The 71,901-nt window shown below is 44.8% G+C and overlaps 3 protein-coding genes across 6 annotated transcripts; 2 read left to right on the plus strand and 1 right to left on the minus strand.

Moving 5' to 3' along the window:
- Positions 1-12,208: 12,208 nt before the first annotated feature.
- LOC127304319 (uncharacterized) lies at positions 12,209-13,224 on the plus strand. The gene is made up of 3 exons (XM_051335011.1): positions 12,209-12,484; positions 12,540-12,770; positions 12,877-13,224. The coding sequence occupies exons 1-3, from the start codon at positions 12,209-12,211 to the stop codon at positions 13,222-13,224; spliced, it is 855 nt and encodes a 284-aa protein (XP_051190971.1).
- Positions 13,225-17,858: 4,634 nt separating this feature from the next.
- On the minus strand, positions 17,859-33,179 carry LOC127302675 (achilleol B synthase). 3 transcript variants are annotated; one of them, XM_051333214.2, is made up of 18 exons: positions 32,891-33,179; positions 26,509-26,694; positions 25,936-26,025; positions 25,635-25,820; positions 24,956-25,040; positions 23,921-24,087; positions 23,244-23,432; positions 22,444-22,557; positions 22,052-22,174; positions 21,849-21,968; positions 21,260-21,358; positions 20,021-20,077; positions 19,679-19,725; positions 19,437-19,580; positions 19,174-19,351; positions 18,576-18,650; positions 18,385-18,468; positions 17,859-18,051 (listed from the first exon to the last, which is right to left on the minus strand). In XM_051333214.2, exons 1-18 carry the CDS (start codon positions 33,086-33,088, stop codon positions 17,938-17,940), a joined length of 2,256 nt encoding a protein of 751 aa, XP_051189174.1. In that variant the 5' UTR covers positions 33,089-33,179; the 3' UTR covers positions 17,859-17,937. The 3 variants fall into 3 exon arrangements, with proteins under 3 accessions (XP_051189174.1, XP_051189175.1, XP_051189176.1); XM_051333215.1 differs by lacking the exon at positions 32,891-33,179 and adding an exon at positions 29,904-30,187; XM_051333216.2 differs by lacking the exon at positions 32,891-33,179 and adding an exon at positions 27,465-28,231.
- Positions 33,180-66,007: 32,828 nt separating this feature from the next.
- On the plus strand, positions 66,008-68,787 carry LOC127302676 (uncharacterized). 2 transcript variants are annotated; one of them, XM_051333219.2, is made up of 2 exons: positions 66,008-67,509; positions 68,379-68,787. In XM_051333219.2, exons 1-2 carry the CDS (start codon positions 66,135-66,137, stop codon positions 68,402-68,404), a joined length of 1,401 nt encoding a protein of 466 aa, XP_051189179.1. In that variant the 5' UTR covers positions 66,008-66,134; the 3' UTR covers positions 68,405-68,787. The 2 variants fall into 2 exon arrangements, with proteins under 2 accessions (XP_051189179.1, XP_051189178.1); XM_051333218.2 differs by having other exon boundaries at positions 66,010-67,518.
- Positions 68,788-71,901: the final 3,114 nt, after the last annotated feature.

A 71,901-nucleotide genomic window follows, 5' to 3' on the forward strand; every position in this document is an offset into this window, starting at 1 on the left:
TCCGACATTCAGAGCCACCAGAAATCGCAGAAACCTCACCTCTGGAAGGGATCTGGAGGGGGAACTTGCAGAGGGCATCATCCTTGCTGCTACACGGATCATTGGAAGCCAAGGTATCATCACCATCATCATCAACCCCTACATCTTCATCACCATCACTATTCTCATCTGGTTTACATCCTTCTTGTTGTAATTCCAATTTCCATTGTGGATTTGCACTTGAGTTCTTCCATATATTCGTATACCATTCATATTCCTATGATGATGTTGTTGATTTTCTCTATGTGCGTGTAGTTTACCTTGTTCTTGGGGAGATGGAGAAACCCTAGCAATATTATGATGTGAAATAAATATGATCTATAATTTCAGTTCATGAACATGTATTAGTTTTCTCTCTAGATATTATGTGAACTGCGCCATGTAATATTTGCCTACGGGGATAGAGAGGGAATTACGGTTGGTCATATGGTAGTACGTACGGTGCTAAGTGACATAACGTGCCATCGTGCTATTCATGTGGGTAACGGGGATAAGATGGGATTCACTAAGTTCATATCAATATCCATGGGAAAACCCTTAATTGTGAGGGATCGGAGTGGCTTGCTTACGATCATTGCAGTGGTTATTCGGGATGAAATAACAGATGGGTTTGTGTGATCATCTTATTATGGAGCTCTTCCCATACGTGCACACGAATGACGATATAGATTTATCCTAATCATAAATAGTACCAATGCTCGTGGTGGATCCTACATTCCCTGAGAACTCCTTTACCGTATCCCAACTCCCACAACCACACTTGCATGCTCTCTAGTTTACTTTAGTTATTTACTTTGTTCTTATTTACTTTAAACCTCTCTCAATTATTGTTATCTTAGCAACCTATAGAGTAGGCTATTTCCAAACACCAGTTTGGGTGCGAACGTGGCCGCATTGACAACGTGGTTGCGAGGTTGTGTTACTTCCATTTGCAAAGCTTCCATGGGACAAACTTTATAAATAATATTTGCAGCTACAGGTACTGCAATAACCCTGTTGCTGGTGCGGGAACCCAGTCATCACATTTCAAGAGCTCTCTTTGTTAGGTCGATGAATGTAGCACATGTGGCATCTTTCCCCTGGCGTCACTTCTCTTCCCTCTTGGCTAGTGCCTCCTCCTTATCCGCCATCATTGCCTTCAAGGTCTCGCTCAATGCAAGTGTGGAAGCATCATGCTTGAGACCGTCCTTGGTGGCTTTGTGGCCCCTTGGCCGAGATGGAATGGCACCATTGGTTGGGCCTTCCTCTTCGACATCAATGACCACCGATGCGGTGCCCCAGCCATTCTATCGGACTATCTAATAGCGGCTTGAAAGCCCAAAGTGGTTCATAGTTATTTTTCCCTGAACATAATTATTAACTGCCCACAAAACCAGAAACAATGCGGAACATCTGGGGAGATATATTTCTCACGACCACCCTAGGCCACCCGTCAGTAGAGAATTTTCTATAGATTATTTAGCTTTTGATTGTACAACAGCACCATATAATTTCTCACCTTTTTCCAACATTTCACTCTATCTTTTGTCGAATGAACTCCATTCAATGATTATGCATAGACCTGATCAGATAGCATAATTCTAACCACATGATAGATTGTTGGAACTAATGATTCTAAATGATACAATGCCACAACAATTTCTTTGCATAGTCCAAACCTAGTACTTGAAGATAAGAAAGACAAACAATACAAACACAAACACAAATCCTAAAACTATTTTTCAAATCGAACACCTGTTCCTGCAATTTGGCAATGTGCAAGAGCCCATCGATTTCAGCTGAACAGAACCATATGATGCTTGTTCTATTGCTTGTTGTGAATCTACCGTAGACAGCAAGTACTTATGATCAACCTCAATCATAGCTCAGATTAGCTCATCCATCCATAAGAAGTAATCGCACTACAAAAATATGGAAAGTTAATTCAAATCAAAATAACATCTTCATATCAACGCGGGGCACGATAAAAAGTTGAATAAGTTGCTCAGAAATTACCTTCATCTCCACCCTAAAATGGTCGCATGTGAAGAAGGCCTCTCAGGGTTCTTGAAGGTGTACGACACCTTGAAAATGAGTTGCGCCTCAAGCCGCCTGTAGCGTGGGTAGATCAGGAAAGGAAGCTCGACACTCCTATGGGAACGGGAGTTTGACAATGACATCTCGACGGGAGTCCTTTCCACGCGTAGGATACACAACTCACCGGAACCCTGGCCGCCGACGCTGGACGCACCACTGGCAGTGGAGAAAGAGCGGAGGACTCATGGCAAGACGGGCATGAGTTGGCAACATGTGTGTATAAACTACTTAAACGGTGGAGTCGGCAGGATGTCCCGGAGGAACCGGCCAAAACTTTGGATGAATTCATCTGTTGATAGAAAAAATAGCCGTCAGCGAGCCAAATAGTCAGCGATAACATGTAACACTGACGACACATTCTGATAGGTATTAATAGGAAACCGTCAGCATAGAGGTCTGTCAGAGATGACCATCCATTTTATTACTGGCTCCGCCCATCAGCAACACGCTCCGTGGTCACCACTAGCGGCAAAAATAGTCACCGTTGACGGATTTCTTAGGAGCCATCAGTCAGAACCAATGGTTTTTGTAGTAGCGTGTTGCTTAGGGCAGAGTTGAACATGGCATACTGATCCCATGAGGGCTACATCCGGGCCGCCATCATCTGCCCATTGGGGAAGGTGACTGTAGGCCTATGACAGGGCACCCGGATAAGGGCCAAGGATGACGGCGACGTTTAGTGTAGCGAAGCGAGGGCGCTACTAAAGGCCAGCACCATACGGAGCAAAATATCCCATCCATGCATTCTGCGGCTGCTGCTGTTGAAGGTGTTGCTGCGCCAGCGGGCGTCGTCATCGCGACCACGCCCATGGCCACGGCCGCGTTCACCGCGTCCACCGCTGTCTCAGCTGTTGTAGCCGCCATTGTGCTGGCCCTTTTTAGCCTCCATTGTAGCCACCATTGTGGTTGCCACGCCACCCTTGTAATCTTCGGTGTTCCCACCATTGTTATCGTGGTTGTGGCCACCACATTTTCCATTGTTCTGGCCACCGCGATCACCACGGTCACCGCTCTCACCAGAGGAGCCGTATCCAATGTTGCCGCTGTTGTGAACGACCATGGCCTGACCGGCGGCATGCTTGACCTTCTTGTTAATGGAGATCTCGGTGAGCAGGAGACACGATTGGGCATCTGAAAACGAGGGTAATGGCACAGTGCCCTCTAGAAGTTCAGCATGTACCTCAAATTTTCCGTTGAGCCGTTGAGAAACTATAGGGTGAGCTGGCGCTCCTCGATGGGGTCGTCGACATCGCCGATAGCAGTTGGCTTAAACCTCTTCTCGCTCTTAACTAAATTTCCCTTGATGTTTGTTTTTTCAGTTTCGTCAGACTTTTTCAGTTAGCCGTTTTAGTTAGCCTGGTTGTTGCATTTTGTGCGGCACCTGGACCTAGTCATAGATCGCTGAGCACGAAGCTCGGATCGTGGGATGGCACGATCGGTAGTGGAGCGATGTTTTAGCTTGTTTCCCTTCTTACTGAATAAAAGGAGACATAAGAAAAGCTGCAGGCTTAACGCAGCACAAAAACTCGCATTGTCTCTGTGTTCTTCTCTCGCTATCTACTCATTCGAGTTCTTTATTTCAGGGAGACAATTGGTATCAGAGCAAAGAATCTGAGGCCATGTCGCAGGGTGCTGGTCGAGGACGCGGCATCGGTACACCTGCAGCGCATCGCTCGGTGACTCCTGCCACAGGTGAGCGATGTCGTTCGCCAAGCCGTGGGCGGAGCAGGGAGCGGCACGGTTGCGTGGAGATCGTGGTGCAGCAGGGTGGTGCGCGAGACCGGCGGCGGTAGCGGCACCAGCCTCTTGTTCCCGATGCTAACGCGTGGCGGCTACACCAAATGGGCCATGGTCATGGAGGTGAACATGCAAGCGGCGTTACTCTGGGACGCGATCGAGGAAGACACCGCCCCTCAGCGCGAGGACAAGCAGGCGCTGGCGGTGCTGCTCCGCTCCACACCGTCGGAGATGCACTGCATGCTGATCGGGAAGGGGAGCGCCAAGGCAGCATGCGAGGCAATCCGTCTCCAACATCAAGGCAATGATCGCGTGCGGGACTCGCGACTACGTCGCCTGCGGATGGAATTCAAGATTGTCGTGTTCAAGGCCGGCGAGCGCATCGACAAGTTCGCTATGCGCATATCCACCATCGCATCTTTGCTCCGCTCGCTCAGCGACTAGGTTGACGATGACAAAGTGGTGAGGAAGTTCCTGTCTGTCGTGCCCACGCGGTTTGTGCAGATCGCATTTTCCATCGAGACACTGTTCGACCCAGCTACTCTCTCCGTCGAGGAGGTGGTTGGTGATGACCCACAAGTATAGGGGATCGCAACAGTCTTCGAGGGAAGTAAAATCCAAATTTATTGATTCGACACAAGGGGAGACAAAGAATACTTATAAGCCTTAACAGCGGAGTTATCAATTCAGCTGCACCTGGAAAAGCACTAGTAACAGGGGTGATGTGAAAACAAAAGTAATATGAGAGTAGTAGTAATAGTAACACAGTAGCAGCAGCAGTAACACAGAGGCAATGGCACCAGAAAATATTCCAGTGCGTAGTTGACTCTAGAGCAATGATGGTGACAGAAGGACCGGGGTTCCCAGCTATCTACACTAGTGGTAACTCTCCAAACAAATAACATGTGTTGGGTGAACAGATTACAGTTGGGCAATTGATAATTGTGAGGGCGTGACAATGCATGCTATGATAAGATAAAGTTTACTGTAGTATTTAATTGGGCATTACAACATGATACACAGACCGCTATCTATCATGCATATGTGCCTAAATAATCCACCTTCAGGTTAGCATCTGCACCCCTTTCAGTATTAAGTTGCAAGCAACAGATTATTGCATTAAGTAAAGTGCATAATGTAAACAACACAATTATCCTTGGACAAAGCATTGTTGTTTTACCCCTAGTGGCAACAGCACATCCACAACCTTAGAGGTTGCTATCACTCCCCCAAATTAAATGGAGACTGAACCCACTATCTAGCATAAATACTTCCTCTTGGAGATACAGGCAACTACTTGATCAGGGTAACCACAAGTACCGGAGAGCATGCAAGATCTTAAATAAACAATAGTATGATAACATGATGAACAATCTGATCACAATTCCACAATTTATCGGATCCCAACAAGCACAACACAAATTACATCATATGGATCTCAATCATGTAAGGCAGCTAATGAGATCATTGTATTGAAGTACATGGGAGAGAGAGTACCAACTAGCTACAGCCAAGAACCCGTAGTCCATGGGGGAACTACTCACAAACCATCATGGAGTCGAAGTGGAGGCGGTGGAGTCGATGCAGATAGCTCCGGGGGTCAATCCCCGTCCTGGCAGGGTGCCAGAACAGGAACTTCTGACCCCCGAAACTTGTCTTCGATGGCGGCGGAGCTGCGGAACTTTTCGGGGAATATGACTCGGGTTTTTAGGGTTTTCGTGAGGAAGGCAATATATAGGCGAAAGGGCGATGTCGGTGGGCGCCCGAGGGGCCCACACCACCCCTAGGCGCGGCCAGGGGGGCGCGCCTAGGCATGGTGTAGCCGCCTCCTGGCTCTTCTCCGTCTCCCCTTTGGACTCCGTCTTCGTGACAGCAAAATAGGAGCTTCGGCTTTTGTTTCGTCCCATTCCGAGAATATTTCCAGAATAACTTTTCTGAAATACAAAAATAGCAGAAAACAGGAACTGGTACTGTGGCATCTTGTTAATAGGTTAGTTCCTGAAAATGCATAAAAATGCCACGAAGTGTAAACAAAACATATAGAAATTGGTGTAAAACAAGCATGGAGCATCAAAAATTATAGATACGTTTGCAACGTATCAGCATCCCCAAGCTTAACTCATGCTCGTCCTCGAGTAGGTAAGTGATAACAAAAATAATTTTTGTGGTGACATGCAGCTAACACAATCTTGATCAAGTTATTATAAAAGCATTGTAAGCTGAGATCAAAGTACTCTAAACATAGGCATGATAGATATAATTCTAACAATGTAACTTAGCAACTATGTTACAACATGATAAGTAACACAAACAAAAGATCATGAATAATAATGCATTAAAAGCTATTTGTTTGTTTCGAGCATAGAGAAAACATAGCAAAGTGGTATTCAGCTTGTCCTTCATGGAATAGCAAAGCATAAATGCCAGGACACCTTTAAAGTTCAAAGGGTGACTAGATACAAATAGTTTGAGAACAAGCAATAACATAATCATGAATCAATTAATAATAAATCTTTGGACTATGCACATTATACTCAGAATGACAACTATACTCTCTTAATTGGTGCATAAAGTTAGAAGATGGAGACTCAACATATAAGTAAAAGAAAGGCCCTGCGCAGAGGGAAGCAGAGATTACTCATGTGCTAGAGCTTTTTATTTTGAATAAAATAGAGGTGTTGAAAATGTATTTTGAGAGGTATGTATGTCTATGTCAACGACTGGTATCAAATGGTTTATCATCCTTTCATATAGTTACTTCAAGAGCAGCTCCCATATAGTTCTCCATTTGCACACCATTATTTAGGATCTCTCCAGTACATAGTGTGCGGAGCTTTATTTGTTTATTTTATATTTTTTGTGGGCTGGGCACCCAGTTGCCTTGCTCTTTTTGCAATATTAAGGACTAGCACATTATTCATGCTAGTCAAGGTGTGAAGTCATGAAAAGACAATAAAGCATTCAATACTTCCTCATGAGCTAAAACAGGAACACAAAACAGGTAATAATTTTTGAAGGTTTTAAAGGTAGCACACAAGCAATTTACTTTGGAGTGGTGGTGAAATACCACATATAGGTAGGTATGGTGGACACAATTGGCAAACTTTGGTTTTTTAGGAGTTGGATGCACGAGTAGAGCTCATACTCAGTATAGGTGGATGCTAGCAAGAGACTGGGAGCGACCAACTAAGAGAGCAATAATGGCCATAATCATGCATAGCGACAAAACATTATTAATCAAAGCATAAAGTGATATTACAAGTCAAAAACTAAATGATCATAGAGGCTTGAGGTGACTGGTTTGTAGTCATAACATGGTGTAAGCATGTGCCAAGTCAACCCAAATAAAGCATCAAAGGAGAATACTACAATACTATGCTTTTGTATGATGGAAACAACACATGATTCTTTCAATGGCACATTAAGCACTCTCAGCTATTTGAGACAAGTCATGCTACAACAATAACTACTAAGCATATAATTAAAATAACATCTAACATGACATGCTAAAGTCTAAGCCACAGTCTAAACAAGCTTCCTTTTGCACCACTATAAGCATGAAATATTTTACTCGTCTCCAACACCAATCAATTTATTTGAAACAACTCTCATAGATAATAATCAATAAAGAGCAGAGAGCTAATCATACCTAACTAAAGAAAACTAACAAGCTCTGAACAAAATACGAGTGGAAAACAAGAGCTAAACGCAGTCTAGCAAAAGAGAACACTCGCAGAACAAAAAGAGTGAAAACTAGAGTGTTCTATGCAATGAAAACGGAGTGTGTCATTCTCCAAAAAAAGTATGCTGGGATCCAACCATATACTACAGCAAACAAAACAAAATAAAACTTAAAAACAAAAATAAAGACGCTCCAAGAACAACACATAGCATATGAAGCAATAAAAATATAGTGTCTTGAAAGATGACCTGATATTTTTGTTGATGAAGAAGGGAATGCCTTGGGCATCCCCAAGCTTTGACGCTTGTACCTCTTGGATATTTCTTGGGGTGACATGGGCATCCCCAATTTTGAGCTTTTGTCCATCCTTCATCTCATCACATCATTCTTCTCTCCCTACACTTGAAAACTTCCTTCATACAAAACTTTACACAATTTTCATTAGCAGCATTAGTGCAATCAAAATAACAAATCCACTTTTTTTCAGTTCTAACATAAGTCAAACATCCATTAAAACATTAGCTACTGTATCAACTTATTTTAAAAGCTCTTTCTCTCAAAAGAACTCAAAAAGAAAGAGATTAAGAGGCAAATGCAAATAGTGGCAGAAATCTGTCAAAACAGAACAGCAGGTAAAGATCGATTTTTTAGAAAATCATCTGTTGCTCAAATCGAAATGTGCAAAACTAATGAAAGTTATATAATAACCTTTGGCATATGCTAAAAAATTATAAGATCAATACGACGTTCTGGTTGGGAATACGAATTTTTTGGTGACAGCACATAATCTATTTCAGGACAGCAACTTCCCCAAATCTTACTTTCTTAATATTAGAGGCTATTCTTGGCACAAAAACGAAATAAAAAGGATAAGGAGAGGTTATTACAGAGGTAATAGCTTCCAAGACTCAACAAAATAAAAATTACAGAAATAAAACATGGGTTATCTCCCAAGAGTGCTTTTCTTTAACGCATTTTAGCTAGGCTTGATAGTTTTAATGATGCTCTCATGAAAATAAAAAATGAAGCAAAAGGAGCATCAAGAAGCAAATTCAAAACACATTTAAGTCTAATGCACTTCCTATGCATAGGAATCTTATACACAAATAAATTCACAAAGAACAAAGTGACAAGCATAAGAAGATAAAACAAGAGTAACTTCAAAACTTTCAGCATATAGAGAGGTGTTTAGTACCATGAAAACTTCTACAACCATGTTTTCCTCTCTCATAATAATTTTCAGTAGCATCATGAATAAACTCAATAATATAACTATCACATAAAGCATGCTTTTCATGATCTACAAACACATAATTTTTATCAAGCTCAAAAATAGTGGGATTAAAACATTCAAACCCACTTTTAACAATTTTATAACAAGATGATTGATCATTCTCAAGAGGTATGGGGCTCCAACATAAAGTCAAGACCCCTCCAATCCCATTTTCAATAGTAGTACAATTAATATTATCAACCAATATAGGACCATCATCTAGAGCTTTATCATAAACATTTTCTAAGCAAAACTCTTTAGTACCATGCATTTTGAAGTTAGGCACAAATAAAGGATTATCATAAAATTTATCAAAATAGCATGGATTATCATAGATAACAGGAGCATAATTATTATCACAAGTTTTACTCATAGTAAATATTTCAAGAGAATCCACATGAACATAACATTCATCCTCCTTTGGTAAGCATGGAGGACAATCAAATAGTGTAAGAGATAAAGAATTACTCTCATTAGAAGGTAGGCATGGGTAGCTAATCCATTCTTCCTCCTTTTGTTCATCACTCTCCGCCTCTTTTTCATCTAATGATCTTTCAGGTTCAGCAATTTCTTCTTCCACAGGTTCCTGCAAATTGTGGATACAATCTTGTGCATGACTGAGTCTCTCTTTATAATCAATGACATAACAATTATTGCTGAAATTTTCTATGCAATAATCAAGGATAGAAGAGACCATATCTTTAAGGTCATTACAAGCAACACAGGTTTTATAATTTTTAGACATGAAGGATTCTATTTCAGAAGCTCCCATAAATAAAACAAATTGTTCTACTTCTTCAAATCCAAGATGAATATAGTTATTCCAATGATAGTTCACAATTAAAACTTCTTTACTAAAGCCACATTAGAATTTAAGATGTTTAGTATCTTGTTCAGAGCAACAATTTATATCATGGCATTTAAGCAAAATTTTAGCAATTTGATTCAACTGTTTTAACACGCCTCTCATCACTTTACCCTTAATTGATTCTCTATACTTTATAAATAATTCTTTAAGTTCCATAGAGGTTCTAGCATATTCTTCCATAACAACAGTTTTTTAGATTCTCGGTTTTTCAAGTTTTTATGGATTTTTGGGTATATAAGAAAAATTAAACAAGACAAAAAAAAACTGGACAAAAGTAAACTAAACAAAACACAACTAAACAGAAATAAACTAAGCACAAATAAACTAGACAAGACAAAATAAAATAAAAACAGAGAGATAGGTAAAGTGTACTCCCTAGGTGAACTTATGAGTAGAGCTATGCTCCCCGGCAACGGCGCCAGAAAATAGTCTTGCTGACCCACAAGTATAGGGGATCGCAACAGTCTTCGAGGGAAGTAAAACCCAAATTTATTGATTCGACACAAGGGGAGACAAAGAATACTTATAAGCCTTAACAACGGAGTTGTCAATTCAGCTGCACTTGGAAAAGCACTAGTAACATGGGTGATGTGAAAACAGCAGTAATATGAGAGTAGTTGTAATAGTAACACAGTAGCAGCAGCAGTAACACAGAGGCAATGGCACCGGAAAATATTCCAGTGTGTAGCTGACTGTAGAGCAATGATGATGAAAGAAGGACCGGGGTTCCTAGGTATCTACACTAGTGGTAACTCTCCAAACAAATAATATGTGTTGGGTGAACAAATTACAGTTGGGCAATTGATAATTGTGAAGGCATGACAATGCATGCTATGATAAGATAAAGTTTACTGTAGTATTTTTTTGGGCATTACAACATGATACACAGACCGCTATCCAGCATGCATCTGTGCCTAAATAATCCACCTTCAGGTTAGCATCCGCACCCCTTTCAGTATTAAGTTGTAAGCAACAGATTATTGCATTAAGTAAAGTGCATAATGTAAACAACACAATTATCCTTGGACAAAGCATTGTTGTTTTACCCCTAGTGGCAACATCACATCCACAACCTTAGAGGTTGCTGTCACTCCCCTGGATTAAATGGAGACTGAACCCACTATCTAGCATAAATACTCCCTCTTGGAGATACATGCAACTACTTGATCAGGGTAACCACAAGTACCGGAGAGCATGCAAGATCTTAAATAAACAATAGTATGATAACATGATGAACAATCTGATCACAATTTCACAATTTATCGGATCCCAACAAACACAACACAAATTACATCATATGGATCTCAATCATGTAAGGCATCTCATGAGATCATTGTATTGAAGTACATGGGAGATAGAGTACCAACTAGCTACAGCCAAGAACCCACAGTCCATGGGGGAACTACTCACAAACCATCATGGAGTCGAAGTGGAGGCGGTGGAGTCGATGGAGATAGCTCCGGGGGTCAATCCCCGTCCCGGCAGGGTGCCGGAACAGGAACTTCTGACCCCCAAAACTTGTCTTCGATGGCGGCGGAGCTACGGAACTTTTTGGGGAATATGACTCAGATTTTTAGGGTTTTCGCAAGGAAGGCAATATATAGGCGAAAAGGCGATGTCGGTGGGCGCCCGAGGGGCCCACACCACCCCTAGGCACGGCCAGGAGGGCCCGCGCCTAGGCATGGTGTGGCCGCCTCCTGGCTCTTCTCCGTCTCCCCTTTGGACTCCGTCTTCGTGACAGCAAAATAGGAACTTCGGCTTTTGTTTCGTCCAATTCCGAGAATATTTCCAGAATAACTTTTCTAAAATACAAAAACAGCAGAAAACAGGAACTGACACTATGGCATCTTGTTAATATGTTAGTTCCAGAAAATGCATAAAAATGACACGAAGTGTAAACAAAACATATAGAAATTGGTGTAAAACAAGCATGGAGCATCAAAAATTATAGATACATTTGCAACGTATCAGTTGGGCATCTGCCGGCCGTCGAGGAAACGGTGACCATGGCATGGACGCTAGCGGGCAGCTCCTGCTCACGAAGCAATAGTGGGAGGCGCGCAAGAAGTAGCTGCGTGGTGGCGGCTCGAGCAGCAGAGGTGACGGGCGTGTTGGCAGCTAGGTCATCGACGGGAAGAAAGGGGGCCAGCCTCAACAGGCCCCGACACCAAACGGCATCGTAGGCAAGGAGAAGTGGCGCTATTGCGGCAAGAAGGGACATTGGGCCCGTGAATGCCGCAAGAAGCAGCGAGATGACGCGGCGAAGGTGGCTGCGGCGCCAGCCGCCGCGAACCTCATCCAAGTCGAAGAAGACAATGGCCCTGGGCTGATGATGGCGTGCATCAAGGAGGTGATCGAAGGGACGGAACCCGTGCCTGAAGTGGCGCTGTCCGTGGCGATAGAGACGGGAGATCACGGCACGCGCACTGGCGGCCACATCTTCCTCAACGAATAGAGGGCACTCATCACACCTGCCCATGGCGACGATCGCGGTGGCGAGGTGTGGTTCCTAAACACCGGAGCCACAAACCACATGACGGGGTCGGAGGAGGCCTTCGCGGAGCTCGATCGCTCTGTCTCTGTGAAGGTACGCTTCGCCCATGGCTCGGTGGTGGACATCCGCGGGCGCGGCACCGTCATGTTCGCCGTCGATGGGGGTGACCATCGAGTGTTCATAGAGGTGTTCTACATACCTGCACTGAAGAGCAGAGTCGTGAGCCTTGGCCAGGTCGACAAAAGCTGGATCGATATCGACATACGCCGAGGCATGCTCACCGCCCGTGACCACAGACGGCGCATCCTGTTTAAGGTAAATCGATCCCCAAATTGATTGTACAAGCTCACGTTCACACCTGTGCATCCAGTATGTCTTGCCGCGGGCCATGTGTCAGATGCGTGGCGCTGGCATGCGCGACTCAGGCATCTCCAATTCGATGGGCTGCAGAGAATGGCGCGTGGCGGGCTTGTTCGGGGCCTACCGCACATCGACCATGCCAATGAGCTCTGCGGGGCCTGCCTTGCTGGGAAGCAGCGGCGACTGCCTTTTCCACAGAAGGCACACTACAGAGCACAGAAGATGCTCGAGCTCGTCCACGGTGATTTGTGTGGGCCGATCACACCGCCCACTCCAGGAGGCCGCCGCTACATTATGCTGCTGATCGATGATCGCAGCCGATTCATGTGGGTGGAGTTGCGTCCAAGGATGAAGCAGCGAAGGCCATCGTCAAGATCCTAGCCACAACAGAGGTGGAGTGTGGGTACAAGATCCATGTGCTACGCACGAATCGCAGGGGAGAGTTCACCTCTGCCACGTTCTACCAACATTGCGCCGAGACGGGTGTGCAGTGCCATCTCACCGCGCCGTACACGCCACAACAGAACGGCGTGGCTGAAAGGCGAAACCAGACCGTGCCGGGAATGGCGAGAAGAATGCTCAAGGCCAAGAAAGTTCCGAGCATGTTTTGGGAGAAGGCGGTGCTCACAGCCGCTTTCATCCTCAATCGCTTGTTCACAGGAAGTGTCGATGGCAAGACGCCATACGAGGCCTGACATGGCGTGAAGCCAGATGTCAGGTTCCTGCGCGTGTTTGGCAGTGTGGGACATGTCAAGGTGGCTCGCCCGCACCTGAAGAAGTTGGACGACCGTAGCTCGCCTATGGTCTACATCGGCTACGCAACGGGATCCAAGGCATACAAGATGTACGATCCGGCCACCAAAAGCGTGCACGTGTCACGCGATGTCGTCTTCAATGAGGACGCAAGATGGAATTGGGAAGCACTGGGGAAGTCACCGGCGAGCAGCTCCTTCACGGTCGAGTACCCTCTGTACATGACACGCACCGCCATGGCAAGGCCTACCGCGGCAGAAAAAACTGCTGAAACCTCTGCCGCAGCAGAGAAAATGGTGAGATTCTCTGCCACGGCAGGATCCTGCCACGATGCGCCGTCTCCAACTGCCATGACCTCCGTCACGCTCGCGCACTCGTCGACGCCAAGCCAAGCAAGGGAGGCGGGTGGGTCCTCCCAGGAGCCCACTGCGGTGCGTTTCGCGACGCGACCGACCGCAAACTCCGCACTTCGACGCCAAGGACAACGCCGCCGTGCCTCATCGATTCTTTCACATTGATGATCTACTTGGCAAGCCAACCGAGGTGTCGCAGCAAGCCTTGCGGCCTCCGTTGTTCGATGACGAGGTTCTGCACCTCGTTGCAGGAGAGGAACCTTCCTCGTTTGCTAAGGCGGATGCTAAGGACTACTGGCGGCATGCAATGCTCGACGAGTTGCAATCCATCGACGACAATGGCACATGGACCTTGACCACTCTCCCTACAGGCAACAACACGATTGGCCTAAAATGGGTTTACAAAGTGAAGAAAGATGAGCTGGGCAACATCGTCAAGCATACGACCCGTCTTGTCGCAAAGGGCTATGTGCAGCGCGCCGGCATGGATTTTGAAGAGATTTTTGCACCAGTCGCCAGATTGGAGTCGGTGCGCCTCATTCTGGCTCTGGCTGCTCACCGTGGATGAGAAGTTCGTTACATGGATGTAAAATCCGCTTTCTTAAACGGTGATCTGGAGGAGGAGGTATACGTCTTGCAACCTCCGGGCTTCACCGCTGATGGACGCGGGCGTGAGGTATACAAGCTGCACAAGGCTCTGTACGGTTTACGGCAGGCTCCGCGAGCATGGGATGCCAAGCTCGATGCAAGCTTGGTATCTCTGGGGTTCACGCGTAGCACCACAGAGCATGGTGTCTATGCGCGTGGATCTGGCGGCGAGCTGCTCATCGTCGGCGTGTACGTCGATGACCTCGTCATCGCATGAGCTGACATCAACGAGTTGCTCTATTTCAAAGGTGAGATGAAGGACCTCTTTGCATGAGCGACCTGGGATTACTCCGGTACTACCTGGGTCTGGAGATGAAGCAGGAGAGAGGGCGCACCACTGTCAAGCAGGCGGCATACGCCATCAAGTTGATCGACAAAGTTGGCCTGGCGGGGTGCAACGCCGTGCGCACTCCCATGGAGCCCAGGTGCCAACTCAGCAAGGAGAGCAAGGAGGAAGCGGTGGATGCGAAATTCTACCGCAGCGTGGTTGGGAGCCTCAGGTACCTTGTCCACACATGCCTACACATCTCATTTGCCATGGGATATCTGAGCAGGTTCATGGAGGCTCCAGCGGGCGATCATCTCGCAGCAGTGAAGCACCTGCAACGGTACATCGCCGGTACACTCAGTCATGGATGTGTGTACCATCGTGGTGATGAAGAGACGCTGACGGGGTTCAGCGATTCAGATCATGCCGGTGACATCGACTCCAGGAAAAGCACATCTAGCATGCTGTTCTTCCTCGGCGAGAGTCCTGTCAGTTGGCAATCGTAGAAGCAGAAAGTGGTCGCCACATCCTCATGCGAGGCCGAGTACATTGCAGCGGCCACTGCAGCGTGCCAAGGGATCTGGTTGGTGCGTCTTTTCGGCGAGCTACTGAATCAAGAAGCTGCGCTGGTGAAGCTGTTCATCGACAACAAGTCCACGATTTCGCTTTGCAAGAACCCTGTTCTTCACGATCGCAGCAAACACATCTACCTTCGATATCACTTCATACGTGATTGTGTTGAGAAGGGCACTGTGATCGTGGATTTCATCGGCACAAGTGAGCAGAAGGCGGACATTCTGACGAAGCCGCTTGGTCGTGTGCGCTTTCAGGAGGTGCGGATCAAGGTTGGGATCGTCGACACCAAGTTCACTCGACAAGGTTGAGAGGGAGAATGTTGGCTTAAACCTCTTCTCGCTCTTAACTGAATTTCCCTAACTTTTCGTTTTTTCAGTTTCGTCAAACTTTTTCAGTTAGCCGTTTTAGTTAGCCAGGTTGTTGCGTTTTGTGCGGCACCTGGACCTAGTCATAGATCGGTGAGCACGAAGCTTGGATCGGGGGATGGCACAATCGGTAGTGGAGCGGTGTTTTAGCTTTGTTTCCCTTCTTACTGAATAAAAGGAGAGATCAGAAAAGCTGCAGGCTTAACGCAACACAATAACTCGCATTGTCTCTGTGTTCTTCTCTGGCTATCTACGCGTTTGAGTTCTTGATTTCAGGGAGACAACAGCATCGTAGATGGCCTTGAGTTTGCTTCAGTAGACACCGATGGTCATGCCGCCCTACCGAAGATCATGGAACTCCCGCCGCAAATGCATGCTCCGCCTGGCCTTGTTCTCGGTGAAGAAGCCGAGGACCACTTGCCAGGTCGCATACGCGGAGTTGTCAGTGGTCATGACGATCTCCTGGAGATCATCAGTGATGGTGGCGAGGAACCATAGGGAGATGGTGGCGTCGGTCGTGCGCCACTCCCCATCAGCAAGATGGGAGTCGGTTTCCTCATCCACATGATCGCGGGCATTGTATCGGGTGGGGAGGAAGAGGATGATGTTGCGCCACTTGCGGTAGTGCTTGCCTGACATCTCTAGTTGGAAGGAGATGTAATTGGTGTTGATATTGTGGATTGAGAAGGCAAGAGAAGGTAGAGCTAGGGCTATCTCAGGAGATTCAGAGGTTTAGCCATGGCTAGGGGAGGGACGTCGCTCATCGGCGATGGGGAGACAGTGAGAGGAGCAAAAGACCAAAAACAATAATTATCTAAACACCCCCGGCCCCTGTCACTAACAGTTTGTTTGTTGTAGGCACTGCATGTTGCATGTTGCACCGACACTGCCTACTCTGAACTATTTATCCAAATAGTCGCATAGATTTTCACCAAAACTCAGAAGAGAAATTATTCAGTTAATGTATTAAGATAAGAGATAACCGAACCATAGACTGATAGCGAGTATTAGCTACTGAACCATGGTTTAATGCATGAGTAAATAAATGTATCTAATAGGAGTTATAACCAACTTATTGTTGAAACAAATTTTGGTCAAATTTTTAGACGTCAAATGCACCTCTCCTCCACCGCCCTTATATTTTCACCTTCAATTCTGACCAGTGAGCCTTGGAGGCGAGCTAGGGCCATGACGAAAATATCGAAGCCATACAAAGCAAAGTAATTGACATGTCATTGCAGTACATGACATAGTAGACATGTCATTGCAGTACATAACATAGTAAGCTGCTCGCCCTAATCACTTTGGTTCTAAACGTTATGGCTGTATGTCTTGCATAGATGCAGTTTGTCTGAGGTCCTTTTTGTATCAGACACAAGTAGACCTAAAAGCAACCTCACTCGCAGGGAGAAGTGTTTCCCCTCCCAAACCGATAAGGTTACTGTTTGAGAGGGGCAACTTGCAGGCGTCGGTGTTCCTGGTCCTCGTCGGCGATTCCGTCGCTCCCCTTCGCCTCCGGTTGCCGTTCTGGCACCGCGAGGTGGAGGGGAGCCTTGGGATCTCGTCGGTTCTGTGTATAGGTAGGTCTATGTTGTGGGGCTTCGCTGTTTGGAGGGTGGCGGCGGTGATGTCTCTAGTTTGGTGTCCGGTGCTCCAGCCCCTTCTCGATGGCGTCTCTCGGGGTGGCATCGAGGAGCTCTCGGAGGGTGTGTCTTTCTGGATCTGTCGATCCGGTGAGAGTTGGTGCTCCTGGCGTGGCCGTTGGTGCGAAGGCGACGGCCAGCTGTGGGAGTTTTTGTCCCATGCCTTTTTCTTCGTCTTCGTAGAGCTGCTCCTAGCTCTGCGATGGAAGTGCTGGGGGTGCGGCGGTGTTGGCTCGGCTCTAGTCGGCGGGCGGTGCTGCTGCTTGTACAGGAGCCTGTTCTTGGTGGATCTTCAGCTGTTTCCCTTGTTGGGCAAGTTGATGCAGGTCGAGGTGCTGGTTCTTGCCAGTGAGCTTGTCCTGACCACCGAAGTGGACCAGGGTGTCGCCCCCGCCGATGCACCTTCAGCCTCCTTTAGATCCCAGCGTCCGCGTCGGGTGGCTACTGCGGCGACTTCAAAGAGGCTCGGTCCTCCAAAGGTTCAGTCCGGCGACTTAGCTGCGGCCAAGGGATGCTTCATCTCTCCTTCCGGCGAGGGTGAAGCGTCGGTAGTGGCGGTGGCCAATCTCGTTCTTCTCAGAGGAGCCCGAGGGCTTGGTTGTGTTTCCTTTTTTTTCAGGGTTCTCTCTGTAATATGGGGACAGCTGCCCCAGATCTGGTTGTTTCGTGCAATGTCTTGTTTCCTTAACTAATATAAGTCAGATATTTAGGGTAAAAAAAAAGTACAACTAAAAGCAATAAAGTAACATATCATGTCCATCGGTTTCAGTTCCAATAAAGTAACATATCATGTCCATCGGTTTCAGTTTTTTGCGAGCAATCGACGACGAAACTCTCCAAGAGCCCAAATGGGGTATAAGTTGCGATAGTTTCCGTAATTGAAGTATATGGAGCAGTTGAAGCATCCAACGTGTTCCTGTCATCAAAGGAGAAAGTTCAGATTGCTTCAGGTAGCACTAACTGTCCTCTCCAAAATGTACCAATAACAAGCATGCTACTGAAATTATGTATTAGTATAACCAGCTCAACTATTGGGTAGTTCATCAGAGGATTTGACAGGATCGTGGTAGGGTTCGTGCCATGAAAATTGTTACTCTGAAGATTGTATGACCCAGGACACTGATTAAGAATTGTGATCTTAGGCAGGAACAATATATATAAACTATTTATGCCGTGCAATATTTCTGCAGGCATAAATTTTACACTAATGATGTGATGTAATATTTCTGCAGGCCTAAATTTTACATACTTGCTGGGGAAACTCTCCTGTCTCCAGCTGCATATTGATCAACTCTTTTGCTGCATGATATAGTGGTGCTGGATCTCGTTCAACCTGAATATGACGAACATCATATGAAAACAGCATGTGGATGTCAGAGTAGTTTAGAATGATATATCAGCTGCTTAGAGTCAACTCAAATGAACCAGGAACAAATATACCTGTCCAGCATAAATCAAAGCCAACATTGCCCAAGCAGTGTTCACTGCATGAGGACCAGTAGCCTCCACATAAGCCTGTCAAATGTAGAGTGGAAACCAGAATTATGGTTCAAACGGAATAACATTTAGCAAATTTGAGTTATACTAATGTTAATTGGCCAATCTCATACAACCTAACAATTCAAGTTGGTATCTGGCAATATAAGGGCTTTACAGTGAAACATTCAGGCTGGTAAGTTTTAAAGTTCAACCTGCCATACAGGTGGCCATGCATGTATAGTGGACCTGGTGCTGGGCAGATTGTTTAGCAGGTCCAGAGTTGCAGAACAGATTTTATTCCTAAAGAAATTCCAGTAAATGATTTAAATTTCTGAAATCTCTGGATTTGTGGTTTGTAATAGTGACCTTCCAGATACAACTAGAGGTTACATATACTGGGAGACTAGTAAGATGGTGCTGAGGTTGAAAGCTTGCTCAGGAATAGGCAGATATTACCTTGTATCTGGCATATCAAGCTAACAAATATACAAACCAATCATGAACATACCAAACCCTAAACAAAGCTTGCAGCATGAAACAAAAAAAGAACAAGGTTTACCTCAGTTTCACTAGAAAGATAAGTCTCCCCCCATCCACCTGTGCTTAGTTGCTTTGACAACAGAAAGTTGCATGCTTTCCTCAGGGAAGTGCTATTTTCATAAGTTCTTCCAGAAGCAATTAATCCTTTTACCCCAAAGAATGTCCCATAGGTGAAACATATGCCCCAAGTGCCAAACCTATTTAAGATACATAATACAGTCATTGACTGCAAATATTGAAAGTTCAAATAATTAACACTAAAAAACAATTATTTTTAGATACCATGAGCCATCCTTTCGCTGTTTATCCTCGATGAACTTGGAAGCATTTTTAACACATTTTGCTATCTCTTCTTTGCGGTACCCCGGGTAAAGCTCTTTGAACATAATTAGAGCCTGAAGCACTGATGATGTACATTCGACGGATCTATCAATTGGTTAAAGGCCGTGAATTAGATTTCCAATAATTCTAAGAAAGAAGAATCAATGATATTTTCTACAGAAATTAGATGTTTTCATCCTTACGGATAGTCGACAATAATGTTCAGAAAAGTCTCAGAAGGGTTGAGAACCTAATGGCAAACAAAAAAATCGAGGTTAATGTCTAACAAGTTATTAAAACAATATAATTTTGGAAACTCCGAATAGAAATATGATAGACAAGAGAAATGACCCATAAGCAGAGTGATAAAAAATCAAACAAAATTAATCCTGGACATTCTGAATTCGCAAACAGGAGCCGCTTGACTGTAAGATGTTTTGTTTACAACATTGGGTTTTTAAACTGATCACACGATATTGTAACAGGGAGTTACCCATATAATTAGTGCACTTGGTTTTCCATACAATGAACTTTGAAATACTCACCTCTAGTAGAGACGTAGTTCTCTTACACTCATATGTAGAAAAGGTGCCATCTTTATTCTTCACAGGAGAAGAAAAGTATGATCAGTAGTAATTGGTCTGAAGTACAAGGTTAAATAATTTTAACAGATCACATTAATGATACATAAGAGTTACAAAACCAGAAGTACACCCATTTCAGTAGAATAAGAAGAGGACTTTTTTGTAATACAGCAGAGAAACTTATAACCATACATAAGCAGAAGTTATTCAGTAAATAACAAAAATTTAAAGGACTGATTATGATACATAAGATTGTATTTTATGCTTTTGATTATTTATCAGCCACAAAAAGCAAGGGAAAGGCTGCCTAGAAATTCCCTTCCTCAAACCACACAATGTGGGAGCTTCCAGCACTAGGTACACCCCCTTTTTTACAAATGGGAGTGTTGGTGTTGTGGCGTTAGTAGAGTCCTACCAGGTTACAATTAGTTTATAGAGTCCAGTTCGGTTAGTAGTCTAGACAGATTATTAAAATAGGGATATATGAGAGTCATATTCCTAGTTGGATACTTCCCAAGTCATAGTCGGTTGGTCCTCCTATAAGAGGGCTTGTATCTGGTGTCGTTTGGCAAGCAATAACAATACCGTATCTTCTATTTGCTCTTCCCGATCCCTCTGATTTCTCTCGATCCCTACCCCCTGCTATCAGATCCAATCGCCGGCAACGGCACCAAGACGCAGAGGACGAACTCGTCCTCCTGTGACTCACCCCTATCACCTTCGAAGCTCTAAGCGGCTACAACAGTTGGATGTGCAAAAACCTAATAGAGGAGAAAATTTAGAAACCTGTTGCAGCTAATATTGGGCTAATACTAGTTTGAGTATTTGCATCCCCAATATTTACTCAATAATTCGTAATGACAACCCAACACCAAAACTGGAAACAAAGGTGACGAGTACATAGTGCTCGTACCAAGCTAATGTTCCACTACACGATTTGACTACACCTAACCTTTTTTGCGGTCAATCAGGCATGGAAACTGTGGCTGAGGATTAGCAGAGGCCTGCCACTGGTTCAATGGCCATAATATGCCCTTAAGATATATGTTTTTTCTTTTCAATAAATTTTACTGTTAAAGCCTCCGCTACAGTTTTCAGTTAAAAACGAAGTGGATATTATTAAGTACCATTCATATGTACTAAGTACCTCAGAAAGTTGATAGTAGTAAATAATGAGAATGATTCATGTTAGAGCCATACCATAAAAGAAAGTAAGCAATCCACTGCATCATACAACCTTTCTCCCTTTATGGGATCCCCCACAAGATTAGGAGAGAACTTCGATAGCAACAATAATGCCTATAGAAGTAAGAGTTATAAATGATATACGATTAGTGACATATCCATTCAGTATAAAGTTTGCACTTGTAAATTTTGGTGTAGAAGCATGAGAATATGTGAATAATACAAGAAAATCAGGACGAGCCATATTGTTTATGTACACTAGTGTTTGCTCTCTTTTTCTAGAGGCATTCATTGACTTCTTGGGAAATTCTAAGCATTATCCTTTCATATGTGCAACCATAATGTGATCAAATGCACCTAATTAAATATATTAGGTCAATGTACTGGTTAGAGTCAGTAAACTTTAACTACTTAATGAACAAGCACATATCAAAAGTACTATGCTCATTATATATTTAAGTAACAGCAAAGAACATCTAAAAAAATTCTACTCCCTCCGATCCATAATAAGTGTCGGTGGTTTAGCAAATGTACTAAACCACCGACACTTATTATGGATGGCTGGGAGTAGATTAAGAGAATATCAGAGGTAACTTGTCTTGACCTGAAGTGCTTCCGCAGTACAATCTGATACAGACCAACCATTATCTGCTGTTGAGAGTGTCCATGAACCTTTTGATCTATGTCGGTAATAAGTTTCGCTGTCAGGATGGTTCTCAAGAACCTTTAAGAAAATGCATGTCAAAATTTTGTAAGAAAATAAATATTTTTTATGATATAAAGGTTGCAAGATAGAGAACACCAAACCTGTGAACTTTTAATAAACTCATGGGCATTCCGGAGTGTTGGACCAAACTCATTAACAAGGTCTGTCGAGCAATAAGCTTGAACAATAAAAGCTATCTCCCAACTTTGACAACCATCATAAACCTGTTGCAAAGAATTTAGGGAGAGAAGTGTTTGTTATTCACATGCCTCTTCAATAAACACCCGAATGCTTAATGCTTCTTCGAATTAATAAAGAACATGTGTGTTAGACACATGTACGTAATGCACAAATAAAAAATCTGCCAGCAGTAGAGGGAGGATAAAATGCTAAGACCTGCTGTCAGACCTTACAGATAATGGTCCTCAGCAATTCTGAAAATAAAATGAAGTGGAATACAAGTAGTGGACAAGATATGACAAGATAATGTTACCTGTGCTTTCATACCATCTTCTGCAAGCCACAAATAATCATAGATCCTTGGAAGATGCAACTTCAGTGCATCTGAATTTGGATCCTCTATCCAACAACAAATCATATCTAGTGCCTGGAAATCAAGATATGGTGTCCATGCATTACTTCAAATTAACTAGGTTGTGGGATAAATTGAAAGAAACTGGCAAGAAAAAAGGAAAAAAAAAGGCAAGGGGGTATTTTTGGATGGTCAAATGACTAATAGGAATGTTAACAAATGAACTTGACGTGTAGGAGAAAATAAGCAACAAGACAATGGCATTGAGTTTCAGGGGCAGAGACTGATCGGATTTGTCCTATTCTAAAAGTAAACGCTCAAATAATATGAAGCATATGCTGCTCTACATGTAACAGTCCGTGTTAGTCTACTCTTTAACAGTAACAAGGTTTATCACGATTAATGAGCACTGCAAAACATTTATTGCTGTGAGTATTTCATATATCCTCTAGCCAGTACAAGTGCCACTCTGTGTATTCAAATAGTACTGTCTACTCATTTTTGTACCATGATATTATCTACAATATATATTACAGGAAACATGACATGGAGAGGTAAAGGCCTTGAAGAGCATGCATGGTATCTACAAATCAGTGTTACTTAAGCTCAGGCTGGCCCAAATAAAATCTTGGTCCTTAGGAAATGATTTTGCCAATTAGGTCTGGCCCCAAACTTTTTTTTTTTCTCGCAAAAGTTGCAGATAGCACTAATATTTTTTTTTGATAGAGGAAAAAGTAAGACTCAGCATCTGCTCACATTACCTTGTTAATTGGACATACGCCGATGTATTTAGTGCTTTCGTCTTCATAATGTATATGTTTCATGAGGTTCTTCAATGCTATATCTCTTAACTTATTAACTGGCCAACAATTCAATATTGGTTCTACAAATTTGTTAAGACAAGTCCAAATAACATTTTGAAGCAACGACCGTTGATAGCGAAGATCTTCCTGCATGCAACAAAAAATAACATTAATGAATCTGTAAACGGCATCTATTAGACAAAGAAGTTAAATAAAAATTAATTTTAATCCAAGGAAAATAGTAAGGATTACGAGCAAGTAAATAACCGTAATTCTTTCCCACCTTTCTTGAATTATCAGTTACTCAATCTAAAGTTTGATCAACAGTTTGACCAGCTGTGTAACTATTCTTCAGTAGTGCTTACACTAGTCATATTTGTCAAAATGTACTTGCTTCCTTTTTCATCACGAAATGTGCAAAGGTAAAAAAAATAGTAACAAATTCGACTCAAAATGAACAGAAATATGTAAAGATGCATATATTATAATTTGCAAACTGAACTAATCAACCAGCAATGAGGTGGGTGTCCAGTTTGCAGTATAATAATTTTTCAACAAATAACGTAATATCTACTGCCTTTTTCTTCTAAAATAAGGATTGCATCTAGAACGAGCAGAGCCTTACTCAAACGAACCTTAGCACAGGTGTCACGTGCTTTTTTCCAATCAATCTCATGGTATGGTACACTGTAAACCTCCTCTCTTATTGCCAATATTGTTGGTGTAATTGGGCCAACAAACTTCTTACCATAAAGATAAGACATTGGCATGTAAACCAACCGGCAAAAACACCAGAATCGTCCTGTTGAAGAGAAAGTTCACGTGAATAACGAAAATGATTATAAAAGGAACTATTCAAATGCACAGTTGAAGATACTTATCGCTGAACTCTTTTATTTTTATTTCTTTAGCCGCTTAAGCAATACAGCTTAGCACTGGAATTGTAGTTTCACAGCTTAGCACTAGAATTGTAGTTTTCCAACATTTTAGACTTTTATTACCTTTTCAATAGGTAGATCAGTGTAAATGAAAAATGTATGCGGTCAAGATTGAGCCCATTGAAACATTACCCATGTTTACTTAGTTTACAAAAAATAAACTTTGACAATCCATGGATATCTTTTTATTGAAACTTATTTGAGGTCTAATCAAAATCAAAGTAATTAATACAATTACATGAACGCATGGTCATGGACAAGGAAATAAACAAGAAAGTAAAAACAAGTATAGCGTCTAGTGTCCACTTTTGTCATGAGGGGCATTACGAGTGTGTTTGGATTGTCCTGGGATGTTCACTAAGTTGTAATATTTATTTTCGGAACCCTGGCCTCTTAGGAGGAATGTAACAACAAACTCTTCTTCTTTTCAATGAAATGAAACGCAAAGGCTTTTTGCGTTTCCTCAAACAAAAAGTGCACCCTACCAATATTTTGGTATGACCTAAAACAGGTTTTTCATTTGTATAGGTGTCAACTTTTTGGCATGCCACTGCTCTTGACAATCTCTAGTTTATTTTTCTAGCCAATGTTGGCCAACTCATGAACAAGTAAAAGCTCAACCAATATTTTGGCTAGCCAAAATCTTTGGTAAGGAAAATTTGAGCAAAAACCAAGTACACCCTGCATATGTTGAGGATTCAATAATTTTTACCACACAAAATAATCAAGTACCTGGATGAATTGGAAGAAAGTGTGGGACAAGCCATAATTCAGGAATGATTGAATTATTTCCAGACCATTCATACAAACCAACCACCTTCAGTTAAAAACATAAATAGCTTGCATTAAATTGTATTCTGTCAGGAAATAACAATCCTAGATAAAGTGAACTGTAACTGGAATTTTGTCGGCCAACATCTGATAATTCCAGACTTCGGTGTTCAGACAACATGCCCTAGAAACTGCGGCTAAACTATTTTACAAGGATTACTTCGACTACATTAAAGTGAAGTAAATAATATGACAAAATGTATGCTAGTAATTCCCATAGAAAGAGCAAGCAGTCATGGAAAGGTATTTTAATTTGGTAGAAAATATTAGCTGCAAACCATCCAATTCAAAAGGTTTGAATGACTTTTGATTTGCTTGCAGATTTGTTAACCATCTATCTCATGCATACAAAAAGTTCATATAAACAGTCTTTCGCTTAAACTTCACTTTAAGATTGTACAAGCTAGCTAGGGAAAAAGTTCTTAACGTGTAGGGGTTTCAAAGTGAATCTCTGCACGATACTTACAGAAGTTGCAAATTTAAGATCAAAGAACCCAGGCCCAAAAGAGCACCTTTAATTTCAGACACGCAAGCATACATATATTATGCATACAAGATTGTGTGTGTTTCTGTGGCATACCGAGAGCCATATCTTTCCCCATTGTGGTATTGCAGCTGCACTTCCACGCGATAGAATCCAAGCACGTCCCTTGGTCAAGGCATTATTATCCACCTCATCAAGAAGCCTTAAGGTAACATAGTTTAAGCATGATCCAAACATGGTGCTCGGCCCCAATACTTGCGTACCCCAACCACCATCTTCATTCTACACGGAGTGCATTGCATACAGTTTTGTTATGTTTTTTTGTACCATCGAACAATAATGCACATATCATATAAAGACTTTTACTACAATGAGAGTAGAACTGATGTTTGCATGCCTGATGGTTGTATATATAGCGGCAAATCTCACGTCGGTGTTCTGTTGACAAAACAGTATCGAGTGTTCCAGTAACATGTAGAGCAAATATCTGCAGCAAAAATAATCATCACCAGACGTTGTCCATAGACCAAGTAACACTTAACAATTACTCTAAGAGTATTAGACAATCTAACATCAAATTGAACTGTCCAGCATCTGAAATTATTATATTAGGCTGGTAAAGATGCATCTTGTGTATAGACAGCACAGGTTGCACTATAATTAGATGGTTCTTAAGCACTAAAAAGGTAATCAAATGAGAAAGCTTCATAGCATAGGTAGGTTAACTTGTACTACTTAATTACTTTTGTCATTGAGGAACTGTACATAATAAGCTACATAAAGGGCAATACAGGGTCAACTTTTTGGAAAAATGTCAGTACAAAAATCAATTAATTACTAAAAAACGATCTGACAAATAACATGAATCACGATCCAACAAGGCTTATGCTATCTCCTAACAATATGAATCATATAACTATATAATATATTCCAGGAAATAAAGTAATGTCATGTTAGATAAAATACACACCAGGATAGGCATAATGAACATAATTCCACTGAAATCGCCAGCCCAATGCCCATCGTCTGCTTGCAGAGAAGAGTGTTGACCAAGGGCTCGCCTCAGTGATGTTAATATAGTGTCTTCTGTGACTTCTGCACTATCTAGAAGCTTGATGGCTGGAAGATCCACCTGAAGATGCTTTTGTTTGGCATACTGCAATATAACAGTCCAAAGTGAGAATTTCATGGTTTATGCTATAAGCCTATAATTACTTAAGCCCCGATTGCATATAGTCAATACAAACGATAGAACAAGAAACCAAAATCTCTACAGAGCTTAGACTACAATAAGTAAGCGCGCTGAAGATTGGTCCTTTCCAGTTTTCGTTCAATCACAGTTGCGTACATATTGTTAATTGAATCATTGGGTAAGATCAATTGCTATGGCAAAGACGGTGTCTCTAAAGGATAAGAGACACTTCTTTTGGGCTTAAGATTTTTGATAAAAGCTGGCTCATGGATTCCGATGGGGAGAACATGCGGTGGCGAGAAGCTCCTAGAAACTGTTCTTCCCCTTCTTTTTAGGTTCTAGAATTTTGGCTAATTTGATGTGTTCAGTTGTGGAAAGACTATAAAATCCCTGAATAATGCCCAACTATGGATTTGTCAAATGGTAAACTGAACATTGGTCTGAACAGTGAAACACATTTTTTCTTGGTGGGACAAATGGATGCGCGTGTCAAATCATCAGATTATGGTCAATGTTGAGGTAAATAAATAGAATCAGCATCTATGAAATTAGCTAGCTCAGTTAGCTGAATGCTTGAACAGTTTAAAGAAGCAGAAACACGGGTGGCATTGAAATTTATTGTTTATCATGCAATTTGATTTTGTGAGAATAGATTGTTGCGGGATTCAAACAGGTGATGAGCAAAAGACTGCAGATTTACAGGTTACAGAGGACCAAGAGGCCTGGTTGCTAACCTTCTGTTTGATAGGTGAGTAGAACTAAGGTTGCGATTCCCCTGAACCATCTCGCCAATGCATCCAGGGACCAATGGAACAAACTGGAAATTCTATCTGCCACCAACATGTTGCACTGGTACAACTGGAACACAAGAATAATCTGATCAATCGCCTCTACCGGCTGCCTGGCGTGCAAAAACCCAGAAACCATGGTGCTCCAGGTGATGGGGTCCCTCCTCGGCATTCTGTGGAACACCTTGACGGCAGACTAGCAGCTAGGAGCAGACAAAGATGGAGTTCCTGTACCCAGCATCAGACGCACTGATCTTGACTACCTCTCCGGTGGAGAGGTAGTCACCCAGCCGTGCGCGAGCGTGAAGGTGGTGCTGTCGGGGCGCGCGGCGGGCGGGAAAGCGCGGAAGAGGCGGAGCGCCGCGTCGGAGGGTCCTCGTCGGAAATGGACAGCAAGGAGGGAATTACAGGCGGTGATGGAGGAGGGGGCGTGGGCGCAGTGGCGAGCGTGGACTCGGCGGCGGCGAGGTCGCCGGCGCGGGCAATATGCGTCGGGGTCATGTACTCATGTGGATGGTCCAGCGGCGAGCACTTTCGACGGCCGCGGTCGTGCGTGGCGGATCTCCACTGCCGGTGGAGAAGCGGGCATCGGTGAGCAGCAGCGGGGCCCGAGCGTCGGCGAGAGCGGTGGTGGAGCTACGGCGGCGGCGGTTTCGCTCGATGGGAGTGCCAGGGTACGGTTGGCAGTGGCCCGATGGGAGCTACGCGGATGGTCGAGAGCATATCCAATGATACCACAGACTATTTAATACCATGATACCATTCTTTAAATTTAATGATGTAAGTGTCAAGAAAATTCGAAATAAATTTGTAAGTGTTCATAAGATGTGCGTTTACATTTTCTAGAAATTGCACAACCAAATTCAAAATACACGTAGAGATGCAAAAAAAAGAGAAATCCAACATGAATAGTGTCAGAAACAAACATGCCAGCTACATATGTTCCACATGTTCCATGCCAGCTTGAAATTTAAAAGACAAACATGCATGCTCCAATATTAGTGTAAATGGATCGGATCCGATCCGATATTGCCATTTACATATCTTTACCATATTTTCTTGGTGAATTCGGATCGGAGCGGATAATAGTCGGATGTAGATTATATCGGATAGCGGATTCGGAGCGGACTCGGATCGGGAGCACATATTTGGTAAAATACATATATAAAATTAGAAATATGATTTTTATGTAGAAAAGTAAAAAGTGTCAGATAATTCGTATCCGCCAGATATTATCAATACCATATCCTCCGCATCCATATCCGGCGGATTTCAAAAAAATGCATACCATATCCTCAAAAACGGATGCGGATGGGAATATGGAGCGAAAATTATCCGTACCATTTACATCCCTAAATATTATTCCCTCGGGGCTAAATTAATTGGAGCATCGAAATACTATATCCGCTATAATTAATTTGAAATCTGATTATTTGATACCGCCTATCAGCTTCAAAGTTCAAAGACAGCATACAACATGCATGCTAGAGAATTATTCCCTCTGGCCTGAATTAATTGGCGCATCATGGACTATATGGAGTAAAATTAGTTTGGACCGGAGGAAGCATAGTTTTTTTGTTTGAAACATACTTTGTTTGATTGCACGATGGAAATTTTGAGTGGATTAAATTTCTAATGAAACTATGGAGTGCAAAAAATATTTAGGAAAAAACTGTACTGACTTCTCCATAGGAATATAATACAGTAGTAACAAAAAAATCACCATTAAATCAAAGAGGCCCTACTATTTCCGGGTTCGTTGACTCTGTCGTATAACAATTTCATGTTGTCAACTCCAATTTTGGCGATCCATTGCCTTCTATACTTCGTCAGAGGGGACAAAGAAATGTATTTACATCGTGAAAAAATCTCCCTCCATTTACTAACGTAAGACAGTTTATGTCGAAAAAGCATAGAAGGTCTTACTAGTAACTTGTGTGGGGAGTGGTTAAGGTAGCAACTGGTCTGTTAAATGGTCTGTGTAGTTTTCAGAACATCAGTGGTTGGATAATGAGGTTCTATGGTGGAGAAAGAAACTTGCTAGCGGTGGGTGCAGTTGCTGTTTGGACGTTGTGTGGAAAACCAGAAATGCAGCATGTTTTGATCATGTTTTGGACGTTGTATGTAAATTACCCGCATGATCCTACTGCTTCAACGTACTTATAAGATTTGTATTTTTCCTTAATGTGGTTGGGCTAATCTGCAACGCTCGATAGGAGCGAAACGGGGTTTCCTTAATTATGTCAATTGATTTTTTTTTCTAGCAAAATACAAAACGTAGACATAATTATATTTAGTGTTAAAACCACTATTTGCTGATTTTCTTGAGACAATATACCGAAGAACTCGATCCCCGAATTTATGGCAGCACGGGTGTATATATACCTGAATGCGCATAAGGAGGTCCTGCGCCTCCCTCTTCTAGAAGCGGTTCTCGGTGAACTCCCGGCGCACTCTGTCGACCTCGGCACGTTCCTCGGGCGTGCCGAGGTCGGGGTCGAACTCCCACACAGCCCTGCCCAGGAAGTTGTTCACCGACCGCAGCCAGGGGCCGCTGCCCTCGGACACCTTCAGCCTCCACATCTCCCTCCGACGTCCGGGCACTAGCTGCTGGCTAGCTCACGAACACGTACGAAGCAGTGCTTGATTTTTGCATCAAGGTGGAGAGAGTGCCATATATGCACTTCGGCAGCCGGCTTTATATGGGCCAACGTATGGCCCGACAGGCGACAGTAATGCTGATTGCTGACTGCTAACCTATAGGATTTAAGTGAATTGATGGGATCGGATGGCCGCCCAGCGAGATGTGGCTATCTACCTACGGGAATTCATTGGGGCACGCATGCATTACCTGGCAAGTTATTCAAAACAGGAGTATGGTACAAAAATAACGCCCTTATATATATGGAGCTAAGATGGCGTGTCGTGGTCAAGTGGTACGACACTACGACTAGTACAGATCACCATCCATTCCATGGCAAAACCAGTCACGCTCTGCCGGTGTCGTGCTCTGCGCTCACGGGGTACGGAAGATCCCCGTCGTCTGTCCAACACCCATGCCCAGCTGGTCCAACCCTAATGCCCCTGAATAATGCCCGACTATGGATTAATTTGTCAAATGTTGTAGTAAACTGAACATTGGTCTGAACAGTGAAACACATTATTTCTGGGTGGGACAAATGGATGCGCGTGTCAAATCATCAGATTATGGTCACTGTTGAGGTAAATAAATAGAATCGTCATCTATGAACTTAGCTACTTCAGTTAGCTGGTTGCTTGAAAAAAAATTGCGGGGAAATGCTTGAATATTTTGAAGAAGCACAAACACATGTCAGGATGGGAATGGGGCGGGTCGACCCACTGGGTCTCTGGCCCAATCCAAAAAAAAAAAACAGGGCCGTTGGGCCAGTCGGGTCGGCCTCGTAACAGAATTGGGTCAGGGGAGCCGGCCTCGAGCGACCCACTGGGTCAGCAGGGCCGACCCACGTATAAATTAATCATAGCGTAATGATAAAGCTAATTAACCTCGGGCTATACCACCAGATCGCTCAAATTTTTCTTGTGAGCTTAGCTAGCTACTGTTCGCATAGCACCGTATGCATGTGGACCTGTTTCAACTAGCTAGATAGTACGTTGCATAGCACCGTGCATACATGGATCTATATATATTTCAGTTACTAAAAGCACCAAATCACCGAAATAATCATAGTATGCTGGCTAACTATCTTGTACCATTTTAACATATTTTAAAGAATACTTGTACATGTTAACACGTTCAAACAAAGTGTATAAAAGTAAAATTTGGGTCGACCCAAAATACCCAACAGTGGAGGAGCTGCGGCCGTGGCTGTTTCGCTCGACGGGAGTGGCAGGCGGTAGCGCGCGAATGGCATGGTGGGAGAGAGACGCAGACGCGGGTTGTCGGGTGGGTGAGACCGTACGTGAGAGCAAACTACATGGTCCTAGACTTCTCACTCGGTTCTCACATGAAGTGCATATGTACCCCGATTTTTGACAGTAATGCAAGCACGAATGCAAGTATCTCAGCTCTTAGACACATATTTGATATGTTTCACCTACCCCGATCAACAATTGCTTCACCTTCATAGCAGTGCCAAGGCTTGGACAAATGCTTGATTCTATCAACGACACTGATGAACCTGATGGTCCTTTTATTGGGGCGTGGCAACAATTTCTCTACTAAAAAGGTTTATGCTACCTTGACTAATGCTATTGATGCCTCTGCTTTCATTTTGACTTGTCACAAAATTTCTCACAAAGAAAGCAGAACCGCCATTTTTTTCAATGCGACTTCTCATAAAATTTCTAGTGGAAGCTTAATCATGGATGCAATCAAGATACTTATATTATAGATATGACCATTGAGATAACTAACGTATAGCCAAGAAAGGAAATCTTCCCCCAATGGTCAACATTTAGATATGATCATTGATGATTAAGAGAGCAAGATCCTCAATTTATTTAATAAATCTATCCTCATTGGGAGCCGGAGTCTTTGAAATCGTAGAGATATGATAATTTATTAAGGAGCTAATAGAGATTTATATATCTATACGCGGATGTCGAAGGGAATTATATATCTCACATCATACATAGAGAAAAACCTAGCATGCAAGATTGGTTAGATCTTTTATGAGCTATCTTGGCTCTCATGTATGTTTCATTTTTCTTTACTAACATGTAAATAACCATACTGTGAACCTAACATGGCACTGTAGGGGTCTAGCTTATTTGTTGTATTAAAAAATATCTCTAATATACTGTTGCATGTCTTTTATTTGTTTCTTTTTGTAGGGCCTTTTGGTTCACAAGATTATAAAAAACAGTAAAAACACACAGGGTAACAATATCATGCAGGACTTTGTTTGCACCAAATTTCCCGTGATGCGGCCACGGGAAAAGATATTACTTCCAGAATATTTGAGTCGATTAAGTTTCACATGAATATATGAAGTGTATATAGTGTTGCTCAAAAAAATGAAATGGATATAGTACTTTGGAAAAGATCCCTATCGCTAGAATTCAATTATAGGAATCTAATGGTAACCAACAAAGAGAAGTCGCTAAATGTTCGTCGACAATTCGTACAGATTTCCTTGAATTGAAGAGGCCCTACTATGTCAATGTTCGCATATAACAAGTTAATGACATTAATTAGCTAGCTTCAATTCACTTAATTTTAGACGGCATCGTTAGCTTGTCTAACCATGGATCATGTGATGATCCATCATTGCCTCGTCGGAGCGAACTAAGGAAGGTATTTTGGATCGATCCAATTCCAATTGTGTTGGTAAACGTTTTGATCGATGTATTTTAGACATGCATGTGTGTGTCTACAGAAGTTTATATACCTGCATGCGCATGAGGAGGTCCTGTGACTCCTTCTTCTGGAAGCGGTTCTCGGTGAACTCCCGGCGCACTCTGTCGACGTCGGCGCGCTCCTCCGGCGTGCCGTGGTCGGGGTCGAACTCCCACACCGCCCTGCCCAGGAAGTTGTTCACCGACCGCAGCCACGGGCCGCCGCCCTCGGACACCTTCAGCCTCCACATCTCCCTCTCCCTCCCGGCGCAGCGAGCTAGCTCACCAGGTAGAATTCACAACACAGAAAGATCTGCAGTGGTCGACTGAAGGATGAGAGCCGAGCAGCGCGCCGGGTGTATAATATAGTACTACACGTACGTGGCTGCCAACCTACTTAAATTTAAGTGATGAGATGGAAATTTATTGGGCACGCATTACTTGACGGTAGGCACACGCGAAGGAAGGTCGAGCCGTGGAGTAGAGCTGTGCGTGAAGGTAGTGTTTGTCCCAAGTGCCATTTTGCATAATTTTTGGCTAAATAAATCTGGCAAGTGTGAGAACTTTCTTCCGAATCTGGCTATATTGGGAGTTTCGTCAGCTGCGTTGGCTTTTTTCGATTTGGATACACGCGTCTGGTGCATTGGCTATATACTTTCGCCTCAGCGTGGTGTGCCTACACAAGGTTTTTGTGACGTGTCTATGTTTTGCTAACGCTACTGACACGACTCCTAGGGATCAGATTTACCTGAAAGTTTTTCCATGGCCTAGATTTTGATCTGGTTGAAAAGTTCTGATAAAGTTAAACGAAGGTACGAGGTACTGGTGAAGTGCAGTGCAGCTGAGCTGTAGTGTACTAGTCCCCTATATCAGGAAACAAGAAGAGTCCCCATATACATACAGGAACATAAGAAAACAACGGCTGATGGTCAGCGTGTCGTGCTCTCGCGCTACGGCGATTGAACACCATTAATGCCATGTCCAATCTCGTCGATTATACCGTCCTCTGCACTGACAATCATAGAGTTCCCAAGGCAAAATTGAAAGTCACGGCTCCATCTATACTTTTGGGTCACCATCATAAAATAAGTGTGTTGCTATAGTATTGAAATCAGATTTGCTGATACTTAAATCTCAGTCAATTGAACCATAAGATATAATCCCTCCCTTTGATCCATATTACTCCCTCCATCCTAGAGTGTAAGTCACAATCCTCTAATATCTTGGCCTAAGGCGTAATGTGATTGGGACAGAAATTGTGACTAATTAGGCAGGACTGTGATGTTTCGTAACTGTAACAGCCAATAAACCCCATAATTATTGCATGCATGGTTATTTGCCCCATAATTATTGCATGCATGTTTGGTAATTGCAACAGCTGCATGTGGAGGAGCGGAAGGTGCGGGCTGCATGGGCTAATTAACTCCAATTAATGTAAAATTGTGCCTTATTTACCTCATATGCCGGACAACTTGAAAACGGGATTGTGACTTACACTCTAGGACGGAGGGAGTACTTGCCACTAACATGTATCTAGACATATCTTATCGGAGGGAGTACATATAATCATTAAAGGTTTTGTTAGTTCTTAGCTAATTCTCCGTCAAGTCTTTTAAATTTGCATCGTGATTCGTACATTTAAGTTGCATTCAGTTGCAACTTTGCAAGTTAGGTTGTAACGGGGTTTTTTCGGCTGCAAGTGAGGTTTCTACTAGAAAAAAGCCGCATACCCATTAGATTTGTTTCGCAACTCATACTTATGGTAAAACATGAGTTACAATTGAGATTTAATGATATAATCTCACTGAGAACTAAGAATTGAGTGAAAATTAGTGGAATCTAACATTAGAGCAACTTTAACGGACTCCTTAATAATACTTAAACCTTTAAAATGCCATCGGCGTAGGGAAGCCCTCCAGAAGCGCCGTAGGCTCAGGTAATTAAGCCGACGACGTAGGGACGTGCTAGGCCGGTGGCCACCGTCGACGTAGGAATTACCGTTGGCGTAGGGCACGGCCCGCCGTCGGCATAGTTTGGGACACGTGGCCTAGGAACGCTTCGCCGTGACATCGATGTGATGGTGTCAACCCTAAAATCCTATGTCGTCGACAATTTTTTTCCCCAGATCGCCTTTGTAGTTTTCAAAAAAAAAAAAAAAAAAATTGCAAAAAATAAAATTCTTCGAGATGTTCGTGTGTTATGTCATCTGGTTGCAAGGGAAAGTAATAAACATGAATTTTGACTTTTTGATTTTGCAAAATGGCGTGATGTTTCGGTAAAATGGATTTTCTGGTTGCATATGACCTCCGATGAAAATATTTTTTATATGAAAATGTATCTATGGAAAAAAATATTCCTCAAAATCAAAAAGGAAATAGGAGATTTTTCAGATTTTATATTCTGGTGAATTCTTTAAGAAAATGGAAATTCAGTTTATTGCTACTTGCATGAATTCAGTACTATTATTACATATTCATTTTTGTTTAGTCAAATAATTTTTTTGGACTTAAAATAATATAGAAGTGTGATGCCATGGCCCAAAGGATAATAGAATTCATAGGATACTATTGTCAACAAAGTATAATTTCTCTGCTGGAAGCTCATTCGGAAGAAATAAAAAATTAAGTATGCTAGGGTGGGAGCAGTTTGAGAATGCGTGACCAAGTGAAAAGTTTGACTATTAATAATTAATTTAACCTGATATTAAGCATACTTAGAGATTAAAGTGTAAAAAAAATAAAAATTGATTTTTTTTTCTGGAAAATCTGACAAGGGCCGTTAACCTCTATGCCGACGGAATTATACCACTCTGTAAACTCGCCATGTAGTGGCCTACGTTGACAACCATAGCTTACGCTGATGGTAAACTCGGTTATGCCAACGGCTGCTGTCGGTAGCCTACGCCGACGAACAAATGAGCCTATGCCGATAGCTTCTAACCATCAACACCTTAAATATTTCCTGTAACGAGATTACAGAAAGGCAAAGAAGAAGAGTACCCATATTTCCTGTAACGGAGTATCAGAAACAGAAGAAGAGAAATGCTGATCGTCATTCGTGTCCTCTCGCAATTTAACACAAGTGTGAGTAGTACAGTCACCATTAATGCCACGTCCAATCTGTCCAGTGCAGCGTCCTCTGCAAAAGAAAAGGGCTCCTTGCGTTTCCGTAAACTAGATGATACCCCGCGCGTTGCAGCGGAAACTCATGGCACCAAATGTCATATAGTTTGCATAATATTTCATGCTCGGTGTGGAGTTTGATCTATGAACATATGGTTCCGAAATATTTTTGAATCACAACCGTCCATTCTTTATATTTTTATACACAACTCAAAGTTGAGCCATGAATGAACCAAACAGAAATAAATCAGTCTATTCTTTATACTATACACAAATCAAAGTTGAAAATGACATCCATGTCTTTCCCAACTGTTCCTGCTCTTGTGGACTCACGCATTGTGGTCCGCCTCCATATTCAAAGGGGAACTGGACATTGCAGCATACCACATATGCGACCTTGTCACTGGTGGAAAAACAGGCTTCGGGTGAGCCCCATAAGTCGCGATGCTGCAGGAACCGCGACTAATGGTACCTTTAGTCGCGGTTCGGGAGGAGAACCGCGACCAAAGGCCTGGGCCCAGGGCGCTCGGTGGCCAGCCGGTGCACGTGGGGGGTCTTTAGTCGCGGTTGGCCAGGCCAACCGCGACCAAAGGTGCCCGAAGGCCTTTAGTCGCGGTTGGACAGGCCAACCGGGACTAAAGCCCCTCCCCTATATATACCCACCCAGCAGCCAACACTTAGCCATTTGGTGCCATTCTCTTCACAAGCTTCACAAGTGGGTGTTAGGTTTGCTTTTGGTTCCTCTTATGCACATAAGGTGTTTGATGAAATGCCCCAAGAGCATGAAACAAACATGATATGAAGTGTTGGAGCCACACTTGAGCTTTCTCATTTATTTTTTCCTCCTCGATCGCGGTTAGCAACTTGAACCTTTGATGTGTCGTTGATAAAATGTGCATGTGTGTGTAGTTCATTGTTTAATTTATATTGTTTGTAGCTAGTTAGTTTAACAAATGCATGCTGGTTAATTATATATTTTATATTATAATAATGCAGATGAATCGACAATGGATGTACGGTAACCGACTCTCCGGCGAGTTCAGTGCGGGTTTGAAAGATTTCCTCGTAGTGGCCAATGCGAACAAGCGGGGGTTTTGTTATCTGTCCATGTGTTAAATGTAAGAATCGAGAATGGTTACTCTTCCTCAAGAGATGTTCACATGCACCTGCGTCGGCACGGTTTCATGCCAAGCTATAATTGTTGGACCAAGCATGGAGAAAGAGGGGTTATAATGGAAGAAGATGAAGTAGGGGATGATTTCAATGATGAAAGCTATCTTGCTCATTTCGGTGATACTTTCATGGAGGATGCTGACGGTGAAGGGGAAGGTGAAGGGGAAGGTGAAGAAGAGGCACGTGATGATCGCGTTGATGATCTTGGTGGGACCAGTGCTGATGCACGGAGCCGCTTCGAAACTGATAAAGAGAGGGAGAAGTTGGATCGCATGTTAGTGGATCACTGGTGGGGGGTGTACCCCGGATGCGATGATGGTCTGATAAAGCTGGGCTGCACACTGGATTTGTGAGATGGAAGGCACGAGCAGGTGTAGCTGACTCGGCATTTGAAAACTTGCTGAAAATGTTGAAGAATATGTTTCCAAAGAATAACGAGTTGCCCGCCACTACGTACGAAGCAAAGAAGGTTATTACGCCCTCTAGGTTTAGAGGTTCGAAGATACATGCATGCATCAACGACCGCATCCTCTACCGCGGTGAATACGAGAATTTGAATGAATGCCCGGTATGCACCTTTGCATTGCGTTATAAGATCAGAGGCGATGACCCTGGTGACGATGTTGAGGGCGAGAAACACGGGGAAGAGGGTTCCCGCCAAGGTGATGTGGTATGCTCCTATAATACCACGGTTGAAACGTCTGTTCGGGAACAAAGAGCATGCCAAGTTGTTGCGATGGCACAAAGAGGACCGTAAGTCGGACGGGAGTTGAGACACCCGCGGATGGAACGCAATGGAGAAAGATCGACAGAGAGTTCAAGATTTTGCAGTGACGCAAGGAACATAAGATTTGGTCTAAGTACGGATGGCATGAATCCTTTTGGCGAGCGTAGCTCCAGCCATAGTATCTGGCCCGTGACTCTATGCATCTACAACCTTCCTCCTTGGTTGTGCATGAAGCGGAAGTTCATTATGATGCAGTGCTCATCCAAGGTCCGAAGCAACCCGGCAACGACATCGATGTGTACCTAAGGCCATTAGTTGATGAACTTTTACGGTGTGGGGCAGACCTGGTGTCCGTGTGTGGGATGAGCACAAAGAAGAGGAATTTGACCTACGAGCGTTGCTTTCGTAACCATCAACGATTGGCCTGCTCTTAGTAACCTTTCGGACTGTCAAATAAGGGATACAATGCATGCACGCACTGCTTACATGAGGCGAAAGTGTACATTTGCCAAATTGTAAGAAGAACGTGTACCTTGGGCATCGTCGATTTCTTCCGAAAGGTCTTCCAGTAAGATAGACAGGCCAGCATTACAACGGCAATGCAGTTCACCGGCCGAAGCTGCGGAACACCTGCTGGTGCTTTGAGGTATTTGATATGGTCAAGGGTTTGAAAGTCATCTTTGGAAAGGGTCTGGCGGACAATCGGTTCGAAGGGAGCTGACGGGCACGTAGCCATGTGGAAGAAGAAATCTATATTCGGGAGCTAGAATATTGGAAAGTCCTAGAAGTCCGCTCTGCAATCGACGTGATGCACGTTACGAAGAATATTTGCGTGAACATCCTAAGCTTCTTGGGCGTGTATGGGAAGTCAAATGATACAAAGGAAGCACGGCGGGACCAGCCAAAGTTTGAAAGACCACGATGACCGGCATCCGGAACGGTTTCAAGGTCGTGCCGGCTACGCTACGACCAAAGAAGAGAAGGTCATCTTTTTTGAATGCTGAGCGGTATGAAGGTCCCGTCAGGATTCTCGTCCAATATAAAGGGAATAATAAACATGGCGGAGAAAAAGTTCCAAAACACTGAAGTCTCACATTGCCATGTGATTATGACGCAATTGCTTCCGATTGCTTTGAGGGCTCTACTAGGAAAATGTTCGATTGCCCATTGTGAAGCTATGTGCATTCCTCAATGCAATCTCTCGAGAAGGTAATCAATCCAGAAGTTCTACCACGGTTCTGAACGATGTGATCCAATGTCTTGTCGGTTTCGAGTTGGTGTTCCCGCCATCCTTCTTCAATATTATGACGCACCTCCTGGTTCACCTAGTCGATGAGATTTCCATTCTCGGTCTGTATTTCTACACAATATGTTCCCCTTCGAGAGGTTCATGGGAATATTAAAGAAATATGTTCGTAACCGTGCTAGGCCGAGAAGGAAGCATCGCCAAGGGCTATGGAAATGAGGAGGTAATTGAGTTTTGTGTTGACTTTGTTCTGACCTTAAGCCGATTGGTCTTCCTCAATCGCGGCGGGAGGGGAGACTAAGTGGAAAAGGCACGATCGGAAGGAAATCAATGATATGTATGGACGGCCATTCTCTGGTGAAGCACACCACACGATTCGACCAATTCCAGCTTGGTGGCTCCGTACTTTGAGAAACACAAGAATATTTTACGCTCGGACAACCACAGGATGCTGAATCTGGATTAGGAAGGCCCACATGGAGACTTTCGGCGGTTGGTTGAGAAAACATTTAATGAGTGACAATAAGGTTGTAGATCAGCTGTACATGTTGGCCAAGACACCATCTTCGACTATAACGACTTTCCAAAGTGCGAGATAAATGGGAATACATTTTACACGATCGCCCAAGATAAAAAGAGCACCAACCAAAACAGTGGTGTCCGCTTTGATGCAGCAACCGAGAATGGGCAAAAGGTCACATATTATGGTTACATAGAGGAGATATGGGAACTTGACTATGGACCCTCCTTTAGGGTCCCTTTGTTCCGGTGCAAATGGTTCAAGCTAACGGGAGGTGGGGTAAAGGTGGACCAGCAATACGGAATGACAATGGTGGATTTCAACAATCTTGGTTACCTTGACGAACCATTCGTCCTAGCGAAAGATGTCGCTCAGGTTTTCTATGTGAAGGACATGAGTAGCAAACCGAGGAAACGGAAAGATAAGAAAACGATAAGTACATCATGCGATGATCCAAAGCGCCACATTGTTCTTTCAGGGAAAAGAAACATCGTGGGAGTGGAGGACAAGACAGACATGTCAGAAGATTATAATATGTTTGCTGAAATTCCGCCCTTCAAAGTGAACACCGACCCAAGCATTAAGTTAAATGATGAGGATGCTCCATGGATACGGCACAATCGTAAGCAAGCAGGGACACAAGGGAAGAAATGATGTGTAATAATTTATTGTACCAAACTTCGTTGAATGAATCATGTGAATTATATTACCCGTGATGTGTTTGGTGTCCATTTTCGAATGATTCAATTGACTCGAGATAGCACTGATGATACATGAAATTTGGAGTGACTAAGTCATACTCCTGCATACATGAAATTTGGAGTGACTAAGTCATACTCCTGCATATAGGAAATTTGGAGTGACTCAGTCATTCTCCTGCATACATGAAATTTGGAGTGAGTTTGTCCTACTCCTGCCTAGTCGTTGAATCTGCATACTCGTAGTCGGCGGAGCCGCCGCGGTTGTCTGGTAGTCGTCGCCTTCTAAGTTGCCGGCGTCGTCGTCGCTTCTTTGTCGTCGGCGTCGTCGGGCGGCGCTCGTGGCTCGGGCGAGGGTAGCGCGGGCGGGGATATCGCCGGCCGTGATGTAGTCCATGACGCTCTGCAGAGTCCGGCCGTACCACCATAGCCGACGGCCGGCCTCGTGGAAGTTTCCAGGAGGCAGACCGTCCTCCTCATACCTGGTGAGCGCCCTCTCACGCCGATTGATGAAGAAGGCATCCCAAGTATGCTGGTTATCGGGATGCCAGCGGGGATTCATCCGCTGCTCCGGCGTGAGGTCGAGGTAGTAGTGGTTCGTGATGGCCGCCCGGCGCGCGGTACCACGAGGGACGGGAGGGGACCGGCACGCCGCCGGTGCTTAGGCTCCGGCCGGCAGGACGCGGTAGCCGGAGGGCAAGGGTAGTTCGAGGCGCAAAGCTCCTCCACCTGTTGGTAGGTTAGAGTGGGTGCGGTGGAAGCCATGAGAGAGTGATGAGAGATTGTAGAGATGTGATCTTGGCCAAGCCGGAGCTACCTATATGTAGTGACAAATGGCGGGAAAAATGGGAGCGGGAAGACGGGGAGGCGGGAAAGAAAGAGGCGGGGAGAAAGTGGCGGGAAGAAATTGGCGGGAAAAAATTTGGCGGGAAGAAAGAGGCCGGAAGAAATTGGCGGGAAACAATTGGCGGGAAGAAAGAGGCGGGAAGACAGGGAAGAAATGGCGGGAAGACGAGGAGGGAAGAGGGGGTCGGCGGAAAGAGGCGGGAAGAGGGGGCCAACGAACTTTTGAATTGAATTAGTTTTATTTTTATGAATTTTTGATAATTTGTATTTTTAAATTTTTGAATTGAATTAGTTTTATTTTTATGAATTTTTTGATATATTATTTGTATTTTTAAGATTTTGAATTGAATTAGTTTTATTTTTATGAATTTTTTGATATATTATTTGTATTTTTAAGATTTTGAATTGAATTAGTTTTATTTTTATGAATTTTTTGATATATTATATGTATTTTTAACATTTTGAATTGAATTAGTTTTATTTTTATGAATTTTTTGATATATAATTTGTATTTTTAACATATTGAATTGAATTAGTTTTATTTTTCTTAATTTTTTGATATATAATTTGTATTTTTAACATATTGAAATGAATTAGTTTTATTTTTCTGATTTTTTTGATATATAATTTGTATTTTTAACATATTGAATTGAATTAGTTTTATTTTTCTTAATTTTTTGATATATAATTTGTATTTTTAACATATTGAAATGAATTATTTTTATTTTTCTGATTTTTTTGATATATTATTTGTATTTTTAAAATTTTGAATTGAATTAGTTTTATTTTTCTGATTTTTTTGATATATTATTTGTATTTTATGATTTTGAAAAAGAAAAGCAATTTGAAAAAAGACCTTTAGTCGCTCGCCAACCGCGACTAAAGGTCTCTGCGCGCGGGAACGGGAAAAACCCGCCGAAATACCTTTAGTCGCGGTTGGCGACGCCAACCGCGACTAAAGGGTACCCTTTAGTCGCGGGTCGCCTCCCCAACCGCGACTAAAGGGGGGGGGGACTATAAATGTCAGCGCCGAACCGCCGCCGCGCCATCTTCTTCTCCGCGCAGCAGACGATCGAACTCCTCGCCGAAGCCTGCCGTCGCCTCCTTCTCTCGTGCTGCCTCGCCGTCGCCTGCCGCCGTCGCCGTCGTCGATCACGCCGCCGTCGCCAGCGCCGAGCCGCCGCCGTACGTCGTCGATCTCGCCGTTCCCCGGCCGTCGCGCCGATCCACAACCGCCGCGCGCGCTCGCCGGTCTTCGCGCGCGCTATTATGCGCCACCGCGCGCCGCCCCCACTCGCAGCGCCGCCGGCTGTTGCCCGCCGCTTGCCGCCGCCGCCCGCATACGCCCGGCCGGGAGAGAGAGAAGATCGAGGGCGCGGGAGAGAGAGAGAGAGACGACGGCGCCCCTGCCTCTCTTTTTTTTTTGTTTTTTTTTTTGTTTTTTTAACTTAACTAAAAATTTAACTTAACTTAACAATTGTTAACAATCGTAAACTTTAACAAAGTTAACAAAATTTAACAAATTTAACAATTTTCAAATTTAACAAATTTAACAATCGTAAACTTTGTTAAATTTTGTTAATTTTGTTTTTTTAACTTAACTAAAAATTTAACTTAACTTAACAAAATTGTTTTTGTTGCTAATTAATACAAAAAAACTAATGTTGTAAACTTATAAATTTTACATTGTTAACATTGTTATTTTTACTTACAGTAGTTCTCTTGCATACACAACAACATCATATGTAGTATTTTTTCCAAAATGTAGAACAAATTAATGTTGTAAACTTATTGATTTTACATTATATTGTTAACATTGTTAATTTACTCACAGTTATCTTGCATACACAACAATTAATCTCATACACAACAATTACACACATCATCTGTAGTGAATTTCGTCCAAAATGTAGAACAACACCGGTCTCTCGGTCACCGCCACACCGGTCTCTGCGTCCCCCTTTCGCCACCGCCACCGGTCTCTCGGTCACGCGGTCACTGCGTCCCCCCTTTCGCCACCACCACCGTTCTCTCGGTCACGCGATCACTGCGTCCCCCCTCTCGCCTCCCTCGTCGCCCTCTCTCTTTATATGTAGAAGAGATATGATAATGCTGGCATATACACAATTAATTTGTTTTGACTACATGTTTTCAGGACTGACATATGGCGGACGATAGAGCTGACCCGATTCTGGACAACTATGATCCGGACGCTGAAGACCATATGTTCGGCATCATAAAAGGCGATATTCCATTTGTGCCGACCGGAGAAGAAGAAGATGATATCTCTTCTTATCTGAACCTTGAGTGTGAAGATGAAGGGCGCCGTCAGCAAGCAGATGATGCCGAAGGAACGACGATAAACGACGATCTTCAATTGGAAGTAGCAACCACCTCCGGCGCCGAGGTATATATATATACATATTGAGCTAGCGTCTGGTGATACAAACTAACTGATTTGAATAAACGTGTGTGTACTAACGCGCGCGACTCTCTTTCTTATTTTAGCCCTCGGCCGGATCGTCGAAAAAATCGAGTACGTCGTCAAAGCGTGGCGCAACCAAGACGATGAAAGCAGGAGAAACATGCACCATCGATGTTGTCGAGGAAGCAACCGGCAGGCCGCTGGAGCCCAGCAAGAACGCCACCAAGTTTGTCAGCCAATGCGGAGCCGTTGTTAGAGACAACGTCTCGATCACCCGCCAGGAGTGGAATGAGCCAAAGAAGGCACGTGTTGGTTTCACTTTTGTCGATAAGAGAGAAAAAAAAGATTGCTTCAACAAGCTTATGGAACATTTCGTTCTACCTCCGGAATACCGCAAATACGATGAGGAGGGTAACAAGATTCAGGAAAACAAGGAGAGGCGCAAGCTAGTCAAACAGTTCGCTCTTTCTAGGATGGCCAACGCATTCCGGAAATACAAGCAAAATCTAGCCCATGACTTTGTCAACCAGGGCAAGACTCCGGATTTCAAAGGACAATATGAGAAAGCGCAACATGATTGGCCAGAATTTGTGAAGCAAAAGAAATCGGAGCAGTTCCTTGAACTATCGAAAAAAATAAGGAAAATGCGGCCAAGAAGGAGTACAATCATAAAATGGGGCCAGGAGGGTATCGCTTTTGGCAGCCTAAGTGGGAGAAGATGGAGAACGAGCTGAGGGCGCGAGGAATCCGTCTAGGTACGGAGGGATGGGACCCAAGGGCCAAAAGCTGGTGGTACGGGCATGGGGGATCGCTGAACCCGGAGACAGGGGAGTGTGTTTATCAGGGCAAAATAATTACACCCACCCAAAAGCTTATTGAGGCAATGAGGGAGGCTCAAGAGGGGAGGATCAGGTTCAACAGAGAGAACGACGCCCTGACAAAAGCCCTCGGGAATCCTGAACACGGAGGACGTATACGAGGCATGGGGCCCATTCCGTGGAAAGTAGGGTTCCCCGAACGATGACCCGTACGGTTACGAAGCCGTAAGAGAAAGATGGATCGGGATGCGGATGTTGTGGCGAAGTTGGTAACGGAAATGGATGTGATGAAGAAAACCGTGAGTGTACTAGTCGCGAAAGAGATGCAGCTCGGGCGCGGCATGCTGAAGATCATCCAATGGATCTCGGAAGCCAGCAGCGGAGAAGAAGCAGCGTGGCTTCCACGGAGGCCTCACCGGCTGGTGCACCGACGATAGAAATTCTTGCACCGGAGCCTCACGGTGGTCCAAATTACTGCACCGGAGCCTCCTCGCTACCCCGTGGACGATATAAAGGAGATGAAAGCATGTCATCTGTATTATCCTATCGGGAACATGTCCATGAAGGTAGCCATCGGCAGTGCTTTGCCACCTGGAGCACTCCACCACAACAACCCCATTCAAGATGGCTATGCTCGTGTCACGGTGGAGGAGATAGTCCAAGGGTTTGAGGACCTGGACATTGACATTGCTACACACGAAGGGGTGAAAAGACTTGGAGATGTCAAGCGCGATTCATTCTATGGCAGAAGAAGTTTATCAAGTTTCCAGGCGAGGCGCCAACAAGTCCACCCCCCTACGGTGGTGGTGGTGGTGGCGGTGGCGGTGGCGGTGACGGTGGCGGTGGCGGCGGTGGTGGTGGTGCTTCACCTAATACACCTCCTTCACGTCAGCCGACGCCGCCCCCCAGTCCTCGTCCGGCGGGTAGCGAGACGCCGCCCCTAGTCCTCGTCCGGCGGGTGATCAGCAGACACCGCCCCCAATCCACCTCCGGCGAAGAAGCGAAGCAGTCCTGGGTTATTAACCCCGGACCCTTATGTACCTAAGAAAACAAAGATACCGAGCCATCAGCGAAGCCTCTCATCCCGAGGCCTTGGGAACTTAGTGTCGAGGAAAATGCAGCGGCCGTGGCTGCTCGGCATGAGAAATGGAAGGAGGAGTGCAAGAAGAAAAGAGAGGCGAGCCCAAGCCGGTATATTCGACAAGCAAAAGCGTTGGGCTAAGTCATTTTTGAACACACCGTCCCAAGCCGCGAAGAATCTGCACGACGACTATTTACGTGAACTTCGTAGGCAAGCACTCGCGTTCAAGAGGAACCAAGAGTTGGCGGAGAAGAAAGCCTTGGAGGACGAGGCCGAGTCAAAATTAGAAAGGGGAAAGAAGTTGCCCAGCTCGGGAACAAAGTAAACAATCGATCGCCCCGCTCATAGTGCAAGCCGCCGATCCGGATGCCCCGATATCATAGCAGCTGCGGCAAGACATGGATTGACCGTAACGAGTGCCGAGAGAACAAGCGGCCGAGTTAGGTATCACTCTTCGTGCCTTGCTAGGCCTTGATGAGGCGCCAATGAAGGACGTAGTATTTACATATGTGAAGAATGGCCCTCTCGTCGAGCTGCGCAGAAGAGGATCTACCTCGACAAATGAAAGGTCTTTAAATTGGTACAAGGGTTACATAAAACATAAAAACGCCAAAGAGTATATCTATGCGGAAGTTAGATATGAGCATCACTTCAAACATTCTTGGGTACAAATTCATCCGAGTGAATTGTTCCAGCTGTTCAATCTGCGCGACCTCGACAAATCTATCATCGGTTGCTACGTTACGTAAGTGATTTATTAATTTCTACCCCATCTCGTTCATTGCACTGCCTTGTCCTAACTATCTTGTTGTGTACGCTATTATGCGAGAATGAAGAAGCGGGAAATGCGAATAAGGAACATCCATGATGTTGGGTTCATTGACCCACACATCGTTAATTCACATGTGTTAGAACACCACCCCGCCGACGTGGAGGATGACTGTGGCGGTTTATTAGAAAACGAGCAGAGAAAAGTGATATTCTATTTCCTTACCATTTTGGGTGAGTGTTTACATCTTGAGCACATTCTCTTTTGTTTACTCCATGCATGGTATGTGGCTAATCGATGAGTTATGCATGATTTGTGCATGTATCGTGTCCGCAGGTTCCACTGGATTCTTATGGTAATTAAAGTTCAGACCTCCTCGGTTCTCGTCCACGACTCTCTCGAATATGGATCCGGCGCTTTGGGGCGACATGAGAAAAATGATGCAAAAGTAATTATTTTCATTCATTTGCGCTCTATATCGATAGGCCTATTTAGTTCATCATTTCATAATAAAAAGTAAGTAAATAATAACTATCTTCTTTATATAATATACTTTGAATATTAGGGTATGGAGACGGTTCGTAGATACCAAGGTCGGTGAATTCAAAAAAGAGCTACATTTTAAAATGGCAGTGCGGACGACTGGGGATATTCAGCCACCGGGGACCAATCTATGTGGATACTATGTTTGTGAGAGGATCCGGAGATACTGCAATGAGCGGGACCAGACGTGTGAGAACAACATCCGGAGGAATAACCTCCGGAAGACGCTTAGTCCAGAAGCTCGCTTCCGACCACTTCAAGAGGAACTAGCTGGATGGTTGGCGAGGGAAGTCATCGATCCTAGAGGAGAACACTATTACGATGACGTAGAACTTTATATGCACCAGAATTTGTAACTAACTTGTTCAAAATTGTATATGGTCATCCGATATTGAATATATATTGTATATGGTCATCCGATATTGAATATATATTGTATATTCCTCTTGAATTCTTTTTGGTTCTAATTTCAAATTTGTTTGAAATTGTACATTCATATGCATGTATGTATACAGTAGCGTAGAATATGTGAAACTCCTTCAAAATTAAAACCCAAAAGAAATAAAACAATACAAATTAAAAAGAAACCAGATTTAGGGGGAGGGGGGCTAAAACCCTAAACCCTGCGGAGGCCTTTAGTCGCGGTTGGCCAGAAGAACCGCGACTAAAGGTCCTCTCTCTGGCGCCGCCTGCGGCCCACGTGGACGGGCCTTTAGTCGCGGTTCGTAAGGAACCGCGACTAAAGGGGGGGGGGGGCCTTTAGTCGCGCTACTTTGGTCGCGGTTGCGCCACCGCGACTAATGGCAGTTGCCAACCGCGACCAAAGCCCTTTTTTCCACCAGTGTGTGGCTACTCGTGAAAGACGGGATCCAAAGATTCCAATAGATGTTGAATGCAATCAATTAAGAAGCATACATAATTAACTTATTTTTTTAGTTTTTCCTTATATTCCAAACAAAAAGAGATGTTTCAGTGACCTTTGACCAAGCAATCAACTTAAGTGAAGCACCAACAGGCTGAACAAACATGTGAGCAGAACCATGGATCTCTACATTTCTTGTGCCGCAATATTTTAATTTTGATGCATACACAATTCATAAATTAAGATGTAAAATTATTTAAGAAGTGAAAAAACATAATGAAATATGGAGAATTATTGTTGCATAAAGGAAGCTGAGGCACAGTTGTAGCGTTGTTTTCCTTTTTCTTCAGCGGTTGCATGATTAACTAATTTTCCAGCTCTCTGCAGCAATTCTCAAATTATTAATAATCCATATAAGCGACCAACTTAAGCGAAGAACCAACAGGCTGAAAAAAATGTGAGGAGTACCCTAGATCTATACCTTTTCTTGTACCACTGCATTTTATGCAAACACAATTCACAAACTGAGATGGGAAAGATGTGAAGAATATATATGAGCTACGGAACATTATAGGTACTATAAGGAGAACTGAAACCCACTTGCAGGGAGTGTTTTCCCTTTGTTTCAACGGTTGCATGACTAATTTGCTAGCTCTATGCACCAAAATCTCAAATTAGTAATCAATATATCCAGAAACATGAAAATTTAGCTAAACTAATAGTCGCTGTCTAGGTAAAATAGAAGCTATGGAATTAATCTGGATATATATACTGCATGTGCAAATGAGAAAAAAAAAACACTAATACATATTAAAATGAGCATGTAGTAGTGAGACCATAATATTTCACTGGCACATATATTTGGATTAATCATGCAATCTGTATAGAGGCCAAAAAAGAGAGCAAAACTCCCACACCAGCAAAGAGTGGTTGATATGGACGATTGAGCGTAGACGGAAGGGACAGATGGTGTCGTTCCGCGGGACCTGCTCAAAATTTGAAATCCGGCCGATCGTCTCTCTCCTAAGGATGGAATCCCAGCAAAAATAATAGGCATGAATGAATCAAATTGCGGAAGGCTGGACGAACCTAAAATATATTTCCTTTACCTAAATTTGAATCAAGCAGAGATAACTAATTCAAAATATGTTGGCTGGTTAGTCCCATCTCGCTGGATTCATGATGTACGTACGGTTTCTCCATCGCCCGCGGGCCGGAGCATCTACCTCAAGAACGCCCCTGCTCATACTCCATGCGGTCCTTCTGCACCGCCAACCCCTTCTATGCCTTGCTGTCCTGTCCAAACTCTGAAGCATCAGCTAAAGCCCAACCTGGTGCCTATCGATGTGGTCGAGAAAGTGAGAAGAGAGACAGAAGATGGTACAGAGTGTGCCGCATAGGAGCTAACTATTTAAAGGCACAAACGTCCACTCGCCTATTTTGCGTAATTGCTTCCGGCCGGAGATTATGGAGTAGAGGAAGAGGCTCTCAGAATATGTGGAGATCGTGTAGGGGAAATAAAACGGCAGGGGAGACGAAGAGAAGAAAGACATGATTACCATATTCATGACGTGGTGCGTTCTCCACTTGATGTGCAGTTGAGATGACTCTTCTTAGCAGGTGTGTTCTTTACTTGATGTGCATTTGTGATGACGTGGATGAAGGAGGAGCTAGGAAAATGAGTTAGTGGGGGACTCCTATTTAGAAGATATAGATAACCTGCTCCAATGAAATACGGAGTATCAGAAAAGACCACCTCTCAAAATAATAAAAAAATCACCTTTTCGTGGCCGCTAGCCGTCTCCGTAAGAGCAAGTACAATAATGACTAGTCAGCTGGCTACAAAGATTAAAATAATATATTTATGTCTAGTTGAAGGAGAGAGAAGAGGAGAGAGAATGTGAGTGGGCTCTTATGCAAGAGCTAGCTCTAGCACGTGCTCCTAGGCAAGGTGTGTGAATGAAAGGCGGGCCATCCATTGAAAAAGTAATACATTCTAATAGCCAACAAGGCTACATGTTAGCTATAGATGACATGACATCTTGCTTATAGCCAACAACCGGCTATACTATTGGAGTTACTCTTAGCAACGATGGAGTGTGGACAGCGTTGGGTTCTCCCAACGCGCACGCAGAGGATATGCTGCATAGCATGCTCGCGCACAGCCAGGCACACCCGCGTGTAGTTCCCGGCTAGGCTAGCATATTGGTTGGTCCGCTTTTTTATTTTTCTTCTTTAGCATTTTTTACTTTTCCTATTTTAATTTCTTTAGTAGAATTTGTTTTTCAATAATTTACCAAAATAAATTTGAAGAAAAATCATAAATCCCAACGTGTCTGTTTCATTTGCGTGGATAGAAAATGACTAAACACTAGCTCAGAGCATCCCCACTCGTTGGCGCTCCCCACGCCCAAATCCGGCGAAATTTTCGTCCGGATTGGACGAAAATTTGGCCTGGGGGCAGTATATTTCCAGTCGTGTGCTCCCTAAGCGGCGTTTCTCGGGGAAGAAGATGATGGCCCGAGGAGTCCGGATGAAAGAGGAGACACGTGGGCGTGGGCGATTGGTTTTGCTCCATCCGGAGTCCCCGAGCGCTCCCCAGGGGGCCGGAGATGGCGTGAGATCGCCGGATGAATTTAGGCCCAAATCCGGACGAAAACGAGAACCTGGGGGCGCGACTGGACCGTTTTTCGCCGTCCGGATGTAAAAAACGGCTCGTGGGGGGCTTCTCGGGGAGACGAGTGGAGATGCTCTCAGCAACTTGACGCAAAATGATCACGCAGACGCATTTTCAACCTAAATTTAAGCTGCGAATGTGTCGGCGCAGACACAACGCTAAATGTCGCGAGTGTTCTCATCCTCACAACTTGGGCCCGCATGTCATTGGTCGCCCTGCAACGCTTCGTCTGTAGTGCGGCCGCATCGCGTCCTGGCACAGTCATCGTGGCCTGGGCCCTCTACCATGAGTGCGCGTTGTGCGCTCCAGGATGGAACAATGTCCACCTCCCCAGTGGATGGCTCATTAGAGCATCTCCACCGATAGTCCCAATAGCGGCCCTGATAGCTATTTAGGGGTCGACGGTCAAATTGGGTTCACACCGGCGTCCCAAAAAGCGTCGGCGCGGGTTCAAGCCAAATAGAGGTGACGTCAACCCCGTGTCGGCCCCTATGCAAGGGCGCGAAACGGGACGCGGGCGCCAAATTCCACGGTAGATTTCGTGGGTGGGGCCGCTTTGGCAGTGACAGATGCGACGGGTCACATTAAAAACGACGCGTGCGAAGCTGGTCATTGGCGTCAATAGCTTCACTCGGAAACCGAGGCGACGACGAGGATGGCGGCCGCGGCTAGGCGACTGGCCACACGGTGTCCACCCACCTCCCACACACGCTTCAATGCACGTATGCCGCCCTTAAAACCTGCCGACACGCTGTTCTTCTCCCCCATCGTCCAACCCTAGCCACCGCCACCAATCTCAGCCGCCACCGACACATCCACCACCACCTTGCGATGGCACACAATGACGAGGCAGACGGTAGCGGGCCACTCGGCTACACTGGCCATCCCTCCTCCCACTCCTCCGGTGTACCTCTACCAACGATGCACCCAACTGGCCGTGGGTCTTGCCGGTGATGGTCGACCTCACCCAGGACGACGAACGACGAAGAGGAGTAGAACAGGCTTGGGTCTCAGCCCGTTTATGTCATTTTTTTTTCTTTTTTATCCATGTAAATTATGTTTTTTATCAATAAAAATTGCCAATTTTTTTGATTTGGCCACTGGATTTTTTATCAATAAAAATTGCCAAAATAAAGTTATTATGGATTTTTTATTTGTAAAATCTTAATCGCATGTTAGTGTTGCTACAAAAAAGAATAAAAACATTAGTACAATTAAGCAATCGGTTTACTAATATAATTTTGAAATATGGGTGTGCGGTAGGTACAACTAGGTAACAATGTTAGTAATTTCATTTCTCTCGTGTACTAATATATTTTGCTGAATTTGAAATTTAAAAGAAATTCTACCAAAGAAATTGAAATAGAAAAAAGGAAAAAATTGAAGAAGAAAACAAAGAGGGGAACCAACCAATAGGCCGGCACAGCCCAGCCCGCGTGCCTGCCGTGTGGTGGGAGAGCAAGCTATGCAGCGTGTCGCATGCGTGCGTGGCTGCAGAACCCGACACTACCGACGGCCGTCTGATCTGGGTAAACGTGCCCTCACAGCTGGTGGATGCAGGTGCTACGTATCGTTTGACAGACCCTACCATCACCGAGAGGTGGTATTTTTTGATAATATTTTTAAGAGGTGGTTTTTTGACTATTTTTTGAAAGATGGTCTTTTTTGACAATTTATTGGGGGATGTGGCTTTTTTTGTCAAAATTTCTGCAATTTGTGATCTGCTCTATCCGATCCATGTTTGATTTATATGGCCTTATTGTACCAAATCAATTCAAGAGATACTAGATCTTATCAATTAAATTCTGAATAAAAGTAGTCTACACAATTCACATCTAGGTGCGGCTGACTTGTCTAAATCGACTGAAATGAGCTGACCAAATTTTGTTCACTTTTATTCTTCATCTTGGGACATCCTCAGCAGATGTTTCGTCTACAATTAGGAGGGTCACCACTATGTTTTGAATTATGATATTATCTGCACTTACCAAGTTATTTTATTAGCAACAACTAGATTAATTAGTCATAATTATCAGGTTATTCACATAACAACTGTCACCTTGTTTATAAAGCAACTATCATATCTATATTCTATAATATCTAAATAGGAGCAACCCACTAAGTTGATTTCTCTTAATATGCTAGAGTGCCACATCCTTTCATCGGTTTCAGGTCCATATCATTCTGTCACATTTGCCGCATCAGCAATATCCCGTTCTTTACGTTTTTTTATTCTGTTTCAGTTTAATTTAATCCTCGCTGAAACACACAAAAAATATTTTGCAAAAGAATCCAACCGAAGCAACCCATCCGATTGCTTCGGCCCACCACATGCACCCGACTCCTCTATCTTCATTGATGATCATGTGATGAACCACCTCAGGCCTTATTCGGTGCCGGTGTTTTTGTGTGTTTTGAGGAGTGTTTTAGGTGAAAACACAAACCACCCAAAACACTACAAAACCCCTTTCACCTAAAACACTTGTTAAAACATTTCTTTGGAATGCTGGTTTTACAAACTAGTGTATTGAAGTGTATTCAACACAATAGATAAAAAATCAATCTTTTTTGACAGTTTAAACTAGACTTGTATGACAAATAAAAATCTAATATTTTTAGCACACTAAAATAAAAAAAATCAATAAATACACTGAATAGATTGAAATTCAATAATTGGTACAATTAGCTTAGAGCCTCGAATCTCATAATCCACTTTTCGGAAACATGCAACATAGAGGAATTCAAGAGGTGTAAGAGTGAGGATCCATGCAAATAATAATATTTCAGCTCAGTCCTAGAAGCAAATATCTTCTGGCAAGCTAAAGACTTGCTAAACAATAAATTATCTAGTATTATTTCGGCTCTGTTCTCTGATACCTTCGATTCGGATTACGGATTGTAGTATGGTAAACTTTTTTCTAGAAGACCTAGGTTTAATCGAACCTTGGAAAGCATAGCTAAATGGTGTGAAGGAAATGTCTACAAGACTTGCTAGTGTATTTTATCTTCAGTTTACCGGACCTATCTAGTTTACATTTAAGGGGGTTGTGTTCAATGATGGAAAAAAGATAGGGTTAAGGTTTCACCTGCAGCTATGCATACATATATAAATAAATCTCATATCATATGTGTAACACATAAAATAGAGACAAGAGATTTGTGAGTAGTACATCCGTGAATACTCTTGCCCCTAAAGCCAGAGGTGACAAGAGCCTAATGCTCCAACCATTTTCCTCACAGCCGCAAGCAACAACAGTTTTTAAGTAAATACAGACCAAAGCCTTAAGCTAGATGATTGTTCTATGATCCCGAATGAATCACTAAACATGTATTGTTACTTCCCTTTTTGTCACAGAGGTTTCGCGGTAGCACGCCGTTCTGCACTCATCCCACCTCTTCCCTTGATCGACTCGAATAATATGGGTACTTTGTAGATCACCAAGACGAGGCAAAGAGACAAGGACACAAGATTGCAAAACTCATATTCAATCCTTACACATATCATAAGATTAGATGCACATGAATGCTGTGAGGATCCACCCCAACCCACAACCCATGAGGACTACTCACGCATAATATCAAGAGCAAATACAAAGATAGAAATCATTGTGCAAAATACTTAGATCGAGATCGCAATATTCTTACAATGGTCGCCAATTCTCAATGAGATCTCTATTACAATGGTGATGGCTATGGCTATGGCTATGGAGGATATGGGAGATGGGATGGATGAACTATGGTGATGGATCTCCTTCGGTGTGGTGCATATGGATCTGGTGGATGGCGGCTCTGTTTGGCGACAAATGGCTTTGTTTTCAGCGTCGGGTCCTTCACGACTTTTATAGGACCTCGGGAACGCAACTGCAGGTGGTACGGGCGGACGGTACGGGTGGGGCTTGCCCATACTGATGCCCGTTAAAGCTCCTAGAACCGCCTTTTCGAGCGTAGTCAACTTTGCCATGCTCCTGACGCGATTTTCTTCCGTAATTGCAGGTTCATTTGTCATTATGACGTGATTTCCAGCACATCATCTAAAAAAATAGAAGAGGTTGCATATTTTTGCATTGATTAGGCATTAGTGGCAAGTTGAGAGGTAAACTTAGTCAATTTCTTGACTTATCTAAGAGTTTAAACACGAGAAAATATGACGTATTTCCCAACCATCAATATCTCCAGGCTTGGTCCATGACAACTTCAAGCACAACACAAGGGCAGAATGAACATAAGTCTTCTTTAAGCCATGCTCATCGATAAGTACCCTGCAACAATAAACAAGTTGAGAGTGAAATGAAACTCTAATTAATTGGTAAGTGAGCTTGCCGGGTTAAATTGCTATACATGACCATCATCATAGATCAGTGTATTTAAAAGCAATAGTTGGTATATTGATGAAATGCTAGACCACAATCATCCAGGAAGTTCTAAGTAGTAAAAGCTATCTTATGAAACACTATTTAGACCACTAATTGCAAGAGAAAAAAGATGAATGAGTTCAGTGCTTCATAGGCCCATATATATTTAGACTGGCATTGCTATTCCAAGTGCATAGGAAGAGAAGATAAATTTTAAAAGTAAATAGCGATATATGGCACCACAAAATATGTTTAGAATATGGTCAATCCATAACAATGAAAGCATTTCTTTTCTGAACGAACCAACTTATTTGACAAGTCAATCTCTGTGCAACAGATGACATGCCAGCACACAACTAGGGAAGTACAAAATGTTGCTCCCTGACAGATGAAGGCCAGCAAGTGTTGGGCATATCTGGTTGTGGCAAAAACTAACCACTGAACTGATGAACAAAGCATTTGCACAAGGCATCACAATCATCATTGTAGAATATATCGTAACTAAGGAGTCATACAACTATAATCATCATGCTGAACAACATGTTTAATTCTGTAATCAAGTGGCATAACATATCATATCTTGTTTCCTGTTACCAATAAAGGATTACTGTAAGAAATGTATCATGGAGAAAGAAAACACACTGGAAAAATAATATTAGAAATAAGCATGCCACATAACCGATGTGACACTAATTCAGGCAGATCACTTTACTTTGACTAAAAGCACATACGTGTGCAATTTTAGTCAAACATGAATTTGGCGGGGATTACAGCTCTACAGAGGGTATCAATCTATGCCGACGATGTGGTCATTTTCATAAGGCCGGCGAAGCAGGAGTTGTGGACAATCAAGCAAATACTGACAATCTTCGGTGAGGCGTCCGGGTTGCAAGTCAATTACTCCAAAACCACAGCCACTCTGATCAGAGGGACGGACGTTGACAAAACCAGGACGAAGGAGATCCTTCGGTGCCAGCATGTGGAATTCCCCATCAGGTACTTAGGCTTGCAGTTGGCTTTGAGGCCCTTGACAAGGGCGGAGTGGCAACCCCTCCTGGACGCTGTGGTTCACGTGCTCCCGGCCTGGCAGCGGGGTCTCATTGGCAGAGCAGGCAGATTAACGCTCATCAAATCAGTGATCTTAGCGAGGCCAATCCATCACATCTTGGTTGATAAACCGCCAGATTGGCTCGTGGAGGAGGTGATCAGACACATCCGCTCGTTCTTCTGGGTAGGCAAGAGACAGATTAATGGGGGCCAATGCTTAGTGGCATGGGAGAGCATATGTAAGCCAGAGCGCCTTGGGGGTTTGGGTGTTAAAGATATCAGGCTACATGGGCTAGCGCTAAGAGCAAGATGGGCGTGGCTTCAGAGAACGGATCCAACCCGACCTTGGCAGGGCTTATCGTTGGCACTTGATCCGGACGCCGTGGCAGTATTCCAGAGTCTAGCCAGAATCACGGTTGGAGATGGGAGGAGCATCCTCTTTTGGAGGGATCACTGGATTAACGGCAGATCAGCGGAACAGATAGCCCCTTTGGTGTGTGCGATTGTCTCCACGCGGAAACAGAATAGCAGAAGGGTTGCGGAGGCTCTGATAGAGAATGACTGGTTGTCTGACATAGATATGGATCTATCGATCGAGGCCTGCGCACAATGTGTGAAACTATGGGAGGAGATTGAGGTGGTGCCCAGGAACACTCAGGCCCCCGGACTCCTTCTTCTGGACTGGGTCTGCCACGGGATCATATTCCGCTAAAGATACTTACCGCATGCTCTGTCAGGGAACGTTGGAGTTCAACATGTTTGAGGCCATCTGGAAATCTTTTGCCCCACCCAAAGGAAAGATCTTTGCCTGGCTAGCCTTGAGGTATCGACTCTGGACCTCAGATCGGAGACAACGGCATGGTCTTCAGGAGAATGTTGATCCATGTGCGGTCTGCCTTTAAGAGGAGGATACCGTGGATCACATCATCATGCAATGCCCCTATGCACGTCAAGCATGGTTCGGATGCCTAACTGCTGCCGGTCTGAACATTGTGGAACCAGGGAGAGACAGTCGACTCGAGCCTTGGTGGGAGGCAGCACGAAGTCTGGTGCGCAAAAAGGACAGGAGGAGCTTCGACACGCTCGTGCTGCTCACGGCCTGGCGCCTGTGGAAACAACGGAATGCTAGGGTTTTTGGAAACACGGCAGAGCAGTGCAACACGACAGAGCTTCTTCGGAGGATCGCTGAGGAGTTTAAACTGTGGAAACTGGCTAGAGTAGGAGGGAGGCAATTGATGCCGCGAGAGTAGGTCTTTAGGTTTTCGTGGAGTTTTGGGCCAGCGCTATATTCGCATTGTTGCCTGGCGTCTTGTAAATGAACTTTGCTTTCCTTCTATAAAGATTTGGTACGCCAATTTGGCGTACCCTCGAAAAAAAAGTTTATGAGATAATTATGGGTGGTTAGCACCGGCCAGGTCGCAACACAATGATCTTGAGACCAATCATGCAAGTGGAAATCCAGATATCAAGTTGAAACAATAAGTTAGCTGCTTGACTGTTAATAGAAACAATGGTTCTTTCCATATTTTAGTAGCTGGATCATCAGTAACAAACTATGGGATGCTTGACTGTTAACTTGAGCAAGAAGAAGGAACCATTGTGGGTCAGGAGAATTTGAAAAAAGTATATTTCGGAATATTATAAAACTTTGTTTGGACCACCCATACCTAATACTTGTGAGATGATAGAATCCATGACTCAAGATATTAGGCAAGTTTCGGGTGAAGAGAATGATTTTCTGACTAAGGATTTTACAGAAAAAGAAATTTTTGAAGCAATAATGCAAATGGAAAAAATAAAGCGCCCGGACCAGATGGCTTCCCGGCGGAGTTTTATCAAAGTCTTTGAGAAGTCATAAAATGTGATCTATTAGCTATGTTTGAAAGTTTTCAAAGAGGTGAGCTGCCTTTGTTTCATTTAAACTTCGGAACTATTATTCTGTTGCCAAAAAAAGAAACTGCTATTCAAATTCAACAATACCGCCCCATTTGTTTGTTGAATGTGAGTTTTAAAGTTTTTACTAAACTTGGAACAAACCGGGTGACTAATATTGCTGAAAATGTTATCCAACCGACACAAAAAACTTTTATGCCAGGTAGACATATTTTGGAAGGTTTAGTTATACTACATGAGACCATCCATGAGCTTCATAGGAAAAAGATGGATGGGGTTCTTTTTAAAATCGACTTCGAGAAAACAAACGATAAAGTAAAATGGTCTTTCTTACAACAAGTTCTTCGGATGAAAGGTTTCCATCCTACATGGTGTGCATGGATTCAGAGGTTTATTGAGAAAGGTAGCGTTGGAATTTGAGTTAATGATGACATATGTCACTATTTTCAAACTAGAAATGGACTTAGGCAAGGCGATCCTTTATCACCAATTTTATTTAATATTGTCGCAGATATGTTAGCAATTTTAATTGCTAGAGCCAAAGAGGATGGCCAGGTACCTGGTCTAATTCCACATTTAGTTGAGGGAGGGGTTTCGATTCTTCAATATGCTAATGACACTATTATTTTTATGGAGCATGATTTAGACAAAGCTTTGAATATGAAATTAGTTCTCTGCATTTTCGAACAATTGTCAGGTTTGAAGATAAATTTTCATAAGAGCGAGTTATTCTGTTTTGGCAAGGCCAAGGAGTTTGAAAATGATTATAAAATTCTTTTTGGGAGTGATATAGGGTCTTTACCATTTAGATATTTGGATATACCAATTCATTTTCGCAAGTTAGGAAATGGAGAGTGGAAGCCAGTGGAGGATCGCTTTTAGAAAAAGTTGAGTAGTTGGATAGGTAAAATGTTATCGTATGGACATCGCCTAGTGCTTATTAACTCTGTTCTCACGAGCCTTCCCATGCTTATGTTGTCTTTTCTCGAAATTTCAAAGGGTGTTCGGAAAAGACTAGACATTTTTAGATCGCACTTTTTCTGGCAAAGTGATGGACATAAACAAAAATATAGATTGACCAAGTGGAACATAATTTGTAGACCGGAAGACCAAGGTGGGTTAGGAGTAGAGGATTTAGAGTCAAAGAATAAGAGTCCGCTAGCCAAGTGGCTAGATAAACTTATTAATGAAGAAGGGATGTGGCAAGAGTTTTTATAGAAGAAACATTTGAACTCTAAGACTCTTTCTCAAATTTCAACGAAACCAACCGATTCTCCTTTTTGGAAGGAGCTTATAAATGTTAAAGATGAACTTTTTAAGCGTGGGTCTTTTGTTGTAGGTAATGGGTTCACTACTAGATTATGGGAGGATATTTGGTTAGGACGAAGGTCCTTGGCAACTGAATATCCCTCCCTTTATAATATTGTTCATCACAAAAATGTTACAGTTGAGAATGTGCTTTCCTCTAACCCTATCAATATAGGTTTTAGATGAACTTTGGAGGCAATAAATGGGATAGATGGACACACTTGTTACATAGATTAATTCTAGTTCAACGCACAGATCACGAGGATATTTTCAAATGGAGGCTTACAACATCCGGCCGTTTTAGTGTTAAATCCATGTATAATGATATGCTTAATGGCCACACTCCATATCTTAAGAAGTATATTTGGAAAATGAAGGTACCTTTAAAAATTAGGATTTTTACGTGGTTTCTTTATAAGAAGGTCATACTCATGAAAGATTATTTAGTCAAACGTAAGTTGTTTCTGTGATCAAGAGGAGACAATACAACACTTATTTGTTTCTTGTCCATTTACATGCATAATCTGGAGAATCATCTATATGACTTTTAATATACCCCCCCTTAAATATAACAAATATGTTTGGAAAGTGGTTGAATGGGGTGCCAAAAAAAGATAAAAGGAACATTAGAGTTGGGGTTTCTGCTGTTTTATGGCTATATGGAGAGTTCGTAATGATTGCATCTTTAACACAAAAAGCTTCCCATCATTTTTGCAAGTTATCCATTTGGTTACCCACTCGATCCGTATGTAGTCTTATCTACAGTTGGAGGACGAGCGTCCGGCTTTGGATATTAGGTGCAACCGATTGGAGACGGTAGCACAGGATTTCTACAACCGGTGCGGATGACGTGCTGACCGGCGTTTGATATGTTGATGCAAAGGCACTTCATGTTTTTTTCCTTTTTCCGATGGCTCATCTTTGTTGAGACCCTTTGCGATCCGTGATTTGTAATAAGACGTCCCACACGCTCTTTTGTAAGACTGGATTTTTTTGTTCATTAAAAGCGGCCGTATGCATCATTGCGATGCAGTGGGGCAACCCATTTCAAAAAAAAGTAACAAAATTATGGGATATATCAAATAGTACCTACAGCAATCAAGGCACCCGCTTCTCCCCTTGAGCGTTGAAGAGGAGCTCCTCATGCTGATACACCACGTCTACCGCACAAGACCAACAGGGAGGTCCCCATCACATTAGAAATAACAGCATATATCATATTCTTTATATTGTGTCACAAGATTGCTGCAAAACAATCTCCTCGAGAAGCTGGAATCTGCCTCCATTGGGTCAAAAGTATGTCACCTGAGGCGTTGCTTGAGGGATACATGACCACCATTCTGAGAAGCCACAGAAGGGACTGGCCACGCCATTGTAGATCGAACCACCTTATAAATCTGTATCTACAGTAAGGATGGCAATTTTATCCACGGATCCGGGTATCCACGGATATTCGATCCGTCGGGCACGGGTTTGAAGGGCTAATTGTGTCCATGGATTTCATGGAGCGGATATCCAATAATTTATGGAGCGGGCACGGGCAGAGCTTTTGCCCCGCGGATATTCGATGGATATCCGGCAGACATGTGGGACCCACATGTTAGTGACACATGCAATTTTACCTAGGCTTAACTGCCATTTTTAGGCCCAAATCACCAAACCCTTAATTTAAGTCTTAATGACTTTATAATCTAAATATTCACGGAATAGCCTTGTGCTGTTGGGCTTCGTACGCATTGACTCTGGAAATTTGCTGATTGCTCCGCCTCCTAGGTAATTGCTTGCCATAATTAAGGACTTAGCCATAATCGAGCCATATGCCCATTCGTCTTCTATCGCTAAATACTTTTGGCTTCCTTCCCGCACGAACATCCGTCTCCGAGTATCGGTCCGTCCGTGGGATATATGTTGTGTTGGAATCTTCTAATAAAACACATTAGATGTTGTGTTGGAATCTTCTAATAAAAATCAATGTCTATATATGTTCCGTGAGATTGAAATGAGATAGCTATTGTATGGTGCGATTGTGTGGGATTTTATATATTATAAGTACTATGTGATTGATATATTGTTGCTTTGATATTACTATGAATTTTCGATATAATTATTACTGAAATGCTACTAAAATAATGTCGAAATGTTGCCAAAATATTCATGTTAGCTTATTATTGCTGAAATGCAAGTGAAATATTGCTGAAATGCTACTGAAATTTTATGGGCATGGATATCCATGGATATCCGGGTATCCAGCGGATTTGGATTTGGAGCGACATCCATGCCCATGGATACTTTCGTGGGCGGAGCAGAGCGAGGCTGATGGATTTGGGCATGGATCTGGTTTTGCTATATCCGTCCAAACCCACTCCATTGCCATCGTGAATCTACAGGCAGGGAGAATACCAGAAGGGCCGCTATCACCGCCAGGGAGACGTCACTACTGCCGCCGCAGGGGAGGCGCCGCTGCTGAGGGTTCTTGATCATCAGCAGTGACGCTGCCGGCGTCAGGGACCGTGGAGGCGGACGGTCACTGGTCACTGGGGATGGCAAGCTCCTTTTTCTATCATATCAAACAAATTCAAAAGGCCTGTTCGTCCTAATATCCTGAGGGAGTTTTCGTCCTGCTCCTCGCGTCGCACCCCACGCGACGCCGGGAGCCCACCCTCGCCGCGCCGCCGGGAGCCGGCCTTCGCCGCCCCCCCTGCCGCCGCTGCCGCCGGCCCTTGCCGCGGTGGCGGCGGGCCTCATCTTCAAAGGGGGTGAGGTGGGTCCGAGATCTTCGTCGGGGTGACCGGCCCGTGTGGGGCGTCGCCGGCCGGGAGGAAGGAAGCCGGGCGGCGGCCCTGGGTCCCCGTCTCGCTGCGGCGGCGGGTGGTGCGGCTGGGCGCTGCGGGCCGCGGCGGCGTGGCCGTGGCGCGGCAGCAGGTGGCGGCGGGCGGGCCGACCCGGGCCCGATCTGGGCCTTGGTTGGTTGTCCGGCGAGCGGGGAGCCAGGAGGTGGTGCGACGGGCGGTGGCGCGGCGGCGATTCTTTGTTGCCGGCGGGGGCGGCCACGGAGGCGAGCTGCTGCTCGGGTGGTCCGGGCGAGCGCTGTGTGGCGCGGTGGTGCTGGGGAGGGCGCGGTCTGGGCGTCGTGATGCTGCTGCGGCAGTTCGTCGCGGACGAGGTGCTGCTGGCTGCTGCGGGAGTGTTCTGGTGGGGGGCGGGGCGGCTGCCCCGGGCAGCGGCGGAGTATTGGTGGGCGAGGTGGTCGACGGCAATGGTTTGCGGGCTGGCATATGGCTATCCTGCCGGTGTAGGAGGCCTCGACGGGAGGGGGCTTGCTCCGGGTGAAAGCTCTGCCCGACTAGATCGATGCCGGCGATGGCGACGCCCCGAGGCGCCGTTCCCCTTCTTGAAGGCATCGTTGTGGAGCTCCTACCTCTCCTAGCTTCAAGGCTTTGTGCTCTCCGGGTGAAAACTCAAGCTCTTGCCTCGGCCGGAGCGGGCGACGGCGGCGATCTCGTCGCTTCCCTTCTTGGAGGCGTCGTCTTTGGAGCGCATGACCTTCACTCGGCGAGGGTGGCTTGTTTGTCGGGCTGTGTTGCCTTGCCGTCAGCGTTGGAGGATGCCGAGGCGGCGGCCTCGGGTAGGTGGCTGTGAGCCGGGGCGACGGCCCCGGAAGGCGGTGCGGCAGCATCTCTATGGTGCAGGGATGTGGCTTGCCACAGCTTGGGTGGCGACCCTGGCCGTGTGGGCGGCAGGGCAGTCGGCTCGGTCGGATGCGTCCTGGTGGGGATGGTCGGACGTTATGTCGGGGCGGCGGCCCCGGATGAATTGGTGTGATGTCCGTGGTCTGCGGCCGTTTGCCCTGTGCAGCTTGGGTTGCGGGTGGACGAATCGTGCGGCGTTGCAGCTCGAGAGCGAGCGGTGGTACGTCGGGGCGGCGGCCCCGGAAGGTGGTGGCCTTGGTGGACGTGCAGGGCGCGACGGAGCAGCGGTATGTCGGAGCGGCGGCTCCGAATGTTCGTCATCTTGACAGTGTTGAGGACATCGACTTTGTGTCGCGAGGGCGACAAGGTCGTTTTGGCGCAATTCTATGAGAGGTTCGTCTTCTTCAGCTATGTTGGAGTGTCCCGTGTCTGCTCCTCCCATAGTAGGCACGGCGTCTTCGCTCCGGTTTGGTTGGATGGCAAGCTAGTCTTGGCGAGTGTGTCGTCGTCCGCTTGTATCAACAGTGTGTTCGAGTGGGTTTGCTCTTGTGGAGTGGCGAGTGTGGCCTTGGCCCCGTGGTGTCTTTGTAAGGTTTTCGCATGGTTTTCTCCTAAAAACTATGCACTTTTTTCTTAATTAATGGATGAGGCAAAGCTTTTGCCTCCGTTTCAAAAAAAAAGGCCTGTTCGGTTATTCCTCTCCCCAAGAGGATTAAAGTAGATTGGACGGGATTTCAGGAAATTTTGACTTGCGGGGGATCCAATCCACGCCAATTCCTTTTGATCCCTTTCAACCGTCTCTAAACCAAACAGGCCTAAGAGCATCTCCAGTCGCGTCCCCCAAACCGTCCCCCAAAGGGATTTGGGGCGCGCCGGACCAAAAATGCTATCCAGCCGCGTCCCCCAAAGCCCTTTTTTGTCCGGCGCGCCCCTATACGGTGTCCGGCGTCCCGAGCCCGTCCCCGTCCCACAGGGGACGCACCGGGGACGCCGGACACAACGAAAAGCGAGGCGGGGAGTGGCGGGGCCGACCCGTCAGCGGCACAATTAATTTAAACCTAACCGTCGCCTACCTCGCGACGGAAGTTATTGGCGCGCAGCGACGGTGCAGTTCCCGCAGAGGGCGCAGCGACGCGTCCCGTCGCGCCTAGCTCTGCGTGCCGGCGTAATGAGCGCCACCGCTCCTCCGCCTCCCTCCGGCCTATAAAAAGGGGCGCCTCTCATCGTCCCTCTCACACACAAACCCTAGCGCCTCTCTCCCAAACCCTAGCCGCCACCATCTCTCAACAAGACTCGACGCTATGTCTGGTAGAGGCGCAGGCCGACCTCGCGGCCGCAGCCGTGGTCGTGGTCGTGGTCGTGGCCGCGGCATAGCTGAACGCTCGCCGTCGCCTCCCACGTCGTCGTCTTCGTCGGAGATGGACGTGGAGCCGGACGTCCTGTTCGAGTTCGTCCACGTCCTCAAGGGCGACCCGCGCGGCATCCAGAGGCTGCCGGACTCCTTCGCCGAGTACGTCGGCGGCGTACGCCCGCGCAAGATGCATCTGCGGGAGCATTCGTGCGGCTTCTGCCGGTGGATCGTCGACGCGATCTACGACGCGCGCGGCAAGATGTACCTCAACATCGGCTGGGAGAAGTTCGCGCGCCACCACAGCCTCGAAGCCGGCTTCATCCTCGTGTTCTCCTACTTCGGCAACAGGGACATGAGCGTCAAGGTCTTCGACGAGAGGCGCTGCCTCCGGGACTACCACGCCGACAGGGACTCCCACGACGACAGCACCGACGAGGAGGACGACTGAGTGTTGTTTCTTCGCAGCGAATACGTGCACGGAGGTTTCTGCCTGTTCGCCTCATCGGTAGAACCAACAAGGGCACCATCCTCCCGCTGGATTTTCCAGTTTAGGTGACTGGGTGTGCCCTCGAGTGTTCTTTCTTAGCAGCGAACACAGGAAACCTTCGATGCACGGCCTAGTTAGGTTTAGTTTTTTTGCAATATTTTATATTTGTGTTCACCATGGTTCAAACTATGTATTAGTTTGTGGAAAACCATGTTCCAAACTATGTCTTCGTGTAAACCACGTTCCCAATTATGTATTAGTTTGTGGAAATTGAAATAAAAATGCCAAGAAAAATTATTTTAAATGTTTGGGGGCGGCGTTTGGGGGATGCGGCTGGGGAGCGACGTCCCCCAAACGCGGCACGAACAAAACACGTCCCCCAAACGCTCGATCCGGCGCGGTTTGGGGGACGGTTTGGGGGACGCGACTGGAGATGCTCTAAGAGCATGTCTAACAGGTCCATATTTCGCTGCCCCGTATAACGCTCGCATTTCGTCCCGTATCGAAAAACTGCTAACGGAAAAGCCATTCCGTCTAGCAGACCCCGTATTTCGCCCCGTATTTTCAAAAATGAAAACCCCGCGAAGTTCATCTTCATTGATCATACTACGGATCATACATACATTCCGATCATACTACGGATCATACTACATCTAACCTACGTCTACTCGTCAAGGATGACGTAGGGGATGAAGGCGATGGAGGCCGCCTCCTCCTGCGCCTCCTGCGCCTCCCGCGCCTCGAACTCCTGGACGGCGGCGATGGCCGCCGCCTGCTCCTCTGCCTCCGCCCGAGCTTTCTCGGCGGCATCCGCCTCGGATTCGGCCACCGCACGCCGGAAGGCCGCCTCCTCCTCTGCCGCCTCCTCTTCCTCCTCGCCGCCTCCGCTTCCTCCGCCGCTGGTGCTGCCGATGGTCGCCGCCCATGCCGCCTTGGACGCGCGGTCGCGCTGCCACTCGGCGAGCCACTTCTCGAAGGCTTCACCGCTCATCGGCTTGAGCGGCGGGTCTTGCCGGTACCACCGCCCGCCCGCGGCGTACTCCCGGAGCGTACCCGGCATGTACAGCGCGCCGGCGTACCGGCACGCCGCACGGCGGCTCCCGGCGGCGGATCTCTTGCACTTGAGCCGCCACGCCTCCTCCACGGTGTCCGGCGAGCGGGATCGCTTCGATCCGCTCGCCGGCGAGGCGGTACTACGGCGGCGGGAGTCCATGCAGGTGGCGGCGGGTGGAATGCGGCGCGGGGGAGCGACTAATTGCTCGCCGGAGCAGGAGGAGGAGGCGGCGGCGCACGGCGGAGCTAGGGTTGCGAGTGAGGGGTTAACCCCTCACTCTCACCTGCGCCCAGTATAAGTAGGGGGCGGCGGGGCCGATTTCCTGGGCCCCGTATTCCGCCGAAACGGGCCGGCCCGAATACGGGGCCTGCTAGACGGCCCAAAGCGCGCCTGCCCCGTATCCCGCCAGAATTTTACGGGGTGGGCGGGTTATACGGGGTCTGTTAGACATGCTCTAAGGAGGAGGGAGAGACAGCCTTCACTCCGACTGCAATGGCATATCGATTCCGTCTGGATCTCGCCCCAACGTCCCCCTCCACTACTTAAATACATCCACCCACCGTATGATCGAGAAACACAAGTTCCTTGAAGGCAATCGGTCCGGGATCGATGGACGGCGCGGTCCTAGATCCTCCTGCAGCTTATGGCTACCTCGACGACGACGATGTCCTCATGGCAGAAGAGGATGAAGAGGACCATCAATCTGTAAGCGATGAAGCGGTGGACGAAAAGGAGGAGTACCCGTACTTGAATCCTCCTGCTTATGGCTACCCGGACGACGGCGAGCGCCCACCCTTCGTTCTCATGGAGCCATACGCCTACTTCGCGGACCGCGACAACGCCACCACCGCCTCTTGCGCTATGAGGGATCTCGGTGGCACCCTCAAGGTCACCTTCTGCATCGCCCACCCGCCGCTCGTCTCCTACATGTGCGTCCACGCCACCGCCTTGGACCACACCGAATTCGCCGTCGAGCCCCACATCATCGCCACGGAGACCGACGGCGGCCTTGTTCTCCTCCGCCTCGTCATCGGTACTGATCCATCCGATATTATGGTACACTCGGAAAGAGAATACTTCATGTACGACGCCAGCGTCCCCTCGCTCCAGCACCTCCCGCATCCCGACTACCAGCACCAATTCAATGACCACTCGGTTGCCATCGTGCGCAAGTGCAAGAAAGGCAGCCAAGTCACTAGCAAGGAGGAGCACGACTGCAGCAACTGCGACTACGTCCTTGCCGCACAATCTCGCGGATTCGGGTATACAAAATCTTCTGCACTCATTATGTATCACTCTGATACAGAAACATGGAGCAACGTGCCGGTGGTACTTTATTCATATCCAAAACACAGAACATACAAGACACTCACCATAGGAGGAGATAAAGGCACAGTGGCCTGGGTTGATCTTTGGCGTAAGATCATGTTATGTGATGTGCTTGACAACCGCCCCACCCTTCATACCTTAGATCTGCCACCGCCGATAAGTCTTACCAGCTATCTGGGCTCTGGCAATCCACAGTCTGTTCGGGACATTGCCGTCGTTGGTGGCTTCATCAAGTATGTCGAGCTGCAGTATCGTCGTCTCGAGGGAGACATGTCCTCCACTTTCTATACTTGGAAGGTTGCAGTATGGAGCATCAACACTGTGAGCTACACCTCAGATGATTGGCACATGGATTACCTCCTCAATTCCACTGAAATGCCGGAATCGTCGCTGCCTAAGCTGCGTGTTGATGAGGGTACAGCTCAGCCAACCTTGTCGACTCTCAACATTGGCCTACCTAAACTGAGCCTGCAAGATGATGGCATCGTTTACTTACTTGCCAAGATTGACTACCGTGACAACACCCACATAGCATGGGTGCTTGTTGTTGATATGAGGAACCAGACTGTCCAGAAAGTTGGTGAGTTTAACTCCATGAGAACTCTTGGTTTACAAGAAGGCTACTGTGCAAGTAGGATCTCCAAATATCTGAAAGGTGCTTCAGGTAACTGATTGTATTTTATTTTTACTCCTTCCTGACTTCCAATACATGATAATTTACCTGATTAATTCATATTTTCTTGGTGGAGGGTGGGCTGGTATTTATCATATCGGATATAGCACATGGTAGTGTACGCCTTTGGGTGGTTAATCTGAACTCAGCCGAAATAAGATATAGCACATGGTAGTGTACGCCTTTGGGTGGTTAATCTGAACTCAGCCGAAATAAGATATAGCACCCGGTAGTACGTGTACGCCTTTGCGTGGTTAATCTGAACTTGGCCAAAATAAGCTATAGCACCCGGTAGTGTGTCTTTGGGTGGTTAATCTGAACTCAGCCGAAATAAGATATAGCGCCCGGTAGTGTGCCTTTGGGTGGTTAATCAGAACTCGGCTGAAATAAGATGTAGCACCCGGTAGTGTACGCCATTGGTCATGATTCCATTCGGTTTTGTAGACACTTGGCCCTGCTGATTCCAGAAGATTATAGTGAGGTGTTAAAACATGTTACTTGTATTGTATAGATATATTGCATGGAGACCTACTTAATCGGCATGAGACCGAAGCAAATATACTGGCCAATACTGCAGTCAATTGCCAGAGATTTGGGGATCAAATTTTTTCTACTATTACTGTATTAATAGTGAATTTCTCACTAGAACAATTTTTATAAGGTTGCACTTGTTGCTGTGTTCATCTATAGTTTGTTTATATAGCTTTACATCTTTATCAAGTTTTGTCTTTTTTTCAGTAGTCGGTTCACATGGAACTGTAAAGCAACACTTATATTAATGCTAGCTGTTTATGGATCTGTATTTTTTCCTCCCCATCATTGCTGATGACATGTTAAATTTGATATCCCAGGTGCAAAACAAAACACAAGATGCTGATTTTGATATCCTCTGTGGTGATTGATTTGGGTGGTGTAAAAGATGAAATAGGTTGCATGGGAGCTGAAGAAAATTATGACCTGCGAATAATTTTGTTTTTCTTGGAGCATAGTGGCTTATCATATTTCACCATTATGTCTAGATTATCCTTTGTCCATGTCTGTCTTCTGTTTGTTCTAGTATTAGGGATATAAATGATTCCTCTAGACCTGTTCAGGGGGTCCTTTATCTCTATTTTCTCTCGGAACTTTCTGAGTATTATGTCAGCTGGATCACACTTTGTATGAACTATACTATGTCAGTTTTACCACCATCCGTTTTCATTATTCTCTTTTTCTTTTGTTATTGTTAATAACATCACAACTTGTGGGTGTCTTTCGATAGTTTTGGTCATGTAGCCAGAAACATCTTGAATGATAGGTTTAGTGCCGTTATTGGGAGCTGATGCAAACACTTTATATGATTTTTTACTCTGCCTTCAAGTATCAATTTGCTGGAACTCATAATCCAAGTTGTATATATGATGCATCCCCATGGAGCCTCCACAGCGATTTGAATTTCTGATCGTCTGATGGCTCCTTGCGGGGAATCTCGACCGTCTGTTTTTCACCTTCCCACCCATATAAAAGAAGCAAAGTCTGGTAAAAAAACGGTGATATAAAAGAGGTAGTGAAAAGTCTGAAAACCCTAGTCGTCGCCTCACTCACGCGCCTCTTCTTGTTGGGAAACGCTTTCGATCTGGCGACCGATCGCTGAGCGATCGGTCGTCTCGCTCGCTCCCACGCAGCCCCTATATGGGCCTGATTTTCGGCCCAAAACTGAAGAGTTGCTTTTTTTAAAAGAAATCTACAATGTTGTTTCCAGATTGTAACAATTAGATAAAAATTATTGTAAACTCACACGCCATAATTTGTAAGATTTTTTTAAGTGATATGTTACGAAATGTGTGTTTCTTGATATGTTGTAAACGCATGACTTTTTTGTTGGAATTATTTGTGATTTTTAGTGTAATTGTTTTAGTCATGGATACTTTTTTTCGTAGAGATGTTGTATATGTACGTTAGTTTTGTATCAATTGTGTATAAAAGTTATAGAGAAAGCATATCAGAGATGTTGTAATGTTTATCTGGACATTTGCCATAAATTCTTTTTGTTGTAATCGCCAATAATTTTTGGTAAAAATAGTTGGTGATTTTTGTTGTAATTGGATGTACATAAAAGTGTTATTTTTAACCAAATTTTCACAGCCACGAACACATGTTTTTTTGTTGTTATAGCTTTTGATTTTTTATTGTAATTGCTGTTAATTTTTGTTGTAAACAACCTATAGAAAAACAATTGTTGTTTAACCACTTTCTTATAAGACTATTTGTTTACATTTTTTGTCTTTTTTTTTGTTATAATAGTACATATTTTTTGTAAGCGAACTAAGAGATTTTGTTGTAATACTATGTGAGACTCGGATCAGTCTTCGAGTGGCAGTTTTTTCGTAAATATTGAGAAGGCCAGGCCCAAAGAAACATACCCTTCGGGTTAACCGGAGAAGTCTAGTATTGCGGGTTAATTATCCAAAAACTGGGGAGAAAAATGCAAATGTTACAATGTGGCTGATTCCAACCGTTAGATGACGATCCGACGACGCGGAAGACAACCGATTTTAGGGGTTGCCATCAGGCGACCAACGCCCAGCGTTCGCCCTTCTTGTTCGCCCTTTTCTCCTCTCCCGCTTGCCATCCATGTGCCGCATCTCCTACCTCTAGCTCACCCCTCTTGCATCCCCTTTCCTCCTCTCCTTGCTCCGCCTGAGCTTCTTCTCTCCCGTTCCTTTCCCACGCTGAGCTATGGCACTCTCTCATGCCCTCCCCCCAAATCAGGAGCATGTCTACCCTGGCGCCGCCGCACGCCATTGTGCCCGCGCCGTGTTGCCACCCTAAGCGGCACATCCCATGGCTCGCACCGCCGCCGTGTGGCGTGATGTCGCCGGAAGGAGCACGGATGGTGGCCGGAAGGAGCAGCGCAGCCCGCCTCTCGCACCGCCGTCGCACGTTGTGATGTCGCCGAAAGGAGCGGCCGGTAGAGCTCGTCCTGCATCCCAAGCTGCTCGTCCACGACTCATGTTGCAGCAATTGCTCACTCAATCTAATTGCTAACTCATCTCTCCAATCCATCCCAACAAAGGACATCATCAACTCTCGTCTCAACAAAGGAGCGATAAGATGCACAAAAAAGAGCAGTCACGGTGTTACCTCAAAAAAAAAAAAAAAAAAACCTAAAAAAAAAAGAGCAGTCACAGTGGGAATATATATACACAGTTCAAAGATGTGGGGAATTGGGCGCTAATGGCGGAAGTGCCTCTTCTTTCATCTTTGCGACCTCTCCTTAATCCCCGTATCTACCTCACCCTTGAATGGAACAAGGAGCAGCTTGCTGCCTTTTCTTTTTGGTAAAAAAATTCCCCTATTCTATGCAGTTGCATTGTACGGTTACATAAACTAGCATGGTGGCCCTTGCAAATGCGAGGGCAACATTTGGATATGTTAGATATTTTGTATGATGCATTGAAACTTATATAGTATGTAATCGTTGCTATATATATATACTAATATCTAAACACTAGTAGGAAAGGGGGCAACCGTCTAAGCCTTTAATACCGGTTCCCTTATGAACAGGTATTAAAGGGGTCATTTGTACCGGTTTGTGCGCCCAGGCGGGCGAGGAGCATCAATACCGGTTCGTGAGGGGCTTTCGTACCGGTTCGTGTTACGAACCGGTACGAAAGGTCTTCGGCCCGCATTTCAGGCGCGTGTGGGGCCAGGGTTGGACCTTTGGTACCGGTTCGTAACACGAACCGGTACCAAAGGGTGCCTAGCTATATTATCACATCGCCCCCGTCCCTGGCCCCTGGCTCTCATTTTTCTCTTCTTTCTCTCACACTCTAAATTTTATTGCACCTCTCACACTCCAACAAATCTCTATTTTTTCTCCATCATTTTAACAAGATTAAGGCCATACATCTATCCAAGGGTTAGCAATATCATCCTTTTTTTCTGCGTTCCTAATTTAGCTCATTTCTTTGGTAATTTTAACTCGTAATATTTTTCTAGTGCTAGAAGGGTGTTCGATGAAATGCCTAAGTTAGGGATTTTATTTCTTTTATATGCAATTTGAGCTGAAATTATGGTATGTTTTGTAGGTTTTAATTAGTATCATCCCCGTCCTCACCGCCGTCGATCGCCAGCGTCGTCCCCTAGCCGGCACCGTACCACCTTGGTGAGCCTCTTCTTTTTTATAAAAAACTTAGTTTTATGTGATGAACTTGAATATTAATTAAGTTGTTCACTCATATATCCACGATGTTGTGTAATTAATGATTTTTGATATACATATATAATGCAGATGAGTCGACAATGGATGTATGGTGACCGGTGCCATCTCGACTTCATTAATGGCATGCATTATTTTCTCAACGTGGCTGAGGCAAACAAGCAGTCGAATGG

This window comes from Lolium perenne, chromosome 5, assembly GCF_019359855.2.
Source record: "Lolium perenne isolate Kyuss_39 chromosome 5, Kyuss_2.0, whole genome shotgun sequence".
In the NCBI taxonomy this organism is placed as follows: domain Eukaryota; kingdom Viridiplantae; phylum Streptophyta; class Magnoliopsida; order Poales; family Poaceae; genus Lolium; species Lolium perenne.

Coding starts and splice junctions, on each gene's coding strand:
- LOC127304319 (XM_051335011.1), top strand. CDS start 12,209: ATGACGGGGTCGGAGGAGGCCTTCGCGGAGCTCGATCGCTCTGTCTCT. Junction 12,485..12,539: donor GACGGCGCATCCTGTTTAAG/GTAAATCGATCC, acceptor CTGTGCATCCAG/TATGTCTTGCCGCGGGCCAT. Junction 12,771..12,876: donor GATGCTCGAGCTCGTCCACG/GTGATTTGTGTG, acceptor GTTGCGTCCAAG/GATGAAGCAGCGAAGGCCAT.
- LOC127302675 (XM_051333214.2), bottom strand. CDS start 33,088: ATGTGGAGGCTGAAGGTGTCCGAGGGCGGCGGCCCGTGGCTGCGGTCG. Junction 21,969..22,051: donor AGTTTATTAAAAGTTCACAG/GTTTGGTGTTCT, acceptor ATTTTCTTAAAG/GTTCTTGAGAACCATCCTGA. Junction 19,581..19,678: donor AACATTATTGTCGACTATCC/GTAAGGATGAAA, acceptor ACCAATTGATAG/ATCCGTCGAATGTACATCAT.
- LOC127302676 (XM_051333218.2), top strand. CDS start 66,135: ATGGACGGCGCGGTCCTAGATCCTCCTGCAGCTTATGGCTACCTCGAC. Junction 67,519..68,378: donor ATATCTGAAAGGTGCTTCAG/GTAACTGATTGT, acceptor TTGATATCCCAG/GTGCAAAACAAAACACAAGA.